Raw genomic sequence first — 56,772 nt, 5'->3', positions numbered from 1 at the left:
AATTCTAGGAAATGACGTCAAATTCCTGGAATTTTAAAAATTCTAGGAAATGACGTCAAATTCCTGGAATTTTTCAAATTCCTGAACGAACGAAATTTTTGGCTAAATTTTCAACTTTGTATTAGGAGAACATGAGTTGATAGGAGGTCGTTCGAAAATTTTTTCCAAGAATTTCGGCAGTTCTTGGAAATGACGTCAAATTCCTGGAATTTTAAAAATTCTTAGAAATGACGTCAAATTCCTGGAATTTTAAAAATTCTAGGAAATGACGTCAAATTCCTGGAATTTTTCAAATTCCTGGAATTTTTCAAATTCCTGAACGAACGAAATTTTTGGCTAAATTTTCAACTTTGTATTAGGAGAACATGAGTTGATAGGAGGTCGTTCGAAAATTTTTTCCAAGAATTTCGGCAGTTCTTGGAAATGACGTCAAATTCTTGGAATTTTAAAAATTCTTAGAAATGACGTCAAATTCCTGGAATTTTAAAAATTCTAGGAAATGACGTCAAATTCCTGGAATTTTAAAAATTCTAGGAAATGACGTCAAATTCCTGGAATTTTTCAAATTCCTGAACGAACGAAATTTTTGGCTAAATTTTCAACTTTGTATTAGGAGAACATGAGTTGATAGGAGGTCGTTCGAAAATTTTTTCCAAGAATTTCGGCAGTTCTTGGAAATGACGTCAAATTCTTGGAATTTTAAAAATTCTTAGAAATGACGTCAAATTCCTGGAATTTTAAAAATTCTAGGAAATGACGTCAAATTCCTGGAATTTTAAAAATTCTAGGAAATGACGTCAAATTCCTGGAATTTTTCAAATTCCTGAACGAACGAAATTTTTGGCTAAATTTTCAACTTTGTATTAGGAGAACATGAGTTGATAGGAGGTCGTTCGAAAATTTTTTCCAAGAATTTCGGCAGTTCTTGGAAATGACGTCAAATTCCTGGAATTTTAAAAATTCTTAGAAATGACGTCAAATTCCTGGAATTTTAAAAATTCTAGGAAATGACGTCAAATTCCTGGAATTTTAAAAATTCTAGGAAATGACGTCAAATTCCTGGAATTTTTCAAATTCCTGAACGAACGAAATTTTTGGCTAAATTTTCAACTTTGTATTAGGAGAACATGAGTTGATAGGAGGTCGTTCGAAAATTTTTTCCAAGAATTTCGGCAGTTCTTGGAAATGACGTCAAATTCTTGGAATTTTAAAAATTCTTAGAAATGACGTCAAATTCCTGGAATTTTAAAAATTCTAGGAAATGACGTCAAATTCCTGGAATTTTAAAAATTCTAGGAAATGACGTCAAATTCCTGGAATTTTTCAAATTCCTGAACGAACGAAATTTTTGGCTAAATTTTCAACTTTGTATTAGGAGAACATGAGTTGATAGGAGGTCGTTCGAAAATTTTTTCCAAGAATTTCGGCAGTTCTTGGAAATGACGTCAAATTTCTGGAATTTTAAAAATTCTAGGAAATGACGTCAAATTCCTGGAATTTTAAAAATTCTAGGAAATGACGTCAAATTCCTGGAATTTTAAAAATTCTAGGAAGTGACGTCAAATTCCTGGAATTTTTCAAATTCCTGAACGAACGAAATTTTTGGCTAAATTTTCAACTTTGTATTAGGAGAACATGAGTTGATAGGAGGTCGTTCGAAAATTTTTTCCAAGAATTTCGGCAGTTCTTGGAAATGACGTCAAATTCTTGGAATTTTAAAAATTCTTGGAAATGACGTCAAATTCCTGGAATTTTAAAAATTCTAGGAAATGACGTCAAATTCCTGGAATTTTAAAAATTCTTAGAAATGACGTCATATTCCTGGAATTTTTCAAATTCCTGAACGAACGAAATTTTTGGCTAAATTTTCAACTTTGTATTAGGAGAACATGAGTTGATAGGAGGTCGTTCGAAAATTTTTTCCAAGAATTTCGGCAGTTCTTGGAAATGACGTCAAATTCCTGGAATTTTAAAAATTCTATTCTAGGAAATGACGTCAAATTCCTGGAATTTTAAAAATTCTAGGAAATGACGTCAAATTCCTGGAATTTTTCAAATTCATGAACGAACGAAATTTTTGGCTAAATTTTCAACTTGGATTAGGAGAACATGAGTTGATAGGAGGTCGTTCGAAAATTTTTTCCAAGAATTTCGGCAGTTCTTGGAATTTTAAAAATTCTTAGAAATGACGTCAAATTCCTGGAATTTTAAAAATTCTAGGAAATGACGTCAAATTCCTGGAATTTTTCAAATTCCTGGACGAACGGAATTTTTGGTTAAATTTTCATCTTTGTATTAGGAGAACATGAGTTTATAGGAGGTCGTTCAAGAAATTTTTTCAAAAATTGTTTGTCCAAAAGATTTTGATTAAAATTTTTATTAGGAGAATATAATAAGTGCAAAAGTGATATACGAAATTTTTTGATATATGGAAAAATGAAATTTTTTTTATGAAATCTTATGTACACTATACCGAAATACTTACCTATACTTACCTGAGATACTTACCGTATTGATACTTACCTTTTAAATGATGCATTATTAAGAATTAATCATTTTTTGACAGTTTACTTAATTCTAAGTTTTTATCTCTACATACTTACCTATATTATACTTACCTGATTAGCCATTTCGTCAATATAATTTTTCTTCTGAATCAAAACTCCTCTATCTATAATTCTATCTATAAATAATTACAGTTAATCAAAAAATAATTTGAAAAATGCTAGAAATTTGTATATTATTCTGCGAAATAGATGTCCAAGCTTTTTCTGTGAGACATCGCAACCTTCTGAAGACTTATTTATAACGAGTGATACTTTTTTCTCAAAGGAATTCGCTTATTTCGTCGTTTGAATTATCATCTTATGAAATTTTGACTCGAATCTACTACGATTACATAATCAACTTGACTCGGATTCGCCTAATTACTTGATTCGATGTTGGCTGCCAGATGTCTGTTGAATTTGCTGCGCAGTTAGAGGAATTAAAAATTCCTTCTGCAGAGGATATATTTATTATCACTTCGATGGCGAATCGTAATAAATTTGATCATTTCCTGTAATTTTTCCTGTAATATAATATTATAAGAAAATATATTTATGATATTAATAATTGATAAAAAAGAATTTTTCTCTTACTTCTAAAAAAGATTTGATCTTAAAAAAAAGTTCGATTCGTATGAAATTCTTTGGAATTATTTATTTATATCTTGCACATGCTCACAACGTGATTTTGCGTGTTACGTTAGAGTAACTTCAGCATTCATCCTGTTTCTTTTTTTATATCGAAAAATGGAAAGGAAGGAGAAAAATATACAAAAATATTATCATTTCGAAAGAAGGTAATCTTATTAGTATGTAGATTGATAAAATTTTTAATTATAAATTAATTTAAAAACAAAATGAATAAAATTTTCATTGAATTTATCTATAAATATAAATATTATAATTATTACCATGTTATTACCAAAAACTATAATAAGACTGTAATACACGCAAACATTGTAATTTCTTTATTCAATGAAAACTAATAAAGTCACGTGTAAATATTTATGAATCACGTGTATTTAATGCTAATTGAAGAAATTTTATTTATAGGTTATTTAATACTAGACTTACACATTGATTGACACATTGGACATCTAGATGGCACTGGTCATCGATAACACTAAAATTAATTTAAATTAAAAAAGAGGTTAGAATGTTAGAGATTACAATTCTTTTCTATTTGAGATTAATAAAATTAATCAATAAAATAATCAATAAAAAAAAGAATCATTGATCATTAAATTATCTAGATTAAAAAAAAGATTAAAATATCAAAGATTAAAGATTTTTTCATACCAGAAAAAAATTATTACAAATCTTTATACTAATAAAAATTTATAAAATAAACGAGTCGAAGTACTCACATGTACTTCTGGTCTTTTCTCATTCTTCTTTTAACGTGACGTCTTAGGCGTGTTTCAAAGTGGCTGATGGTTATCCGTGGAACCGTAAAAGGAGCATCCATCGAATCTGCACCGGAAAATCCAAATTAGATCCGTTTCTATGTCGTCAGCCGCGATCAATGAATGGCTACGTCAGCAACAACGTTAATAACAACGAACTATAACTCGATACGAATCGCATCGTACGGCTTGTAGCGTTCTTTCGAGGACGTTGCACTAAATTTACCTACGATGCGTCAGAATTCTCGGTTTTTCAATAGCGCCGGGAATACACCCAGCGTTCGAGGGTCGGTTGTTTAGAATCGAAATGATTCATGATTCATATTGAATGAATGGCGAGTGTGAGTTGACCATTGCGTGGGTCAGTAAAGAAAAGAGGAAGGAGAATTGTTTAGTTACAGCAGATGTAAAATATTTCATATTTCAAGACATAGCACTGGATATTGATTATAAAATTTATAAACTGGAAATTTTCAAAATGTTAATTAATATATTAATAGATTATTATTCAAAATGTTTTACATTAACAAGATAAAATGTCACAAAAGCTATTCGAAATCTATTTTTTAATATACCAAAACTTTCTCGTTAAACGAAAATTAAGTTTCTAATTATCATTTTGGAACAAAATCTACAAAATTAATCTACATGATATTCGCATGACAATTTGGGGAATATTTAACGCGAAAACATTGCCAAATACCGGAACGAGTATAGATATATATATATATTCCATTCATCTTAATGAGAAAAATCATCCCAATTCCCAAATTAACTTCATACCAGAAACGGTTTGTCACTGACGAGATGACGATATATGAGCTTAATCGGACACCAGAACGAGTTAAGAATGGCCGTAAATCACGGACGATGCGCGATTCGTGACTTTCGAACTTGCTAGAAATTTTATCAACGATTATTGTCTTAAATAAGATGAAAGATCGATGTTTTTGAAACGCTTATTTAGGTGCCAAAAGGGAAACTTGGAATCTGTTAATGATTCATACATGCGACACGTGCGACAGGTTATATGTTGAACGAATAAAGAGAATTATGAATATATATTGATGACTATGATTATGAGAAAGTCTGTGTATTAAACTATGCGAAGAAATAAAGATTAATGAAGTTTGGAAGAGCTATCTTGAATACAATTACTATTAACAAAATATTTAAGAATAAAATACCAAAGCGAGTAGGTCATTCATTCACATCTGTGTTCTAAATCAATTGTATATTTAGTTAAAGTACAGTCAAAACAATGGCCATGTGCAACGATTGGAATTTCATTGGAAAATAGTATTTAAAATTAGCATGGAATGCAAAATATTCGCACGTATTGATCTAGACCGAGGTTGGAATCCTACATTCACGTATATTTTCTTTTATAAACGTACAACCCATGTTTCCTTGAAGCTTGAAATTCCAGGAATGAAAGAGTATCTTAAAATCAAACCGTATTTCCGATCATCTGTATCCTCATTTACTATTCGCTATTAATAAAGTAATATAAATACGCGGTAAGAACTATGAAATGAAATATCAGGACATGCGATGCTACATACCAAATGCACAGTAATATTCTAAGTGCAATTTATTCTACTAAAAATGTTTAGAATATCGTTGATTCCTATTCTGATTATATTCCAATAATTGATTATATTCCAATAATTGATTCCTATTCTGATTATATTCCAATAACGCACACAATATTAAATGTATGTTTATATTATCTTCATTTCAGTTCTAAATATTCAGTTTTATATATACATATAATCTTTATTCAGTTCAAAATGTCTTATAAATAATTGCAATTCTATTATTATTAATTATCCAAAAAAATTTCTATCAAATTTTTAATTATTCTATTAAAAAATAGAATAAATTACTCATTACATGGATAAACGAATTAGTTAATCAAGGGGTGGATACAACGGCTGCCCCAATCTCGAAGAATTATCATTTCCGGTTCTGGCCAGTCGAGTGACGCGGCGCGAATTCTCACGGAATTGGCTCGGAAACGCGGCAAATATTTCTTGGTGGAATTTCTTGGTGGGAGTCTTTTGACGTAGCTGGTATCTTATAAAAAGACGCCCGGCGTCGCGACGCTGCATTCACATACGAGGTACAAGAGACGTCGCAAGAATATTTCCATAGAAATCGATCTCAAACGCGATTTCTTTTATAATAGTTTCATTCATTTGAAACAGTATCGAACAGTATTAGTAGAATCCTTTCCATTTAATCCTCTATTTCGCTTCTTCTTCGTTTTTCTTTATCAGACACATTGTATTAAAGTACCCAGTGAAACGATGTCTTCTGTAATGCTAGTGAGTATAATTTTAAATATGATTATAATTATATGTAGATATGTAGATGTTGAATTTCTATATTGTTTCTTAAAACTTAACTAGAAAAACTTACTCATGATATGATAATTTTAGTTAGCCTTGACTATGAACTTGAATTTGAAACAAGTATTTTTTTATTGAATCGATTGTACTGCACATTTATTTTCTGCGATATTTGCGATGTTTTTGATTATTTAAATATTGTTTTCAATTTGATCATTGAAATTTTCATTTCAGTATTTTAAACAATTTTCATATTTTTTTACATTCAAATTTTTACGTATATTATAAATTTCAATCAATTTTTGATACCTATATTATATACAGATTATCAAACACAAATTTTTATTGTCAATATATAAAAGAATATACTTACTCGTTATATTCACCAATCGTTATTCGTAATTTTGGTTAAATGTTCATTTTTCCGTATTTGAGAAATTTATTTAAATGATGAATATTGAATTTGTCAGAAAGCCATCCAGGTGTCTTTTATGGCTAGAATCGCTCTTTAAATGGTTCAAATTGGCTACTATCCAACTTCGTTGATTAGACACGCTGTGGCTCTGCCGTCTTTCTAACACTTGTCCTGAATATTTAGTGCAGTAACCACTAAGCGGTGAAACTAATAAAAATCTAAAAATTTCAAGTTAAAGTTATAAAAATTTGTCTGGCTCTTGTATTTCTATATTGCTTTTAAATGGATGTAAGTGATATATTTATATAAAGCAGTATACGTATATAAAACTATCTCAAAATTGATATAGGAGGATATTAATTTTTATTAACTTTCTATTATATTATATATTTTGAAATAAAAATTATTTGAATATGTTAATTGAAAAAAACGAATATTTTAAACGAAATTTGATAAAATATTTGCTTTTAATATATTTATAATAATAATTTTATTTCAAATGCATTATGTTATATTTAGATTTGCAAGAAGTAAAACTAACCTAACTAGATTAACAATAGAATTATCAATATGTAATATATACGTATATAGATAATAATTAAAATGCTATTAATAAAAATGATTTCATCACTTTCTTAATTATTTCTACTTTATTTCATAAAGTATAGTTAATTTGAAATTAAAATCACTTTCATATTTACGTATTTTTGAAGAATATTATAACAAGAAAAATGTGATGAAAATGTGTTTTTACATAGTGAAAGTTATTTAAAATTTCCAGATTATTATTTTAATTTTTCTGACTTTCTATGTTAAAAAAGAAAGAAGCACTGGAGATTTTATTACTTGATTCTATTATCTTGATATCAATGAAATATTGTATTTTCAAATTACTTTCACACTTATATGAAATGAATGCTTTCTTAACTTATTATTCAAAGATTAGAAACTTCACTGTTGATTTCAATAATTCGATGTTAGTTTTTATTTGACTACATTACAATCGCGTCGAATATTCCATAAACACTTCTTACTTTATTATTTATAATTTTAAATAGGTATTTTGTTTTTTTTTTTATTGAAAAAGTATTCTATTAATTTTAAATATTTCCTGAATATTTTAAAATAATATCAAATTATAGTACCTAATTCCAATGTAAAAATAATCGAAATATGATTAAAATAAATCTTGTATTTTTTAAATGCAATTTTTTTTTTACTCGCAATAAGTATTAAAATTAATTAGAATTTCTGCGATGATTATTTTTTCAGGAAAAACTTAGTGACAAAGTAGCAATGTTCGATCAATATGCAAACAAACACAAAGACAAACAGAACAAAAATCCATTTACTTCCGGTTTAAACATCGAAAAACAAAAATTTTCGAAGGATGAATATGGCAGGTGAGCTTTTAAAATAAATATAATTAACAAGAATATTAATTTTTTTAAAATAAATATTTAATTTTAGACCAGTAGCTGGCTCTTTAACAGACATTCGCGGTAAAAAAGCCGCGGCACATATTTTAAAAGAAGTGCTCGAACTTTGCGAGATCATTCATCAAGAAGGCACACCATGTCGGGACCAACCAGAAATTATTGCGATCACATTTGGAGATTTATTCAACATTTATACCCACATTAGTAATAAATGCGTAGGACTGTTGCTGAGAGCTAGAAAACAGAAATTCGTAGATTTCGAAGGAGAAGTCCTATTTCAGGTAGATGATAATGAATTTTTGTACAAAAATTGAAATCGAATATTGCTTGTCAGTAGGAAAGCATTTCATAAATTTTTTCAATAAAAAATTAGAATTATAATGATTGATTATAATTATAATCTGTTACAGAGACGAGACGATGATGTGCCAATCTATTTGGTGAAACCTATCACAGAAATTCGTGAAATGTTCAATCAACGAATAAAGGAAATTGCAAAAGAGATGACAGATAGTTAACACTTATTTTCTTCTGAACGAATAATTCCACGCTGAAGTATCTTTAGTCGAACGCATTACCTTGCTTATATTTATTATACAACCATAGAAATAACGAGAATGACCATTTATAATTTTTATTCGAGATGAATGTGTGATACGAGTGAGTGAATTTGAAGAATGAGTTGATAAATCGATAAAAACAATCAAAGAATAATCGAAAGAACAAATATGTATTCATGTGATATTTCCATAGAATTATTAGAAATAAAGATCTTTTTTTATAAAAGAATTATTCTTTTGTAATCATTACATCTATAAAACCTCTACTATTTGATATTTAAGAACAAAGAAAAACAAATAGTGCAAAAAGGACAGAGATAGAGTAAAAATTGTGGAATCAGCGCCATCTTCAGAGTGCCGCAAATGAAACACACAAAGGAAGGACAGAAAATAGTAAGAAAAGGATAGAGATAGAGTAAGAATTGACTATTATCGCCATCTATTAAATATCAAAGGAACTTTTCTAAATATCAAAGGATAAAGCAGAATAAGAATTGAAAATTAGCGCCATCTCTTGAGTGTGTCTAAAATCTCTTTCTAAAGAGATGTTCTTAATTTTCGAGAGATGGCGCTACTGATCAGTTCTTAATTTATCTCTATCTTTCTTTTACTATTTACTATCCTTGTTTCATGTGTTTCATTTGCGGCACTCTGAAGATGGCGCTGATTTCACAATTTTTAATCTATCTCTATCCTTCTCTCTTCGTGTACACTTGTTTTTAGTATGCGAATAAACCAAACATAGAATGTAACATGGAACTTTCATCATTTCTCTTTCGAAACTATAACGTATTTGAATTTTTAATGTAAAAAATATAAATGTTATATCTACTTTCAAGATGTAGAATACATCTACATAAAAAACATATTTGGTTATTATATATCTCATTGAATTTCATATTTAATTCTTTAATTTGTAATTATTTCATATAGAAATTATTTCTAACATGTATAAGTGAATATTTACATATCTTTTTCAACAATTATTATATTTCCATTTCTCGTTATTTAATTGCTCGTTGTGAATTTTTATCGATAATATTAAAGATTATTGATCTTTTTTTAATGAAAAATCAGGATCAATGAAAACTATCAATATCATTACTTCTAAACCTTTATTCGTACAGAGCTGTTCACGTACAACATTAAAAATAACGCAAGGTTTGTCGCCGTTTTTTCAGAAGAATACAACGAAGTTTTACTAAGTGTACTCCGACCTCGAGCGAGAATGATTAGGCAACGTCCTTTATTTATTATAACAAGGGTTATAAACAACTAACATGGTGTCCATTCCGGTAACATACCACCATTGTCTTTTTTTTTCTTTTTTAATAGGTAATTCTCCTCGATTTTACTCGTGTCTTTCAATAATTATCGCGACAATGCACTTAACTTACTTTATACTAAATTTAACAAGATAATTATCGTTTCTTATTTTTAAAGACCTCATGAAGTTTGTGTGTGAAGTTTTAATAGCTAGCTATGAAAGATAATTTGAAAAAGCGGTAACAAGTAACGATACGTAGAAGATAGAATATAGAAAGGCAGAGTTAAATATAGAAGAGTTTAAAAAAGCGAGCTGAAAAGATCGAACAACTCGAAATGAAAATTATGTATGTTGCTTTGTTGTTAAACGGTATCGTTGCACGTTTCAACGCCTTTGTTAATAATTGACCCGATAGATGGGGTCATCGATTGCCTCTCGGTTCGGTGCATCGATGATTTTTATCAAAACGTGTTTAAAAATTTCACAGTTTACACTATTAGCCAAAAATGCAAAGATACCTTATATACGTTACATATCTTGTATGATATTTATGTATGTACTTATTGCCACGTTGTTACATAATTTATCAGCAAATAGTATTCTAATACTTGGAATTTCTAAATTCGATTTCTCTTTCCTCTTTTCGTACGTCTAAAATTTATCTTACAGTTTAAGAGAATAAAGTTTATTATTTAACCCTAGAAACAATATATTTTCACCGGAATCTAGCTTGGCCAGTATAGGATGTTACTTTTTTTCGTACAATCTCACGTAAAAAAAAAAAAAAAAACAACCTTGCAAACAAATTACGAATCACTCTGTCCTCCTGGCACGGATAGTGGAAATAATCGAATTCTAGGTTATGTTCGAGCGTTTTCACTCGGATTCATCACCGCCACCATCATGACACGAGGGATAATGTCTGAACGAAGGGGGACACAACGAAAAATTAACGAGAGAAAGATACTTTTTTACCGTTATCGTTCTGTCGAAATTATCGAACGTTGTCTTTGAAACAAACTCTTTCTTTTGAGAAAAAGAAAAAGAGAGAGAGAGAGAGAAAAAAAAGAAGAAATAAAACTCTCGTCAGGTGGCGACATTCTCCATCGGTCTTGACGGCAAGAAATAGGAAGACAAAATCGAAGAGAAAAAGGAATCAAGGTAAAAGAAAGATAAATCTCTTTTTTTTTTTTCTCTTTCTTCCTAACAATCAGAATATTCACAGGCAGTTAATTCCATCTTAATATTAAACCGAATAAACTCGAAAGAAGAAAAAATCAGGAAACGAAGGTGATAAAGAAAAGGCACAGAGGGCATTTCTGTTATACTTCCGTTTCTGTCGAATCTCGAATCCTTCTCGCTCGAGAGGCGTTCGTTCGACTGTACGAGAGGTTTTTTTTTTTTTTTTTTTACGCTTGGTTTTTGTCTGTGCGCTTTCTTCACGAAGAAAAATATATGTATATATTATGTATATTTAATGTCTCTCTCTTAATTATATTATATATAATAATTAATCAATTTCTCTTTCTTCAACATCGCGTCTGTCACAACGCGATACTCTTTACATTTTCTTTATATGTACAATGGTTAAATCTCGCGAGCTTCGTCGATTTTATTTTCTCCTCCTTTTCTCTCTCTATGTATATATATATATATATATTTTTTTCTTTTTCATCTATTCCTTCCTCTAGCGACGTAAGTTTCGCGAGCATCGAGAGGCTTCCGCGATCAAATTCCATTTCTTTTTAGAATTACGGTTCGCTGGAAGACTCCATCGAAAGTTACGTCACTTGCACGTACGTCAAAATACGCCGTTTAAATTTTTTTACATTCGTCCTAAAAAAAAAAAAAGGAAACGCGCGTACCACTCGGTCCAACGACAAAAGGGAGGTAACGCTTCTTCGATTCTCACTTGCTTTTCCATCGTTTCTGCCGCCGTTCTCCTTTCAAGTCAATTAATCCACTTATCGTCATCGTTTCCAATTGTTCTCGCTTTGATCTCTCGATCGAAATCTCTCGATGGTCGTAGACTCGATGTAAAGATACACGATGACCTTGATAAGGGAGGGTTTCCTTATTGGCAGAGAACTGGAATCATCGTGACGATCATTTCCGAGGAAAATAATCTCGATGCTCGTCTGATGTTCATCCGATCCGTATCTTTCCAATAAATCTTGAATTGTATGTTCAAAATTTTTTCCGGACGACGATTAGAGATGTGCGTTTCTTATCGATAGAAGAGTCTTTCAGGGCGTTAAATTAGCATCGTTGGCGATAAAAAAGACACGATCAGAGAGAAGAAGTGGAAATGAAGAGAAAGAAAGAGAGAGAGAGAAAATGAAGAAGATCGAGGAAGAAAAAAAAAGGAATGGATGGAAGGAAAAAGAAGCGAGGAGAAGAGAAAAAGAACGAAATCGATTATAATTTCTCTTCGATTGGACACGAATTGATTAAAAAAAAAAAAAAAAAAAATTAAAAAAGAAATCGTGTATGCGTCGATAGAAATTCTACCAATGTTGAGGAAGAATTGCAACTGTTAAAAAGAAAAAAAAAGAAAAAAACCATATTATCGATCAAACGACTCGAAACATTCAATTTTTCTTTCCTTTTTTTCCATCCATATTTTATCCACATGTTAAACCACATATAAACCATCGATTCGATATCCCATTTTAGAAACAATTTCCTCTTCCTCGTCATTTATATATCATATAGATGCATACAACATATTTGGATTCTGTATACGCGAAGAGCAAGAAGCACAAAGCGAGCAAAGTTTCTCTCTTGGATTCGTAGACGACGAAACGGAAAAGTAGCGGCAGTGCGGTAGCCAGCCAGGGAAATCGGGATGGATGTGGACGAATAAAATGGTTCCCTTGCCATCATGGACATCATTGTCCAACCGCGCGAATCAATTTGAATCGAAAAAAAAAAAAAAAAAAGAAAAAGAAAGGAAAAATCATTTCAATTTTCTCGAACATCGTTGCATCCCTCCTTTTGCGCGAATTTTTTTCTGAAATTTCATCGATACACCTCCGAAACCACTTATCCACACACAAGATCCCTCCTCTTTCCATTCCATTTCTCGGCCCCTTGCTTGCTCCTTCTCCGTGTCTCCCCTTTTCTCTCCTTGCTTTTTCTCCTTACGTTATTTATTATTATTATTAATTAATATCTCTCTCTTTTTCTTTCTCTGGTTTAGTCGGCTCGATGTTATTGGCAGAGGAATTTTGTTGCCGGCGGCACACGGCGAGACAAGGCTAGGCCCACTTGTCGACGACCGTTTCGCTTACTGCAACATAATAACACAGGCGCACATCGATTAATTCGATCCTTAAACACCAATTTATTCAACGTCTCTCCCTCGTTCGATCTCTCGAGTGGACAAACCGTGGCAAGCTGCTCCGATTAGACGTTCAACATTTTATTATATTAATTTTTCCTCCTCGAAACGCGTCGAGAACTCAAACCCTTCTCGAAGCGTCATTTTTCATTTCAATTTCCTTTCTTCCCTTTAATTTTTGTCCATAATTTTTCCTCTCTATCCTACTCAATCAAGAAACAACCGTCGTCATCGAGTGGATGACGAGTGGATAACACACCCCTTTTCTCTCTTCGAAAGTGTGCATCTCTTTTCTTCCCTCCCCCTTTCAACCTTCCCCTCTAACCAGGGCGCGATATATTGAGCATGATCGGTAAAACGAGTATAGCAAGAGATACGTTACTTCATTTTCTTCTGTATCTAAAGATAAAGCTTCAAACGTATTTTTAACTAATGCACAACAACGATCGACCAGTATTTGAAATATCGACACGTTTCATCGATACATACTTGTCTTTTCCTATGTTATTTAACGTCTTTTTCATTTTCTCTCTCTCGAAAAGGTGAACAACACGGATTCTTCTTCTTCTTCCTAAGTTTTCAAGAACAGCGAACGAAATTAACACCCAGACACACTTCGGGATCCTCCCATTAAATTTCTCTGGAAATTACTCGCCATACTCGTTTCACCAAAAAAAAAAAAAAAAAAAAAATAAATAAATAAATAAAAAAAAAAAGAAAACGTACAAATTTTCTTATCGACTCTCAACGAAAAAAAACGCGCCCCATTCTCTATCTCTTTTTTCCCTAACGATAATATATCCTCGTGTTGTTTGCGATTGTAACGAGTGTGTAAATACATATGCGTGTGTGTATAAATCTGTGTGTGCGTTTGCGTGTGTCAATGTATTACGTGTCGATGATGTGTCGTAAGATATATATATATATATATCTGTTTCCGGCTCGATCCCATCGGTCAGCTTGCGGGTTCTTGTCGCATTGGGTGGGTGTTGTTGTTTTAAGTGCCATTCTGACGATAATTTTCTCTGTGTCCGGACTTGGTGTCGATTTTCGTCCTATCGTGTTCCCGAGCTTTATTTCGGCGGCGTCACTGGCGGTGCCACTGCAAGCATATCACACGCAATTTCGATTAATGAAAGAGGCGGTCGTGAACGAGGAACAACACGCGACACAACGTTGTTCCCCGGATATCCTACACCCAGGGCCTGTAACCGTCCATCTTGTATTTTTGTCCTCTTTCGTCCTTCTTTCCTTTTTTTTCTTTTCTTTTAGATTATTGCTTCTGTTTCGTTTTTTTTTTTTTTTTTCTAATCCTTACGTCACAATTGTTGTAAATTTCTCATATGATAGAAATCCAAATCGTGGAACCCGTATGTAATTAATTGTGGAGAGAATCGTCAACATCCAGTTCGATTCGTAAGAATACTTTGATATTGAGATCGTCTAATCGGAATTTTTTTTTTTAAAATCCTTCATTTCTGGAATGTGGATGCTTCTTTCTCGCATCAACGCATTGCGCTCTTTTCATCCATTTTATTTCTTTATATTGGATTTCATCAAGAAAGTATTAATACGTGCAATGCATCGAACGAAAAATAGCTTCCTCTTCCCCTCAAAAAAAAAAAAAAAAAAAAAATCAAACCAAACTTCAGAAGCAAGATTAAAGAAGGAAGAAGTGCTGTGAAATAAAAATAAACTAATCGGGTAAGCGACTAGAAGAATCACAAATTCGCTTTTCAATTTACAAGCAAGGATAATCACTCCAATTTCTTACTACGTGTTCTCGTTTCATTTTCTATTACCGTCACAGTAAATTTGTTGTCGTCATCGTGTCATGTATCGTGGCGTTTTTTAGGGGGCGCAACTCTCTAAAAAAACTTATCTATACTTTAACTATAATATATATATATATATATATACGAAACAATGGAGAAAAATAAAAAGAATTGTTACCTGAACGATCCACATGTGGAATCTCCTCCGATCACGTTCGCTTTTACACTGTGACTGAATAGTTTTCACACACCAGCAGGCAGGGGTTAGCAAAAAAAAAAGTGTCGGGGACAACTTCTTCGATTAGGAGCGATTTTTTTTTCCAGGCCAACAATTATATTTTGTTGATTTTTTTTTCTCTTATTTCTATATACTTTTTTTTTTTTTTTTTTTATTTGTCCAGAGGATGCATGCAAAAATTCAAACAACAACTCGAAGGAGGGGACACAGAATGGCCGATGATGAATGACGAATAACGCGAAATGGCAATGGCGGTTTGAACTTCGTTACAACACGGATGATCCACTTCCGTTTCCACGAGAGAATCACCATAGAAGATTTTTCGTATCCCTTCGATTTTCCCAGGACTTTTTTCGTAAGATTTTAGTCGAGAAAAGAGCTATTAAGAGCCTGGAATAGTCTGTAATTCAGGTGTTTATAGTTAAGAATGATAGAGGTCTCCAAGTGTCCATTACCGGATTATTAATTAAAAAAAAAAAAAAACTTTCAAATTTTATTGCATCGTATCATTGTTAACAACTGTGAGAAAAGAGATAGGGAGGAAAGAATAAAAAAAAAAAAAAGAATATAATTTAATAAGGAAATCACTTTTCAAAAATCTTTATTTCCTTGATTTCCAGTCCTAACATGAAAAAAATATCGAAAAAAAAGAGACATTCTTTTAAAAAAAAAAAAAAAAAAAAAAAAAAAAATGTATCATGCACACCCAGAAATCGCTAACAATATTAACCACAGTACAAAATTACGACGAAGGATAGAAGATATAAACGGTGAGAGAGGAAAGAGGAATGATGAACGAATGAAAGAAGGAGACATAAATAATCGCAGGTATGAATGGAGACAAACACTTATTACAGTTCACATTGTATTAAGTGTTCGATGTTCTTACACGCGGCAGATGCCACTATTTTTTCTTTTTCTTTTTCTTTTTCCAAGCGAGATTATACTATTACTGTAACTCTTAAAATCGAGCGATCTTCTAAACTCGTAAAACAGTAGGCCGATCATAGAAAACTTCGAACACGCATTAGTAACACATGATCTCATGTTCTTTCATTAATATTTTTTTTTTCTTTTCTTTTTTTTCTTTTTTTTTTTTTATTACAACAAATAACGCACTACGTCAAACCGTCATTTTTAATAATATCGAGATTAATCGTAGTCGCGATGCAATATTTACTTTCACTTATAAATTGTTTCTCGATTCGAACCTCTATGTATATATATATATATATGTATATATGCACGTGTACACGAATAAATAAAACAAACTGATAAATAAACTTCTTTTTCTTTTTGCCAAGGGTATAAATCTATCGAGAGTTGATCTCGAAGAGAACATTTTTTCGAAAATAGACACAGCGTTGAAAATGATTATCGATTACTTTCGATTCGGTGTCCACTCACAGAAGAAAATATTCTCGAGAACAGATCTCGAATATATTCGTACCCTGAACATTCATCGCCTGTGAATCGATCGGTAAGAATGTTCTGTTTTCTGTCGATTCGCAGTTATCGATCGATATATGTATACATTATATATAGAGCGTTCTGTTTCGTATAGCAACCTTGCGAATAATTTCGCGGATTTGAAATATTATTTTCATCTTTCGTGTACATGATCGTCCCGTAATTACTGCTAGACCGTTAAATTCGTACTATCGGGCATTGATTAATTAGGATCATCACACCGTGGCTCGCCACAACGTGCGTTTGTGACGGTTGATAGTAGTATGCATCAAAATGATCATTCAAGTAGTCGCACTCTCTATCATAAGTTATTAATTATCATTATTATCATTATTATTATTATTATTATTATTATTAATATTAATATTATTATTATCATTAGAAATAGGTACTTCCTGCACGAATGATGCGACCGATGCTTTCATCATCGTAACTTTATCGTATTAGATTAGGTTGATCGAAGCGTTGGACGAACTTTCTTCCGATTCACAAATTTTTATTCATTTCTCTTTCCTTCTTCTTCTTCTTTTAATTTCAAAATTAATTCGTTTCGAGTTATATCTTCTTCAGATGTGGAAAGAACGAGACGGTTTAAGTTACAGGGTAGGTGAAAATAGATTTCATAATAATTTCTCTTTCGATCGCCGATCGAAGAAGATGTAGCCTCGAACACGAGTCGAAATCGCTTGTCCAACGCTTCGCTCGATTTCTTTCTTATCGATGGCACTCTCTACTGCTCCACGATTTTTTTTTTTTTCCTTTTCACGGATCTTTTGTAAGAGAGAGGGAAGAAAGTAAAAGATAAAAAAAAAAAAAAAAACAATGAGAAGAAAGAAGAAAAAATAAAGTAAAAGCGAGAAAAAAAGAGAACACAATTCACACAATATGCAAGTACTTACAAACGTTCGAAACGTCGAGTGAACGTAAGAAAGAACAAAATTTCTCTCGTTCACCAACGTTTATTGAACGTCGATCAAGTGCTGTCAAGACCATTATATATATATATTTTTTTTTTCTTTTCATTTTTAATTTTTCTTTTCTCCGATTGTATCGGCATCGTGATACTTTCGACATTTCTGTGCTGATAAGGCAATTAAATCGAAAGGAAAGAAAAAAAGGAAAAAAAAAAAACAGAAAGAGATTAAATACTTAATTAAATTGATCTTACACGTTACACATTTCTGTTCGTTCCTACATTTCGCACAGAATCGTCGAAGATCGTGCCGATACTCGTAACGATAGATATCTCGCTGTACAAAATGTGAATTCCATTATTTCGATTAAAACACACTAGTTAGTCGAATAGGGTATAGAAGGAAGAGAAATGAATGAAAATGAAAACAAAAAAAGCGATGCAAAGGGTATGCGCACGCTTCAACGCTGCATCCCAAACGCATGGATGATTAAATCGTACAAATTATTTTTCTTTTCTTTTTTTCTTTTTCTTTTTTTTTTTTTTTTTTTCACGGATTCTTGCATCACGGATCTAATTAAGTTTAATTATGCCTATACCAAAAGTAGTATCACACCCTAACCGGTAATTAATATATATTTATATATATTACACTAATCGTAAACATTGCGAATGACGCTGTTCTACGTAGAATTAAATTAATTATGCACTCGTCGCGTCGTACGAACGGTGGACATACAAAGAGAGAGAGAGAGAGAAAAAAAATTAAACGGGCAAAAAAGAGAGAACCGTCTTCTTGTCTCATCTTTTCTACACGCAAAAAGAAAAAAAAAAAAAAAAAAAAAAAACGCACACACAAAACCGCTTCTCGAAGCCACATCGTCAGTCTTGTTGCATTTGCACATGGTCGAGAGGCAGGTTTCTGATTTTTTTTAACTATTTTTCGCTGTTATTTCTCGCAAGAGAAAAAAAGAAAAAAAAAAAAAAGAAACAAAAAGAGATTTGGCCGAACGATACTTATTTATCTTTTGATATCTTCCTAACGCCGTATGATTTATAAAACCTCGAATGAGAGAAATGACTAAGAGACAGTTAGATGCGTTAAAAAGGCCCACGTATACTCGTGATGACACCGGATCTTCCATTGTTCGCATGTGGCGCGTGTATTATAATATAGAATGTGTGTTTCTGTCTCTGATGGCAAGTCTGAACTCGAAACATTGCTCAACATTTGAACACCGTTAACTATGTTGTTAAAATAACAACACGAACAAATAGTAATTGATGATGGCATATGAAAGTATCTACAAGAGAGAATATAAATGTTAGGTTAGACTGGACAATGTTTCATTAGTCTTCAATAACGTGGCAAGGATTGATCAAATTCAAGGTTTAACAACATGTTCGTGTTGTATTAATTATAGCAATCAACTATATATATATATATATTAACTCCGAACATTTTAAAAGAAATCTATTTGCTCTATTGATAAAGAACAAAGCTAACGTTTAGAATAAAGAAGGTAGATTTATTATTAGAGATTTTAACACATTTACTGTCCAGGATAGTTCGTTACATTTAAAATAATTTTTTTGTTTCCATTATCAATTATATTACATATTAATCATAATCATATTAATTATGTTTGCAAGGAATGTAGATTGTTGGACAGTGAACGTTTCGTATCGATGTCAACTCTTTCATTATGATGGATTATTTCTATCGATTTATTGAGAATTCATTAAAGTTAATATTATTCGTCTAATAACGCATACTTTCATACAAATTCTTCATTTATTCAAATTTACTTAAACTATCATCCTCTACTTATTTAATTCCATAATGAAAGAGTTAAATCGTGAAATTCGAATGCCTCGAATCATTCATAAACGAAGTGTCGATCATTGTCGCTAATAGGAACGAATATGTACCTTCTCATAGAGCGTTCTCGTATTCAGACTACCATACTAAGAGAGGGAGGAAATTAATACGACGAGACACGGATTGTGAGAGATCACTGATCGTAAAATGTTCGATTTCTTTTTCTTTTTATTACGCGCACGAACTCTTGCAATCCGTGTCTGATAAATTAGCAATATTACAAATCTATCTATTGCGTGGTATTAATCGTTCAAATATATCACACCCAGTAAGGTATACGTAAAAGTAATAGCGTGGATGCAATGATAGTGCAAAGATGTTAGAATGATCCTGCCGTGCCAACGTAATTTATATGACAATTAAAAAAAAAAATATATATATGTATATGTGTATATATATATATATATATATAGAAATTTTATTCTTTACCTGTAAATAGTTGTTCTTTATTTGTAGTTGAGTCTTACTTGAACCAGGCTAAATATCGATTAATAGAGTCGTAACAGGTGAAACAATTGAGTATCATCATGGAGATAAGTGAACGGTGAAGCACAGCAGGATTTGCTAACCATTGACAGTGATTGTTCTACGAGGTTAGTGGATATTTTTTTCCCTTTCTTTTAGTTGGGATGTACCATTGGTAGAATACAATTGTGCATGCAATTACTCGTCGAAGGAAGGAAGACATAATAATAGACAGGTTCAAACATGAGATCCATTAATTTTTAAACTTCATGCACAATCTTTGCGTTCACACGTTAGCAACGAAGCGGACAATTCCAGTTTTGACGTCTTGATCACTCCAGATGCTGGGGATTAATAAACAATAACAAATTTTTAAAAAAACAAGCAACAATAAAAGCGGTTAGAGTTAGAAAGATAGAGGTAAAAAGATAAATAAAAATAGAAATAAAAAAGAAATAAATTACGAAAGGAAATTATAAAACATCTAAGAATATTTTTCAAATAAACTAAAATGAAAAAAAAAAAAGAAAAAAAAAAAGATTGTGTAGTGTGAACTGCTGTGCGTTAGAAAAGTTCAAAAATAGAACTACCGTAAAATATGATTGGTATAACATGCTTTCTAGGATTCTATTCTGTCGATGTTTTAACCAATTCAAATAACAATTCTCGGTATTCTGTAGTTGTGATATTTTTACTCAATGTGGAAAAAAAAAAAAAAAATTTAAGTTATCATTAAACGCTAAGACATCGTCAGATGTATAATACACATAGAACAGTATGATGCAATTATTTAGAATTCATAAGGATTACTCGTTGACGAATAAATTAATGTTTTAGAAATGCATTGTGCTCAAGTATCATGCAAGGTGTATACGTGTTGAAAAGGGGGACTGCTAAGGGGAACAGGTATACTAATGTATCAAGGTTAGAAAAAACATTGATGGATGTTGTTTCTTTTTTGTCGGGAAGGAAAAGTTAATGTTTAAAAGGCACTCGTAGAAAATAATTTAACAATCACAATTGTTTTGATTGCGCGGGGTCTTTTTTTCATCACTCGAAGCCACTGAAACCCGTATATATAATTGTAGAGCGACTTCAGGGTACGGTGTGATGCGGGCATGGTGGGCCTTGGTGGCAAATCTGTATTGGTTGTACTAACACCATGCACAACAGTCAAACTGGTTAAAATCTCACTTAAACGCACTTCAATTAATAACTTATCTTCGAGGCTTCCCGGGCAACGGGGAAGAACTTCGGTTTTTTGTTTAAATGCAATTGCAAGTCCGAGAACTCATTTGCAAAATGTTTTCCATAGGAAAAACACTGTCTGTTAGATTAAATGTTTGTTTTCACGGACGTTCTATATGGGATAAATAATTAATAGTCCAAAGAACACAGCCCACATTAGAACGATCGAATGCACTGAGTCAATTGGATTCTCACCATCTGTAAACTTTCTGGCAATGAACTTTAGGGTTTCGTCGAGAAGTACCACTGGAATGGAAAACTTCATAACGGTAACCCACTCCTCGCTCGTCAGTGGGGTAACTTGGAATACAGACTGAAACAGATAAAAATTTAAATTATTATGTTATATTGTAGGATAAAAACAAGAGCAACAATTTTCATTGCATCTTTATGTACCGAAAGGACATCGACGTAAAGGATGACAAAGTGGAGTGTGAAAGAAAGAGCCATGGAGGCAATGAGCCACATATTAGACCAGGGCGGCATAGTGATGAGAGATTGATTCTCGGATAAACTAAAAGAAAAATAAAATAGAAATTAATATAAATATGAACAACAAAAGATTTATTTATATAATCTTACCTGTTCATAGCGTTCAACATTTCAATGGTTACAAGTACGGACAGAGCCATCGTCATGGGATGAGGATCCGTGAAGATCTTACAATTAAGGCCCTTGAATTCCTCGCCACCACCCATACACGCTAAGTGATGAGTCTGAAAGTTACATCCATTGTCGTTACGATTCCGTATCGAATCGTATTGATTTCAAAATAATTACCAGCTGATAATAATTCATCTGTGGACCATTCGGACTGTACAGGAACCACCATGCAGCTGAGCCAACAGTCGCAGCACCTACATATCCGCCAATAGCCAGGTAGCGGAAGAACAACCAGCCAGAGATAAGAGATTCGTCGGCTTTACGGGGAGGCTATAATATTATAATCATAATTACAACTTCCTTTCACATTCTCGCGGATTAATTTCATTTCTTAGCAAGGAATTACCTTGCTCATGATGTCCAAATCGGGTGGATTGAAACCAAGCGCAGTAGCTGGAAGACCGTCAGTGACCAAGTTGACCCACAAAAGTTGTACAGGGATTAGAGCTTCGGGAAGACCAAGAGCGGCAGTCAAGAATATACTGCAATCAAGAAGAAAATCTTGTAAATTACTTATCGTTTAATATATATATACATAATAGATAAGTAACTCTTTATATACGGACCTTACGACTTCACCAATATTGGAAGAAATCAGATAACGAATGAACTGTTTCATATTGTTATAGATCGCACGACCTTCCTCAACAGCCGCGACAATGGAAGAGAAGTTGTCGTCGGCCAATACCATCTCAGATGCGGATTTCGCAACAGCGGTTCCAGAACCCATAGCAATACCAATCTCGGCTTTTTTCAAGGCGGGTGCGTCATTTACACCATCACCAGTCTAATATACGAGAGAGAGAGAGAGAGAGAGAGAGAGAGAAAGAGAAAAATCAAAATTAAAGAGATCAGATTCAATTTACTTATAAAATTTATCATAAAGTACTCGTCCACACTTTTCCCTTTTCTTCTTCTAAATAACTTACCATAGCCGAGATTTCGTTCATGCTCTGCAGGAACTCAACGATCTTAGACTTGTGAGCAGGTTCAACGCGGGAGAATAGACGAGCCCTGGCGCAGGCGGCTTTCTGTTCCGACGGTGGAAGATCGTCGAACTCACGCCCAGAATACGACTTGCCGGTCGTGTCCTCGTTTTCACCAAACACACCGATACGTCTGCAGATAGCTTCCGCGGTGGCCTTGTTGTCTCCAGTAATGACGATTACACGGATACCAGCGGCACGACACCTGGCAATGGAGTCGAATACCTCCTTGCGGGGCGGATCGAGCATACCGACGACACCGATGAAGGTGAGATCCTTCTCGTACGTGTAGAATTTCGTGGAATCGTCAAGATCCATATCGTCGGGTTTCATCGGGTGGTCAGCAGTGGCAAGGGCTAGGCAGCGCAGGGTGTCTCGGCCAGTGCCGTATTGGCGAGTCAGATCCAAGATACGGTTCTTCAGAGTGGACGTGAGAGGGACCTTGTTAGATCCGACACGGGCGTGCGTGCACCTGTCCAACACACCTTCTGGGGCGCCTTTGACAAACAGTTTCGGCCCAGTGCCCAATTTCGTCGGTTTCAAGGGTGAACAGTAAGAAGACATTGATTTACGATCGCGAGAGAATTCCAAGGTGAATTCCTTCTTCCATTTCGTCTCTATGTCTTGCCTCACAGCGATGGCAGCGTTACGCCTGTCCAACCCGCCCTTCGAGACACCGTAAGGATTGATTTTCTCCGCGAGAACGATGAGCGCGGTCTCCGTTGCCTCGCCGACTTTCTCGAACGCCTGTTTGAACTCGTTGAAATCGATGGCGGAATCGTTACACATGATACAGATCGTGCCGATCTCGTGGAGCGTCTCGTAGTCTTGGCCACGAATCTTCTTGCCTCTCAAAAATATTTCACCGACCGGTTCGTAAGTCGAGCCCGTGATCTCGAACTCGTGGAAGCTGCTGTCGTTCCCCTCGATCTTGTCGAAGATGAACATTCTGTAACAATCGTTCACTAAGATTAACATGCGAAGCAAGGAGGGATGATCTCAATCCAAGATATCTATCATTCAACTCACCGGCTAACAGACATCTGATTGGTAGTCAATGTACCAGTCTTGTCCGAGCAGATGACAGACGTACAGCCAAGGGTCTCGACGGATGGCAAGGATCGCACGATTGCGTTCTTCTTCGCCATACGACGCGTGCCCAAAGCCAAACACGTGGTGATCACGGCCGGCAAACCTTCGGGAATGGCGGCTACGGCAAGAGCGACGGCGATCTTGAAATAGTAGATGGCGCCCTTGATCCATGATCCACCGTGGGCGGGATCGTTGAAGTGTCCAATATTGATGGCCCAGACAGCCACGCAGATTACGGATATAACCTTCGACAATTGTTCACCAAACTCGTCCAGCTTTTGCTGAAGGGGCGTCTTGATCTCCTCGGTCTCGGACATCTCGGTACGAATCTTACCAATCGCTGTGTTCAACCCCGTCCCAATCACCACACCGCGAGCTTTGCCCGCGGCTACGTTCGTGCCGGAGAACAAGATGTTCTTCTTGTCCTGTGTGTTTGCGAAACAATAACGTTACATACTTTCCTCATCCTTGAAAAAGATTGTTTCCTAGAAAATTGTTCTCGAAAAGAAGTGATATTATTAACCTGATTGACGGCACGAGGGTCAGGCACGGGATCCGTGTGCTTGATAACCGAGACCGATTCGCCGGTCAGGATAGACTGGTCGATCCTGAGGGTGGTCGAGAAGATCTTGGTTAGACGGATATCGGCAGGGATCTTGTCACCGACGGACACTTCGACCACGTCGCCGGGCACGATCTCCTTGGCACGAATCCTCTGGACACCGGACTTGTCCATGCGCAACACTTTGCCCATCTCGGGCTCGTACTCCTTCAACGCCTCGATCGCGGACTCGGCGTTCCGTTCTTGCCACACACCGACCACGGCGTTGGCGATCAGGATGAGCAAAATAACGAAGGGCTCGACGAAGGCCGTGAACGCATCCTCGTGCTCTTCAAATAAAGCTAATACCTAATGGGGAATTACATAGTCCAATTACATTCGATTTTATCGTATATTTATTCGTGGAGGAATAATAATAATAATAATAATAATAATAATAATCATCGCGGCCGACGAATGTTGTTGTCGATTTATTTTTACCATTTTAATGCACCGCGATAAAATTTTATATCGGTCCAATAAAAAAGTTCGCCTTAAAAAGATACGCAATCGATACCCTTGGAGGGTACTGTAATTTTTGCAACGCGTAATATAGGTAATAAAAAAAGAAAAGGAAGAAAAAAAAAATTACGGCGACACGTATCCATAAATACATCGACCAATGGAATAGATCAAAAAGAGCACGAAGTTATGAAATTATAGAATACGCGTTATACGATGTGTATAAGATGATTCAAAAGTATTGTAAACTTGAAAACTTTCATAAACGGAGATCGTCTTGTTGAACAATGAGAATAAGAAATATGTTAAAGAAAAGAAGCAAAAAGGTGCGATATATACATTCCTGTACAGAAGAACAGGTCGTTGACATTTATCATTTATCTCTGTTTATAATAAAAAAATAAAAAGATAAATAACAAAGATACTCAAATTTAAAAGTTATCCTCCGTTTTAATCCCTTTAATCCTAAATCTTTCGAACTTTTACCACCATACACAATTTCCAACATTGATCACGAAAAATTTCTACACGTGCGTAAGGGGTAGGGTTCATACAGCTCGGTGACAGATCGATAAGCTCTATTTTTTCACCTTTGAAACCAGATGTATTTATAATAAGTGAGCCTTGAACCCCCTCTCCCCCTCCTCCTTAATGTAAACATAGTACATACAACTTCGAAGCTAACTAATAATTACTTAGCAGCTCGCGAGGAGCATAATGCACGGCTTCGATTTTATTAATTATCGCCGTTCCACGTCATAATCTAAAAATAAACAATAGCCGGTTGTTGCATTCGATCATTTATTCTCGATAAATGGCAAGGTTCAACGTTTTCCAAACGGCGATTCACAACACCTTTCTATTTCGATTTTTATTCTACCATCATCATCATTATCGACGTGAAATACTTTAGATCGGTGTTCAAATCGTATTCGAAAAAAAATTATAAATGAATTTCGTTAATTTCAATCGAACCGATGAGAAATGAAAGGAGATTTTTCGATACACCGCATCGGTGGAAATTAATTACATTCAAGCGTCAATGGGCACGGTTTTAATCATTGTACGATCTGCGATAATATAATTGATAAATATATACGTACAAAAGAAATAATAGCGGCTAATAGAAGAATCTTAACTAGAAGGTCGTCGAATTGCTCCAGGACGAGTTGCCATATGGACTTTCCTGAAATTTAGCAAGCAGAAATGTATTAAATTTTTATTTATTATTATTTTTTTTTTTTGAAACAATTTTTAGACGATCGTTCTGATAAGTGGCAACAAATTGGCATTATTCCTTCGAATGATAAAACAGCGAAACGAGAAGAAGTGCCATTCCGATCGAGGATAAAGACATTATACAACCTGTTGACTCCACGATTCCCCCAGTCGAGTGTGCAAAAAGAAAGAGAGACGAGAACGAAGGAAAATGGGGAGCAGAAAGATGGTGGAAAAAAAAAAAAAGATGGCGGAACGAAGAATAATCGGGAGCAGACCCCGTCCTTGATGGCAAGTGCCTTTTGCCAACATGCAATTGACGTCACGTCGCTCCAACGTGCTCTCTACGGTCGACGATTTCATTAATTGTAATCTACGAGCAGAGACGAGTGAAAATCCGATTGCCGGCCAATTATAGGAACGCGTTTCTGCCTCGTCATCCCTGTCTCCCGCGCTTTCGACCATCTTCCTCCATCCCTCTTCCATCAGGGGCCACATTAACGTTCGCTCTAATTTTGTTATAACATCCTCTAATTTTTCTTTCTCTCTCTCTCTTTTTTATCAATTTACCTGCTCCGTGCACAATTCACTTTACGTTGCCTATTATTATGCTCGCTTCGTTTTCAATGTTTCGATTTAGTGTTTTAAATATGGCGCTCTTTCGGTTGGAAGAAAAATTGGAAAAATTTCTAATGCGATTTTGGTAATTTATAAAATAATTTTAATTACTTTCATAAGAAGAAGGAAAGGGGGTGGAAAAAATACAGTGACAAGGATATCGTTGAAACGACGAATTGAAAAGTTTGCGTGTGAAGTGGTAATCAAGGTGACACGACGCAACACGATTTCGCGACGGCAATATGTCATCAGTCGTCTCTTTCGTCGTCTCTTGTGCAAGCGTCAGTTTCATCACCGTATTTGTCTACGCAACACGGATATTGTTAGTCGATCAATGACGCTCGATATCGGAACGAGCAACGATAAAGATCACGAAAGAAAGAGAGAGAAACCGAAAGCAAAATCAAGAGATCGATGCGGTTACATTCTGTAGAAATAGGTGTAATTAATGCAACCACGATTGGCTGGTTGGCTCGACGTCAAGGATGAATCTTTGGAGAGGAAATTAGCGATAACGGAAGTGCGTGAAACGAAAAAATAACGAGGAGTATCGGCACCTTTCTTCGCTCGTCGAAAACGAACTCGAGACTTCGAAGAGTTCGCTCGAAAGCCAGCCATTATCCGGTAATTCAGTTCTCGAAATGAGGGAGTTTGGAGAATTCCAATTTCGAAGTTGGAAGAAAGAGAGAGACCGAATCGTTTCGGGCCACCAAGTTTCGGAATAATTTCTTCGAGTTAAATCGATTTACGAGCGATTCGTTTCGCGAACAAATTTGTATATCGTTAGATGTTATTTAGCCACGATTGGTATAAAAATATATAATAATGTGATCATTGGATGTTTTCGGAATTAAAGTCGACCTCGATTTGGTTTAATATCTCATGTATGAAGAAACATAGTGTTCAATCATCTTAACAAAATTTTCTAATTCAAACTAATTTTCAAACAAGTATTAAGAAACTCTCAGTCATTCGTTTCAATGTCCATAATTCTTAAATCCCTTCTTAAATCTCAAAAATTAAATCCAACTAATTCGTTCAATATTTCAATAGCTAACCAATACCAATCTTTTTAATTTTCAATTATTTAAACTGATTCTTTACAAATATCACAAATAAAATAATTCTAATTCCATATTCCAATTCAAACTCGACTAAGAATCTGCTAACACCTCAAGTCTCCTTCAAGCCATCGAGATTCGAAGGTAATCCAAAGTACCCTTGGCAATCACCCCATTCTTAAGACTGGAAAGCCAAGGTCGACCTTAACGAAGGATATACCTTATGGCTCGCCGACCAATCGAGCGTAATATTAACTCGCAATTATCGGTGAATTAAATGGCGACCGACACGTTCACTCTCCCTCTCTTTCTCTCCCTTCCATCCCACAATCGTGCGTACACGGTAATGCGGACCAGGGGGCTTTGATACGTGCTTTGATAACCATCGAGTCGCGCATGCCTTCTCCCGAGTCGACGCGTGCAGCCTAAGTGCTGATCGAAATGAATTTGCTTCATTTTCCAAGGCGGCTCCTTTCCTTTGTACGGAATCCATGTCACACCATTTGTCATTTTCTCGATCAGAGGCGATGATAACGAGGATAGGAGTGCGACGATAACGAGGTTGATAAATTCGGAGGGGATCCATTGGTTGGAAAAAGTTTTTAATTCAGATACGTGGAAATGAAAAAATTGTCAAGATTGGGGAGCGTCTTTCGCTTAAGAAAGTTGAGATCTTGCGCTTATTTCTGGAGAAACGTAAATGGATCTCATATCCTTTGCCAGCTTTAAACCATTTGATTCTCCTTTTTGTTACGTTCGTTGTTACTTACGTTAGAAGAGGAGAAATATATATATATATATATATACATTTTAGAAACCTTTTACGATGGTAGCTCAATAGTAGAATGCGTAAATACATCACAGACAGGATGATCTGATATTTAATACTTTCTCGTAAGGCTTCATCGTACCGTTTGAAATTTTAATTTCTATTTCGGACCTCGTCTTTTCTAAATTCGAAACAATATATTTATAGAGCTAATTTCTAAGGAATCGAAAGATATGTAAAGTCAAGCGGCAAATATGTGCAAAGAAGCCTCAATTTCGCGTGATCCGAAACCTTTGGGAGAACTTACAACTGCCAAAGAACTGGCATTGCACGAACCATGACGTTTCCCCCCCCTTCTTTTAAATGTCAGTAGTAACGTCTAAAGTGAGTCATCAATGCGAACATGGTTGGTTGATGGAGTGCCTTAAGATAAAGATAGAATTACAATAGAATTTTTTCTTGGAAGAGAAGTTAGAAAGAAATTTAATTTGCTTTCTTTAATTTAAACGTATCCGAGGGGAGGACGAAGAACGAGTTGATTATAAAAGATAACGTTATTAATATATAATGTGTCTTTGCAATATTTTTTCCAGTTATTTCAATCCAGAATCTGCTTCTATCACAAAATATTCGATCGACAAAATATCCGGATAAACGAGAGATTATCCCAAGACACTCGAGACAAAATCAATGCCAATTTGTTAATAGAACAGCTTACCGTGTCGATCGTCATAGAGGGGAGAAATTTTTCGTTGAAAATAACTTACCCTCCTCGGCCGGCAATTCTGAAACAGACAAGATAAAACAGGAATGAATAATAACGTTAAACAACACGATCGATTTCACGTAATAATTATATTACAATTGATAATCAAAAATATATCCATTGAATATTTCATATATTTTCTAACCAAACATATAATACATTGTACAAACACAATAATAAATCAAAATAAATTTCACAATGAAGGATATTCAGATATTCAGATTGTAATCAATTATAATTCTATCGAAATAATTACAATCTCATCCAGTAAATATAAGAGAGAGAAAGAGAAAGAAAATTCGGGGACAACTCTTGGAGACTTAACGAAAGACAAAAAACAGTTGTTGCATGCAATCTGGCTTAAGCTGCATCGGCTCGCAGCATCTTCTTTAAGCTGGCCTACTTCGAATTCCTGAAGCATCGCTCGCTTACTGCATCGCAAACAACGTTTTCCTGGTCGATAATAAACGCCCTTACACGGTGACGGCCCATCGACACGTATCTCCGTGACAACCGATAAAAATCTCGGGAGGGTAGAAAAAAAAAAATAAAACAAAATAAAAATAAAAAGAGAAGAATAATATGGCAAAACTGTGGGGATTTTTTTCAACGAAGAAAAACCCGTACGGGGGCGAGATGTTGACGCCCCTGTTGAACACGAGTCGAATTTGAAGGCGCCATTGATGTGTCGATTGATTGGACACATAAAGTGAAAAGGATGTTCTGAGTTTTCGTAGAAAACTCGATTTTAATTTGTGGAATGTTAATGTTATACGTTATATATTTGGATCACTTTTTCCTCGATAGAAAATTAAATTAAGGATTGTTGTATTAAGGATATAATGATCTAGATGACCTTTTATTTTCCTTTTTAAAGAAAAATTTTTGATTATTTTTAGATTGTTTTCGTGGAAGAAGAAGACGTGTATTTTATTTTATTTTTTGAAAAGTAAATTCTTTCAGAAGAATTTTATTCGCGTTTCTTTTTTCCTTCGATTTAGAAGGTTAAAGTTAAATGAAACGAAAAAAAAACTGGTGAAGAGAAACGAGTTTTGAGAAGTGGATCGAAGACAAAGCCGATTCCGCCTTACAATTTCTGTCGAATCCGGGGGATTCAATTGTTTTTCGGCTGAGTTCTCCGAGAAATCCAACGATAGGGGATGAACCCTCATTTTCTGCGAGAAGAAAAAAAATTGTTTCGTCGGATATTTCAGATACTTTCAATTTTAAACTTTGGGAAAACTTTGAAAGCGCTCGAACTGCGAAGCGGGTTATGTAAATTTCGTATTACTTTTTCGCAAGAAATAACCTTATATTCTTTACGTCTATTTTTATCCTGAAACTATTTACGAAATTCGTTTATTACGAACAATTAATTCCTCCCCCTCCTTGAGCTATTTATTTACAAAATATATTAATATTAATTCTTATGTCACACGTATCTTTATCAACAAGAATAAAAAAAAGAATTATTTAATATATTTTCTACGCTATTACGACACTTTTCACTTGATCGAAAGAAAATCAATAATAATTACATTTACAATTTACGATTTCGTATCGAATACTCCAAGATCCGTGTCAACTGTCACTGCCAATAACGAGACAATTATATAATTTATCACAGAAAGCCTATTCAAAAAAATTAAAAAACAAATTCTTCAACAAAGAAAATTGATCGCATACATACATATATACAACTTTTATTTAGATCATTCAACCTCGATCGCCCGCTATTAATCCCTAGCACAACAGCTAATGATTTCTCGGTATCGATACTTAAAATAACTACCCGTTTGAAGCATCCGCGGTATCGCCGTCGCAGAATTCGATACTCGTGATGCTAATAGATCTAATGTATCGATAGAGACACCGATTGCACAAAATTCGTACACCGTTTGTGCAAACGTTGCTCATCGAGATATACCGCCAGTCTTCCAAGTGGAACGAGTCCGCGTATCATCCGTGAATCTCGATTAATTCGTCCAACCATGGATTTCTCCGCATGGAATATACTCTTTTTCCTGTATAAATCGTATAAATTAACGTTTCCTTTATACACTGCACATGTATATTAGAAAATAACGTGATTCAAATATGGAAAAGACAGAAAGGGTACGTTAATGGAGAGAATAGTGGTAGAGAAGAATTTTCTGTGTAAACGTATGATTTTTAATTTTCCGAAGAATTAATTGTGATCGACCTTCAGATTCGGAGAGAGGGATTAGAAAGAAATTCGTTGAGAATAATTGGAGAGGGGTATTTTTCACGTTGGAAGGGCGAAAGGAGGGAAGTGAAACGTGGATGTTGGGAATTTTCGTACGAGGAAGTGGCGTGCAGCCAAAAGGAATCGGGGTTCCTTGCATTCTATGGATAACAGATTCGATGGGGGGTGGAATTCCCAGCAATTGATTTCCACCAAGACCACCAAGATCGACCGATATTTATAATATTTGATCGTATTAATCATATTGAACAACGCTTCGCTAAATGCATACAATTGCGTGCATTTTCACAATCACGTCAATTGATATTCGTTGACGCGTTAACAAGTTCTTCCAATTAAAACGGATCGAACTGTAGTTGCGAAAATGCAATGTATCGTTGCAATTCGAGCATACATCCTCGTATTATATTTAAACATAACTGTTCACAAATCAAACGAAAAACATTCAGAATTTTTCCTATTTATCGCTACTAACTTTGTCCCTGTCTATATTTTCTCAAACCGCGTATCTCTAAGAGCGAAGAATTCTAGAATTTTCCAGGCACGTGTTAATTTCATCGCGGCCGTCCCGACGATTGGCATCCGATATTGGATTATTCGAACGTTTAGCGGTTTTCGCGCGTGCGAATTACGCCTTGCGGTCAATTGACGAGGGTCTATGGACCGCAATGCAATATTCTATCTATCTATAAACGCAAATCCTGATTAATCCTAAATTTTATTCGAAACGACGAAGAAATGCGTTTATGCGGTTCAACAAATTTTATTCCAAATTTTGCATTCCTTCTGGTATTTGGTGTAAAAAGTAACGATATATCGATAATGATATAGCGAATATACCATAGGCTACTTCGCTCTATGACGCCATATGTTTGTTCTTTTGAAGTCTCGTCGTTACACGGGTGAGCCGACCCCATTGAATAGGGGTGTTCTTTCATTTGTGACGAACCAGTTTCGTCCAGACTCGAGGGTGTTTCGACGTTACCCTCGAGACGCGCGATAGCCTTCCCCTAACATAAATTGCAATCGTGTTTACCTCGAAAGTTCATCGAGGCCTTCCATTTGCGAGAACCAGTTCATCGATGTTTAATAGGTACGGTATATTCGAGATAACTGTGATTGAGTTTGAGAAATAAACGTGAGTTTAATAAAAATAAAAGTCGAGTGAGAAATCGACACTTTTCTTCTTCTCATAATTTAAAATAATTTACGTTGTGAAAAAAGTTCACATCTCTCTGTCAAACGTGACACAAAATATTTCGTAAAATTGATAGAAAAGTATCAATATATATATATATATAAAATAAAAAAAAAGTCTTTCGATTGTTGGAGCGTCACAGATTAATCGCGCGAGGCTGAGCTGGTGTCACACGATGCCAATACCAGGGCCACAGAAAGCTGACTGGCAAAAGTATCGGTGGAATTCACTGTATCATCACGATGACAAATGTGACAAAATATGATATCGACAGTTTTTAGATTGTTTTTAATTTTACATTGTTTCCCAATTTTTCAAATAATCCTGAATTTTTGTTTGACTCTCCTGACTCACTGGATTGAGAACCACTGAATAGTGATTTTTAAACGACTTTGAAAAAAAAAAGTTCTTCTCGATTATGGAGCAATGTTTAAATTATGTTTTAAAAACATCGATGTTCTCTCGAATAAGAAATAATATTAATTTATTCTACGTACAAAATGGATTACAAATTGAATGAAACAGAGAGCAGCAAGGTTATTTGCTTTACCTAGTTATCAGTCTCATCTTTAGACTTTCAGCAATCCTACTGTACAGTAAATGGTGAGGATAGACGACGTTGAAGGATATCCTCGACGCGAATTACACATCCTTCTTTTTTCCTTTTATTTTCAAAAATTTATTTCTTCTATTTCTTTAACATACCAAATCTTGAAACGCTCAAGGATGAAAATATATCTCAAAAAATTATATTTCGTTCGAATACTTTGACTCGAGATTTCTCCTCCACTTTGTTTTAAGTGGGTCTTTATTTCGAAATTTGATATTACATCTATCATTCATATATATATATATCGTATCACAGAATGATCGTGTTTTTTTTTTTTTCCATCAAGAAGAATCCTGATAGCAACTTCGCGAATTAAAATTCGTGGGAACTTTCCTACCGACTTCGAAATTTCGAAAATATAACGATACTCGGCTCGGTGGATATAAATACCGACCGAACATTTCACGTGCTTCCTCTGCCCGCCTCTCAGATCTGATTGTGTATTTTTGAAATCTAGGTTACGGAATGCCAGCGAATGCAAGTATCTGATAAAAGATTACGTAAGTTTTGGCAAGTGCGTCGAGGTGGTCGTCTATTTGCGTAGTAAAAACACAGCCTTGCGATGTATTGTTATTTATTAACGCGCATTCGCTGCATAATCGTGATTTATAGCGTTATAATTAGATCCAGCCTGGGTGGCTGGATTCATTGAGACGCGTCGATACGCGAAAAATCGGGAAAATTTTTTTAAATTTTTCAAATCACCGTTTCACACACGATTACTTCTCTTACTTATTCCATTCCAGTGTTAAAGCGTTTTATTTTTACTTAATAATGCGACGAAATTCTTAATCACCCAACGGTGGTGATACAACGATACACGCTAAATTATTATATATTTTTTTTTTTTTATATTATACCTTGTCGATATTAAAATTTTCTTTTCACGCTTTTGTCCATTGTTTTATCGAGAAATCACGAGATTTTATACATCGAATAGGAAACACCCGTTATAACGACACGTTTCCACGTGAAAGCGCGTTTATACGTTGCACAATGAAGGTCATCGATTCGCGTGCTCGTTCCCCTCCTAAGCGAAATGTTAATTGGATATACTTTAACGTAATTATTGCACATTTACGGAGTGTGAAGACGAGAAACGATAAGATTTCAACAATAACTTATAAAGTTTCGCGAAATTAATTATCAATTATGTAACGCAAAAATCTTATCTTCGGGAAAGGTCGAAAAATTTATCAAACTTAATCCACCTAATCTGTCAAATCTACAGTAGTAATCAGATAATCCATTTATCTATCACCAATTTAATCAACAAGATTGCACAATCGAGAAAAAGACACCTAGAAGATGCCACATTTTTGGTTGAAATAAAATTCAATATTTTTTATATAATTTTATTTTTATATATATATATAAAAAAAAAAGAATTTAATATACATCCTTCAAATATACAATTTCATTATTAAAAATTATTAAAAGGCTAAGTGAATATGTAAAATTTTTGACATTAACAAATAACCTTGATCCATCTATTCAAATTTCTATGATTCTTCTTCCATCACCCATCACATTCGTCCAATCATTCGATAATTTCGCAAAAACGACAAGTTTCTCAAGAGTCTAGGTTATATTCCACGCCATATACACGTATGGGGGAAGGGGGAGAAAGAGAGAGAGAGAGAGAGAGAGACCATTTATTTCTGGTGTGTGCGTGGAACAACGTTATGCCTCCACGTGTTACGATTTATCAACGTTTCAAAAGAGAGAAAACATCGGTTCTAGGCATGCATCGTGGAAAGGAGAGCATCTGCCTGCATTTTTCCAAAGCCAATTTCCGTGTGAACAACGATAATAAAACGTACGAAAATACACGTAAATAGCAAGGCACGTATCTTTGATACGTAGGGAAATCCATGGAGAACTAATGACGATGAGCAATTTAATTTAATCACCATCTTGCGCGCAGACAAATGCGAACACGATTCTATATCGATTTTCAATTCGTAATTTGTATCACTGTAGTGAAGTTTAGTGACGAATTTATATGTAATTTGGATCGAATCGTCGAATTTGAATTATCGAATATGAAATCGAATATGAGAAAATGAATTAAACGAGTTTTTGTAGAAAACTTGATCGTTCGATTTTTGAATTTTTATTCGTATCAGAATTATGGCGCTTTCTCCAGTTTAATGTTGTTTTAATAAATTTGTTGAGATTTTATAATTATATATTTTAATATAATTTTTTTTTTTTAGGGGGGGATTTTGGATCAATTATCACAAGAAAGCAGAGGTACCTTGATACTTATGGAAGAAGGTAAACATAAGAAAAGGAAGGGATTAATTTTACACGTAAAAACAATCATCAATTCTAACCAAGTTTCAATAAATCTCGGCTGATCTATTACGCAACAGCAAAAGGTGCGTTCATAAATAAATGTGAAGAATAATTGCTCGTTCTAAGAACAATCGTGTCGTTATAACAAAGTTGGAACAATCAATTATTCGCGTGCCAGGATCCCATTCCAATGAGAACATTGTATTTTTTCTATGTTCTCAATGAAATTAGACACTATTCATATTTACTTTCCATTATTAAAAAAAAAAAAAAAAAAAAATTACTGTATTCTATTAAATAAAAAATTTCACGCAATAAATCATTAAAATTAATCCAAAATTTTATCAAATGTAACTGAGCCTTTTCCATTCCAAGAAATTAATTTATGAATTTAATTTAACATCGATAAAATAAAGATTAGATTAATTTTTATAATTTAATTAACAATTTAGCAAAAGAAATTCACGCGTCTGATTCAAAGTTAAGAAATTTCGCCATTAATCGGTCTTTTTAAAAATTTCTTCATAGAAAAGCAATATAATTTGGATTTCACGTCACCATTACTTTCATACTTTCCTCGTTGATACAATGCAACACGTATATTCGTGTATTCGTTTTCACACCACATATTCGTGCCATTCGTAAGGGAAAGCGTCTAACGTGCAGGTACTCGGTCACTCGAAGATGTTTCGATCGATCGATTCAATTCGAGCGTGAAATTTGTTGCTATAATCGTCTTATCCTACTCCATGGTTGACCATGAATGAGTTAATTATACGAGGGAATTATCCTATCCAACTTTGCGGCAAATTTTCACCAGACTAGTTCTTTTTCCCTAGATATAACTATCCCTTCGTTTTCTAAACCATTCTCGTATCCGTCGTCTCGAGTGAAAGTTAATCGATATTTAAACGTTTCTCTTTGCCGAATCTCATGTTTGAAGAGTTTTCTACTTTCATTTACTACATTCAACTGTATTGTAAATGTAACTTTCATTATGAAAAATTTTTACGACATTTTATAATTTATCTTTTTCTATGATTTATTCCAATTAAACCTGCACTACTTTTCGTGCAATATCATGGAAATAAAAATTTCTTTTTATACTTTTTTGATACTTGTTTTAAAAGACGAACTACGAAGAAGATCAATTATTATTTATATAAGGTTATATAAATTCTAATTAAAATATTTCAAAATTCTGAAATATAATTTTATCATATTAAATGCTCGGCAAGATCGGAGATATTCTAATTTCTGTAAATCAGAAATTATAAATAGATAAGACGATACGTAGATAATGACAAAGCTTCGTGCAAATTGGAAAATCATTAACTCGGTTCAATTACGTAAAACTTATTCCCTATATATTGAAATTAAAATGGAAACGAGATGTAACCGCCCACGTGATCGTTTATTATTATTATTATTAAAAATCGATGATTTTTTTTTTTTAACGCTTGATTTTTCGCTCGTTCTAATAATAAAACGTTATGGGGATAAAAGTGAGAAAGGAATGTCCAGTGTGTTAATTTGCCATGTATTGAATTATTATAATACGGCAAGTATGGGAAAATACTTTGACCTTTTTAGCCGGTTCACGTGGACGTTTAACTATACACGGCAATGGTTAATCTATTACATATGCATGAAATGATTAAGTTACTTATATTTAATCCATATTCATAATTTATATTCACGAAACTGTTGAGTGACATTAAAAAATTAACGGCGTGCATCGGGAAAAATATATAAATATTCCACAAGAGAATACGAGTTTTTTTAATAATATTAAATGTCACCACAGTTTTTATTTATCTCAAAGTTGCGAAAATTAATAGGACGAGATGGAAAAAGAAAATTCGAATTTAAAATGAAAAGACAGGCGCAAAGAGAAAGAAAAAGAAGAAAAAACCTACGAAATTGAAAGAGAGAGAGAGAGAGAGAATGGAAAAGGCGATGGCGTTAATTATTTCTAGAGGATTAACGCGACGAGAATTCAAACAATCTTCCTGTTATTGGTTCTTCGTACCTGGTCTATCCATCGCGGCATATACACCTGACGTGGTCGAGTCGAAGCGTAGCAACCACGTCAGGCCACCTCGCCATCTAATTCATTATTAATAAGCTCCCCGACAAGTTACCTTCTACTTTGTTCACATTACGCACAAGCAACCCAACGATTTCTTTTAACGCAATTTATACGCCTAGATTTATTCCGTTCAAACGTACGAGAAAAATTTATACCCACCAAAAATTCTCTCCCGATATATTTTCATTTTCTTCGTGTCCTTCTTCGTGTCCGTAAAACGGTAAATCCATTTGACAAATTAATAACATTTCTCTGAGAGAAATGCAGCGGAGGATATTTTGAGAGAACGAATGATCATCATCCGAGTGAAAATTAATTTTCTGATTCTTCGAAACGCGGTATCCATTTGTAAAAAAAAAAAAAAAAAAAAAAAAAAAAGTACAACTTCTTCTCGAAAGTTTCTCTGTTTCGAATTCGCGCCCATAGAAATGTTGACAATTTAAAAATCGGGCACCGCTCGGTAAAATCGCGCGTGTTACGGTGAAATTGCATTAGAAGTTATCGCGGCAAATGGGGTTAATTCGTTTTAAGGCCGCACTTCAAAGTTACTGCTCGTTATTGCGTTTAATCCCTCTGGCTGAGCCGTATATTGTCAGTGTAGGACATTTATTCTACCGTGAAACGATATTTTATTTTATTTAGGAAATTTTATTATATTTTTTTCTTTTCTTTCTCTCTCTCTCTCTCTCTCTTTTTTTTTTACGTCTCAGCTCGGAAATATGAAAAAATTGTATCGAATGTAATATTATTTTTTGTCGTCGATGATGAAAAAACGTTCATCATGCCTCTATTCAGGGATGAAATTTGATCGTATATTTTTCCATCGATCGGTGGCCCTCCTTGTTTTCCCTTTTATTACATTTCAAAAACGAGAAGAATTTGAAACGAATTTTATATTCTAAAATATTTCATTGTTGCAATTTATTTAATCAAATATAACCTCGTGGGATATAATTACATTACTCATATGTTTAAAGACTTTTTATACCATTTCTTTCCTCTAAAAATATTCGTTTCGAGTGTAAGAATTTTCAAACGTTACACACACGTTCATTCATTCTTTTTCAAGCCGTGAAATCGTTTTAAATGGATCAGAAGCGTATACACATCGGATTTAAATCGAGTTCACGAAGCATAATTATTTACCATTTACTCTTTTCGAATCCATGAAGTTTCAAATGGGCCAGAAGCGTATATTTTAAATCGCGTTTAACAAGAAGAATGTGGATGAATATTTTATGATTTATTTTGCACCCGAAAAGATATTTTCGCGAGTTTTATCGCCCTGCTCCAATCTGTTTTCAATGTTAACACACAGCTTTCTGTACGAAATTCACCAGTTGTTTTACGTCTCCCCAACTATTATCCTTCTAATTTGTAGACAGTTTGTTGTAAAATGTTTTAGCATGAACCGTATTTCGTGACCGTGTAACCCTGGCATTTAGCCTAACCCTGCGCAACAGCTAAATAATATCATCGTTTATTCGGAGCCATACGGAAACAAAGATTTTTACCTCGATTTACATTTAAAAATCTATTTTTGTACACGAATCTTCGATTTTTAAGTAATTCTTCTCTATACCCTCCTTCTCCCCTTTAACATCTTTTCTTTTTATCACATTAAAAATCCTACACTAACATTTCCTTCTTTCGTAAATGAATTTTGTTCGATCGAAAATTTATGTTGTGCAATTTAATTTTTCCATCATTCGAGTTAACGTGGAATTAACGAAGGAAAAGAAAAAGACAAAAGAAAAAAAAAAACAGAAAAAGGGAAAATAAATGAAGATTTGAAAGTCGGTAACGGGGATAAAAGATGCGATATTGTGTTTACAGCGAGTGATCTATGCACGAGAGGCAATTTACGTATAGCACGGTAACAACGATGAATATTCGCGATAACGCTTAACGTAGGCAACATTCACAGGTGTGTTTCTCACCTGTTGTCCATCTCATTGTGAAACTTTTGCTCTCCCTTCTCTACGCTTACCAATCGTGATTTCAATTATTCGTTTATCCACGAATACTAAGGAAAATATGTTCGTAATTTTTCTAAAAAAATATTCTAAGGAAAATTCGTCGAACACTCGTGCGATGATTAAGATTAAAACATATTTTCCAATAAATCTTATTTTTTAAATTATCATTGAAATTATTGTGCGTACGACGTAATTTCTGTATTCCAGGAAAATGAATGAATAGAAAATTAAAATCTTTCTCTTCTTATTACTCCTCGGAATGATCTTTCGTGAAAATCTGAACAATTTCCCTTCGCCACAATCGCCCTTAATTTCAATATTTAATTTACCACGATTTCAATATTCTACAAACTGACAATCCCAAGAATCGACTTCGAATTTAAATCAGATTAATTCTTCGTTAGAAAGAAATCAATATTCCATCCATTGCTCGATCCCATCCAATTTTACGTTCGAAATTGCAAATTAAAAGGAGATAAAAATAAAAAAAAAAAAAAAAAGAAGATTTCTTCAATTCTTCATCCTCGAACAAAAGAAACCTCAAATTCAGTAATGGTAATTTACAATGCTACACGATTAAAAAAAAGAAAAAAAAAAAAAAAAAAAAAAAAGAAAAAGAAATGTCAGACAGATTAAAATCTTCGCGATATCGCGCCAGTGAATTTCCAAGCGGTTTTTTTACGACGTATTAAAAGGATCCACGGAAAAAAGAAAAAGTGTTGTGCAATCTCGTGAAAAAAAAAAAAAAAAAGAAAAGAAAGAAAGAAAGAAAGAAAGAAAAAAAAATCCAAGTATACACAACGTTCCACTCTATAAATATGCACTTCGAAGCGTAATAAACTCGAAAGATGAAATTACACGCGGGTCTCGTGACTACAGATCGCTGATTGAGACAAATTTCGTAATCGAAGTGCTTGATACGATAATTATCGTTATTAATAATTCGTGGCCGAAATTTTGCGCGAGGAGTGAAAATTGAGATTGATTGCCAATTTCTTAATTTCGATTTGAGAACAAATGATCGATGTAATCTTTTTTTTTTTGCACGATACGATGACATTTTTTTTTTTTCCAAAATTCGCAAATTTGAATATTTTCGATTCGCATAAACCGAGGATCGTTTAAAAATTTGCAGCGATGAAAAAGTAGAATTCGATTAATTTTTTCTACAATTTTCTTTCCCGTATGAATCTTGTCCTATCTCAAATACTATTTTTCGCAAGCTGTTTACGAAAAGCAAGTATTTTTTAGTTCAAGCAAGTATCTTTTATCTTCCCTCGGATTTATAGTTGTTTGTATTTGCCGCTTTTTATAATTTTTCCACAGTTCTTTACGATTTTTTATTTTTATTCTTTTTTTTTTTTTTTTTTTTTTACAACCTTTGCAACCTTTTCACGACCTTCCTTCCTTCCTTCCGTCCTGTTTCTCTTTAAATACGACGGTTATAATTTCTCGCTTCTCTCCCCGAGAAGCATAATTCATCGAGGAATCAATTTCGATTAACAGCGATTTAAAGTCAATGGACTGACACCGGCAATGACTAGGAGATTTTCTCGAGAATGGTGGGAGAAAATTCAACGAGGATGAATCACTATCGTAACACGAATTTTACATACTTCCACGAGATCGGCTTTATTTAAAAGAAACCTGTTATTGTTTCAAATAGAACGTCTGACGGTGATGACGTCAATAAACTCTAGAATAAAACTCCGAGAGTTTTTTAGAGTTTCAGTTTCTCTCGATTCTTTTTAAATAATCACACGGATTCTTCTATCGTTACTCCATGTAATAAAAGAAATTATTGAAACAATTTTTTTTTTTTTTACTTTTATCTCATACACTTTCTTCGATCAAGCAAAATGTTTCAATGTTATCCATTCCATCTTCTTCTAATTGATGAAATTCTAAAGTTTTTCCTTTTTCCAGTATATTTTTCTGAAAATTTCGAGGAAATAATTAAAGAAACGTTGAAATTAAAAATGGTTCCGACACGTAATTATGTCTCACGTTCCATTCGATGTCCATTGTCTACGCGAGAGGCAAGAAACTCGTCGTTCCAACTATCGCCAAAAGAAACTCCCGTCTCTTCTCTCCAAACAGTAGACGTTTTCCTTGATTATTTTCACAAGAAAAAAAAAAAAAAAAAAAAAACAATGTTCCAGAGTCGTAATTGCTGTTTCCCGTTCGCGAAGTCGAATAAAGCTCTCGTTTCATATGGGATCAGACCTTGAACTTATTTTTCACTTCAAACGAGTAACATAGTACACGTTAGTTAGTTTCACATATAATCGTGAAAATCGTTTATTTCCCAACGTGCGATGGTTCCCGATAATTTTCGTGAAAATACACAGAGAATCGAATAAATTTACAGATATTCACTTAGAGAGAAAAAAAAAAAGAATTGCGATGTCTGATTCAAGAAAAAATATAATTCCAAGAATTGATAACCACGATGTTTCAGTTTCTCTGACACAATCCATGTTCCGGAGGAAAGTAAATGTTTTGGTATGACTTTAATCCTCTTTGAATTATGATGTCTTCGCTTCGAGTTGTGTTGAGTTTCTAATGAGAAATTTTACGTTACAATTTAGAAAATTACTCGTAACAAAGTTTTTACCGTGTTTCTTTCAAAATTATCGACAATTCCGAATATTTTTTTTTCTTTTTTTTTAATCTTTTATCTTTGACTGATTTTTACATACATACATTGCCTATTGTAAATTGTAAATCAAAAGAATTTAAGAGAATCAGCTTGAGAAACATTCTTAGAATTATCTAAATATCCTTTACGTAATATTGCAAACACGGTAATTATATTTTATACTTTATATTGTTTAACAATACGATAATTATCTGACTGTTAATTCGAGCAAGTGTAAGCTCATATTAAATCGGGTGTTGAGGTTGATTTTGTATTAAATTGAACACTCTAGTTAAAAATACTTTAACGAGAATGAAAATTAGACGAAAAACGTAAAAGACGACGTGCAACGATACGGTCGCAGGATATGTTTATACGACGATTTTTCTGCATAGGAAATATTGTTTAATTGATATTTACGCGGCGGCAAGTTGTTGCACGATTTAAAGGCCATTCCGTCCTATTTAAAGCGTAATTTCGTTATCTGGCGAATATGTAATGCGCACGCGAGAATGCACGATAAAAAGAAGCGGTGCGATTACGTTTATTTCGTCGCGTGAATATTAAAAAAAATTCGTTTTCGATTCCTCGACAGACGAAAATACGTCCATATGTGTTACGTTATAAAATTATTGAAATTTGATAGTAAACTATGCTCGAACATTTATTTCCCCCTCCCCCCCCTCCTAACTTTTCCTCTCGAGAAAATTCGAAAAAAATTCGACGATATTTATCCAAGTGTTCATTTCCAGTTTATTACGTTTAATTTTACGGATTAACGGAAATGAGAATATCTTCAAGATGAATGAAACTTAATTTATATTGAATTTTAATAAAAGTGTCAATCCTCTTTCGAATCTTTTCATATGATTTGAAAATTTTCGATATCTTTCAATCGGGCGTATAAAAAATTCAGTGACCTAAAAATAAAAATATCCTCGAAGAAATGAAATTTTAAATTTCCTCGTACTCACGTTTTTGTTAACGTTGTTATTAAAGTTGAAGTTCCATTTGAGATCTGTTGCTCAAAAATTTCTCTTCGTCGAAAAAAGAATCGTCGTATAATAAATTCCGATGGGGAATTAATAATAAAAATTTTGCAGAACCCTTCTTTCCCTTGATGACTTCAAATTTCACGATTCCTTCCTGTATATAACAGACTCGACTTTTTTTTTTTTTTTTTTTTCATCGAGGGATCCCCATCCATCTCGAAAAGCCTTATTTACCACAGTTATTACAGTTATTTCGCCACCCTCCACCACGAATTTATCCTTCCGTGAAAAGAGAATTAAGACTTATTTGCATCGTATCTCGGTGAGTTTACTGTCGCCACGTTGGCGCGTTTTCAACCAAGAATTAAAAATCGCCAAGAACCGAAGCGAAATGTGGCGCGTTTAAAGAGAATCTACGTGTCGACGTCCGCGTTCGAATATTTCTGGAACGGGATAAACGAACCGCGAAACGAACGCGGGTATATATACATCGCTGTTCATTAGTCAAGACCGCAACGAGTGAACGTGATAAATCCATTTCTGATGATTCTCTGATTTATACTTGCCAGCGAAGAAGAATTTAAGTACTATTTGAAAAATTGTTTTAATTGTTACTACGTATTTTTCATGATTTTTTTTTTTTTTTTTTAATTATCCTTTAGATACTCGTCGAAGAGAAATTTTCATTAATCAATCTTTGTTGTTAATATTAATGGTCACAATTAATCTCTACTGTTCTTACAAATAATCAAAGTTTTAATTACTAAAAGTCGAAATAAAGAAATTTTGGTTGTTATTAAATATTATTAAATACCATTAGTATCTTTGGATCCGTTTTATACTGTTTAAAATTTTTTTTTTTTTTTATATAATTTTCGACAGTGACTAAGATACTAAAAGAGGAATTTCACTTATATCTAAACAGATCCAAGCGTAATAAGGAAAAATTGAAAATCGATATATCATGAATAAATTCATCATAATTAAAAACTTAATTTATACGATTTATATATAATCACTTTTCATAACGTAAAATTATAACGCATCATTTTCTTTATCTCGCGTACACGTCAATGATCACTTTTCAATGCATCTCGTTTCCACGAATCGTGATGAAAAAAAAAAAGAGTACAAAACCGCTTATCGGTCGCGCAAAGTCGAGATGGTGTGAAATAGCAGATCGAACGACAATAGCCGATAATAATGCTCGAACGTAATCATGGTGTATTAACCCCGATTACGATATCATTTATCGCGACATCCGCGATAAATAATGTGGGTCACACGCGTAAGCAGATTCAAAGGCTTAAGACTTCGAAAAAATCCTTAAAATAGAAAACTAAAAATAAATCTATTTATTTATAGACATAGGCTCGCCTGCAATTTATTTTATCGAGAATCTTGACTCTATGTAAAATAGATGATTCCGTAATAAAAAAAAAAAAAAAAAAAAAAATAAATTACTCTTTGAACTCGAGAAACATTTCGAAGTTTAATTTCCAAGAGAAATCGGTTTAAAGTTGCATCATAGACGATCAATACAACACGTACGAGCAATACTTTGAAAATTGACGATTGAAATTTAGAAGCTCGATGATCGGTACTATTCGCTTCATAGACTTAGAAAAGACTACATCGAAATCCATAAAATAATATAATTAGCCATCCTGACTAGGGATTTCATAATTGATATAAATAACCAAACGTGTGCCACGAGAGAAATGAGATCAGCCACGAAAGAGTTTCGGCTAATCGACGAATCGAATTAATCCCGGAATTCGAATGCAGCTCAAATCGCGGAGATCCAATTTTAGAGTTTCAACGTTTCCAGACACGGTTCTTCGCAAACTGGTATGAAGAATCGGTTGTGTAAGCAGCGTAGCGAAACTATGTGTAGCTTGTCTGTTCGATTAATGTGCCGGTACGTAACGCTTCTTGGAGCGAAGTCGATAGTCGATCTAGTCAAAATACCGTCGTTCACGATTATACGGAAACCGTGGAACACAATAATCAAAGTTTAATCGGCGCGAGAAATGGACCTGAACCTATGATGGACGTGTGTCGACTGTCATACTTTAGTTCCACGAACGAAAGACGATACTTTGCTTCGTAATCGAGGATCGTAACGCTCGCATCGAGCCCGGTCTCGTGGAAAATCATGGATTTTCCCTGTGAATAAGAATCTGTGATCTATATTCTCGGACTCGTGTGCGAGCAATCGTAAATCGTAACCGTGACGCGAAGTTCACTTTGAAGTTCACTTTGACTCTAATCTGGTTAAATCTCTGTTAGAGATGATGCAAATGTGAGATACATTAATTTTTTTTTTTTACTATAAATTAAAAATTGAAATAGTGACATTACCTAATTCGTAATTTTTTAGCAGATTTATTTATTATACTTGTAAGTCTAGAATTTCGATTTGGTGTTCTTAACCTATAATTTCCTGTCGCAGGCGTCGCAAAGTGAAAGTATATTAATTTTTTTTTCTATTATAAATTAAAAATTGAAATGCTGACCTCGTAATGATTTAGTAGATACATTTAGATATTTAGATGTATTTGTTAATGCATTCGTGTAAACGTTAATTTTTTAATAAAAAAATTGACGAAACTGCTACGTAATATGGTTACTGGGCCCTAACGCAGGTGTTGACCGCGAGAGTGCATGCATGTAGCAGAAAAAAGCGCGAGTTTTAAAATAAAACGAAAAATAAAATAAAAATTATCATAATTCAAATTTTATATCAAACGTATTCGTTTTTTAAAGGAACTTTATCTTTGTTTAAATGAGAATATCTAAAATAAAACGGAAATCATAAAATAATTTAAAATAACAATATATATCCATCTATAATAATATGTCTATAGTATAATAATGTATCCGATGTTTATATACACGAGAATTTCGAGTTGGTGAAATCATAATAATGCAAATTAGGGAATATATAAATATTTGGTGGAAATACATACTTGTATGTGAAATTTAAATTGAGAAGTACGCAAAATGGATCAATTTAAATATGTATATATATAGATTATGAAGAAAATTTCATCGCGAATAATATAAAGATTCGAAATAATTCTTCGAATCACGATTTCGAAATAAACAAATTCCTCGATATTTTACACACAATTCGTACAATCTCGAGTTTACATCTCGAATCGGATGGAAAACCGCAAAATCGATGCAATATCTAAGTCGTGGTACGCAAGAAGAAAAACACATTGCTCATAATCAGCATCCATAGTTGTAAATCGACAGATAACGCGATAATCGCCAACTTTTCCGACGTCGTACACGATTGTGCAAACACTTTGTAATTTGTTCCGAGAGTTTGCACTCGTTCGACGCGACAAATGCAAACTTCCGTCGAATATGAAAACCTAACGTAGCAGCGTAAAAGGAAAAGAAAGAAGATAAAAAAAAAAATATTTTCTCGCCACTCAAGGAGGAATTGACAATGCTGTTGAACTCGATACTCGTTATTTTTTTTTTTTTTTTTTTTCACTTTTATTCACGTTTGCTCTTATGAGCAATCTAAAATGCTTTTGGAAAATAATAAAATTAGAAAATAATTTTTTCTTTTCGTATTTCTTACGTTAGACACAAAAATACTTTAAAATTCTATTCAATGATATTTAAATCTATCTTTGTTATTTGATATATTTGTTATATACACTTCACGTGTATAATTTTATTATCAGAAAGTTCTTTTCTGAAGTCAGAAATATGAAAAATTTTTCTTCCAAATTTGCTGTCCCGGCTATTTCACGGTTCTAATGATTGCCTACAATTTTAGCCAATTGTATTCAAATAAAATACATCTAAACAAAATAATTGTCTATATCTCGAGATTCTCACGAACATGCGAAATCGTTTTTAGATCGCGTAAATCATCCAGATTATTTATCAACGTTTCTCGAGAGAAGAATATCTGGCACTCGATGTTTAGCCAACTAAACGAGCGTTTCTACGGAAATAAACGATGAATACCACATGCGATTACATCGACATGTATATATCGATTACGAAAAAAAGGAAAGAGTTGTGTTCTCTTAACGTAACGGTTCTTCTTTCCGTGTCTCTCGAGCGTGATCGAGCTATACATACATTTGTCCTGATGAGCTGTTCATCATGTGTTGACTAGTTTTCATATAAAATTGTTCGTAACGAAGAATAAATATTATATACTGTGTGACCACTTCTGTAACCTATCAAACAACAAAATCTGAATAATTTAATCAGAAAATATAAATAAAGTAAGATGGAATCAAATAAATAACAAAACCTGAGATGATAATTGAATTCTTGCAGAGAGAAATAATTATTCGATCAAATCGCTAGCGATCAACACATTGATCATATTTATCATAAATAATTCATGTTCTTTTTTTTAATAGAATCATTTAAAGATTAAATAATAATAATCATAACAAATAAAAAACTATAATACGATTCGTAATACATTATCTAATAATTTCTATTCTTCCTTTTTTCTTTTAATAATATTTATATGCGGAATAATTTCAAATATGAATAACCATATCATCTATCGATGAAAAATAAAATGAAAATTCTATCTAATTTCTTTCATGTTTATTTAAATAAACGATAAATAAAATAATACGAAAGTAGGTCATGCGTATGTGGAAATGTCAATAGGTTTCTTCCGATAAATATTGTAATTTCAATCGACCATATTCAATGAGAGAACCATATTAAATTACGCGTGAACGTTATTTAAACACATCTCGGATCGATTTTACGTCAACCTGCAGGTATTCCATACTGCTTCAGAAAAAGTGCAACACGCACATATCTTCCGACTAGTCGTCCATGAATGCCGTGGTACTAATGATTCAAGGACACACTATTGACAATCCACGACCTATTATTATTTTTCAAATACAACGTAAAGTAGCAACCTTGTTTCGTTCCTCTCGTTTCCCTGCTTTTAGATATTAATCGAAAAACAAAAGATAAAAATCTTTTTAATTCGATAGAAGTATGAAATTAGAATTTTATGCAAGATATTACGAGAAGATAATCAAACACTCAATACTGACATTATCAGTTATCGATATCATCAATCTTCTTCCTATTTATGTTTATTTATTATCAATCATATAATCGTAGTTTCACAAAATTATTTCAATTTGAACTAACTTGATTTTTAAATTGAACTCTTCACATCTTACATTGAATTATTTTTTAGAATATAATTAATCTACAGATGTTAATCTTTTAAATTTTCTACATCTATATAAATGATATTTATAATAATGTTATTATTATATACAGCAACTGAATAAAATAGTATTCCAATATATTTTTAAATTTTTGTTTCAATAGATTTAAGGTTATTATAATAACAACTACATTATTTAGAAAAAAAGATATCACTTAAAAAAAAGATAAAATCACAAAATAACTTTGGAAAGCTAGAAGATTTTAGGTAGGATACAAGCCATTGAAGAAACTTCGAACACGTGTACGAAAGCACTGGCAGTGAAGTATATATGGTGGGGATAAGTATCGCGCGTCGTGCATAGGTTAATGCTAGCAACTCGATAGAGTCATTTTTACCGCGCTGCTCGACTTTATCAACTAAATAGATTTCTGATATATTGAACTATAATTATATGACGTTGCCTCTAAATAATTAGCTCAAAACTCTTTTCGTTTTTTAGCTTTGTTATATATTGTTATATATATGTTAAATAAATGAGAGTGTGAATTCTAATTTTCTTTTTTGATATAACTGATTAAACTGATTGCAATAAGTATATGTTATGCTGCAATTTTATGATATTATATACACTATATGTATATAATAAATATATAAATATAATATTATCCTAGAAAATGAAGATTGATTATAATTTGAATAATATATTTATAATGGTCATTGCATTGTATGAACTTGCATCGATATTAAAGTGTGATAAATGTAATAAACTGGATGAAAAAAGATTACTTACCATTGAGACCATATTTCTCCTGATTCCTCTTAACTTGATCAATAGATAATCCTTTATCAGGATCGACGCTAAAGTACTCTAATACTTCTTCCACTGTTTTACAATGGCCGTCCTCCATGGTTACCTCTATATTAATACGTCACTTAATCTTATCTGTTCAATGACTGTCCACGTTCATTCACACTATAGTTTTCTGTAATTCAAACATACAATAAATTACAGATTAATTTTTCACTATGTATAAATATTAATGTATTTCATTTAAATATATTTATAACATATATGCACAAATAAATTCATATTTATATGAATATCAAATACATGTAATAATAATATAAATTAATTAATGTTAAGAAATAAAAATTGATTGAATTAGTAGCAAATAATAAAATAACAGAGATAAGTATTTCGGAGTATTTAATCACCATTATATCAAAAATTAGAATATCATTAACGATGAAGGGAATTTTTTAATAAATTCCACAATTTCGTTCAAAAATTTCATAAAAATTCACAATTTGGAGAAATATTTCAAAGAACATCTTAAACAAAAATGAGGAGAAAAAAATTACCGCGTGTTCACGATTACCATCCAAAACCGTTTCAGGTTAAACTCTCAGTCGAATACAAAAACTTTTCAAGATATATATATATATCGTGATTTTTCCTAATCGTTCAACACTAAATATATGACAAGTTCAATAACACAAGAAAACTCACCAAGGACCAATAACGAAGTATTCGTTGGCGACGTGTCACAGAGAAATTACGTTACGGCTGTCGAATATTTAGGTTAGCTACAGGTCCCTAAGATACACTCGAGCACACAAAGAAAGAGAAAGACGAAGAGAGGAAAAAAAACGAAACGAACTGCCACGAATAAACTTGCCGGACACTGAAAGGAATAATTCTATGACGTATCACGATACGCGAGCACAGAAATTTGAGACACACGTCATTTTCTTAACGAAATATTTTTCCTAAATGCTAAGCAAACCTCCTCTTCCGTAAGACTGACACAGCGAACGGCAAATCATTGCACACGTGCGCCACCTCGCGGAGTGCGCCATTAACAAGTTGCAGCGTAGTTGTCCGCGCGCGTCTATAATTTTGCGTCAACGTAAATATTAAGTTAATCGATGATATCTTAATGTATTATGATTGTTCGAGGCTCAATATATTTTTACTTTTAAAATTATGGATTTTCTGTTATAACAATTTGTCCGTTCACATTCGTGTTTCGCGAAAACACGTCACATACGGCGCAGCGTCCAGTAGGAAAATGCGTGCGAGTCGAATGAACCGAGCATGTGGAGCAATACCATTGGCTGGACAGCGTTCGTGAAGTATGACGCATTCGGCTATTTTCGGTCTTCTGCTAGTCTATTTCCTTGGCGCGTATTTTAAGACATTCAAAGGACATCGCTATATTGTCGTTATATAACTATTAATTTTATAATTTCATTTTGGCTACTTTGATCGACTTTTCATGTCGATTGAACAATTCAATCACAAATGGTGGATAATCAAATCGATCGATGATCATTTAACTGGTTTCGTTATGTAACAAAATAATCAAATGTTGTAATGAAAATTTTAAAGCTCGTTACGTAACGAAGAAGAATTTGAATATAGACTTTTTTAAATCTTGTATTTAAACTTTTCTTGTATGTATTTTATTATTATTACAAATAAACATTTATATCTTTCGTCATTTACTTCCTCTTTCCTTTTTCTTTTTTTTTTTTTTTTTTAATAAATGAAGTATGTAATATGATATATTAATATCAAAGCGTTTAATATATGCAACAACCACGCGTGTATCTAAAATTGAATTTATAACTTTTCACTGTTGCAATAACCGTAATTCATCGCTCCATAGCAATGTTAGTCGTTAAACTGAATTGAGTGCATCGAATCATTCTAAACATCATAAACCAAGACATGCATAACGCAAGAAATTATAACAGGTATCATTTTATTTCTAAATAAATACAAAAATGAAAAGAACATTTTTATTATATAACCAATTTTTAACAATAATCCAAAATTTTTTAATCAACGATTTTATTCCAAGTTCCTGACATATTTATATACTTGTACATTTCACGAAGAGAACCAAGAAAATAGAAACAAACATGAAATAAGAGTATATAGAAAAAGAAAAAAATTATCAAGAAACGAATCCATATGTTCATTTATAAAATATAATTTAAAAAACGATTCATTAATACCAAATTATCCTATACACGAAATTGATATCGATAGTAAATCTCTCAAAGTCATTGGACCGTCACATGTTCAAGGTCAACGACTTCAAATCCGAATGGAGTGCAAAGGTCGCAGCCAACAGTAGCAAATGTAGAAGCCAAGGTTCGCGCTAAACTTAAGCGTGAATGGAAGAGTAGCGGGGGAGTCGATCGGGGTTACGGTCGTCGGAATCGGCGACTCTGTGTCTCCGAAACCCGATTTGTAAATATATATACACTCATTCGAGCAAATATCCCATAATCTTAATTAAAAAAAAAAAAAAAAAAAAAAAAAAAAAAAAAAAAAATTCGAAAGCTCAACTTCGTCTCTCTTTCTGTTAAAAAAATGAACAAATATTCAAATGCACAGAAATATTCGAAAAATCCTGCCAACTAACCCCCTTTCGACGTTAATAAACGCGTGACGTTAATCCCGTGGCAATGAGGAATCTGAACGAGTGTCGATTATAATCGAAAGTCGCGGATGAAAACTTTGAAGAAAATCGCGGGCCAGAATGAACAGACAAGGCGGACAGACTAAAACGATTAAGGCTGGTCAATTGGTCGCATGGAACTGGCGGAACACTTGGGAACTATAGACCGGGCGACCAGCTCGCTCGAACGCCCGGGACGCGACTAGCCGGCCAAATCGCGCGTGCCCCAGCGGACCATTTTAGCACGTCTCTGACGACGACTTCCTAATTATTTTGGCAGAGATGGCCACCAGCCACACTCTTTGCCAATGTTCATCACTATCTCTCGAGCTACTCCTATCTTTATTCCACTAATTAGAATATAGTTAATTTTGTTCGATAAACTGTGACTTAGCGAGGAGAATATTTTCTGACTTTTTTTGAATCGTGTAATTTTGGTAAATTTGGGAAATATTTAATGATCAAGGAAGAGGTATCTTAATTAATTTCGTTTGTTTGTTGCTGTGGTTAAAAGAAGCTTGTAAGAAGGATGGAGAATGAAACATTTGAATAAAAATTAGACTAAATGTTGATGGTAGTTAGGTAATAGATTGGCGGTGATATAATATTCGGGATGGTTGGCGGCGTGGCGGAACAGTTTCTATTTGAAGATGAGATGCAATGGTGGATGTGCTATAAAGATAGGAAATGCAGTACGTTTGTTGGCAAACAAGTAGAGGTCGTGTTTGTATGTAACGTGAGGTTCACATCGACACGTCCAATGAGGCAATATACATTGTGTTAGTTTGGCCGGGTACTTAGGCTAGTGGATACACTTTGAAGTAACCAATATTCGCTGGACGTCGATTCAATATACATCACTAAATACTTTTTAGACAACGTGAAATTGATCATAGATCGTGACGTACGATCTTTCATAATTTTCGATATCTTCACGTGCACACAAAATGTTACTAAATTTATCCTTCTTATACGATATATAATCCACGATTACTAACTAACTTATTAAATTTCCCCTCCCTCGAATCTAAGCCTTCGAATCTAACGTATCGTAATTACATACGATTTCATCTAATTTGTACACAATTTCGTAATTATTTCAAGTTGCTTAAATTTCCAATTTCATCTCTCCAATTTTACATTACTCATCGATCACTGTACACCGAACAAAAGTTGTTGGGATTCGATCAACACACTAGGCTATCTCTTTCAAGAATCAGATCTTAGATCTCTCCATCCGATCTGTCCATCAAAAAAGATCCACAATAAAACGTTTCACGATTTTCGATTTCGGCTAGTCCTTTTTAGCTTTATCGGTCACACAACACTTTCATTTTCTACAGCTCCCATTAATCTCGTTTCACACTGTATGTATACATGTAGTTATCGTCGGTCACAGAAACACTATATATTGGTATCAGAAACATCCTGTGTTCACCTGATGATATTGTTCGCAAGGCAAGCAGAGACTTACCAATGCTTCTTCTCGATTATCCTTCTTCCTCTTCTTTCTTTACCGAATTCTTCCAATTCTTCTTCTTCTCCCCGTACAAACCAACCACCAGCGCGGACTGGGTCCTGCTGCTTGCACTTTGCGATTCTACGATCGGCCACGCGCGAGTGTGTGGCGGGTCGAACAATGGAAAGGAAAAAAAAAAAAAAAAAGAAACAGAAAACAACAAGTATGTCACACTTCGTCAAACTTTAACGAGGCTTCTCTTCCTCTCTCTTTTTCTCTTTCTCTCTTGTTCCGTTAATACGACGATCCCGTGTTACCGCTACTCCTCCCTGAACATCGTAAAGTGAGAACGCGCGGTATCCACTCCTTCTCCGGTTTCCTCTTTACATGAAGGGTGTCGAGGACGAAAACAAACAAACATTCAAAGGGCAACGCCTGCGCTGCTCAACGAAACGAAGCGACGAACCTCGCCGAAATTCCTTTAAATAGTCCGTAGGCGTCGCTACCTGGCGGCGAGACATCGAACGAGGGAAAACTCTGGCCGGAAGCCAGTGGTCCCGGCGGTTGCTGCACAGCCTTCTCCCGGTCGTCGCTTGTCGCTGCAATTTTTTTCCATTTAACCTTTGAATTTGACCACTAGATGCCTTGGTAATTGATTCGCTGTTACGAATACTCGATTTTCGAGGAAATCACAGAGAACTGTGGTTCTTCGAGCGGATCAGGACACGATCGCCGCCATTTTGGATATGCATTGAATCTTCTCTCGAGTATTTACTTCGTACAGGTTTTGCACTTGGTATAATGGATTTATATCTTGAGGAATGCACAAAGAGCACCTGAATGAACGTATTTTGAAATGATGTATTAAATTATTTTGTAAAATAAACGAGAGAGAAAGTGGTTCTTACTTGTTATGAGGTACTAAGGGTATTTATAGTTCTTTAAAATGTATCCAGAATCGGTATTTCTTTTTTAAATGTGACGTAAGAAGGAATTCAATGACCCCAAGTGGAGTAACGTCGAAGGTGCTCAAGGTCTTACAGGCGGCGGGTTCTTAAAAACGTTTCATTTAAAAATTGAAGAATTCTATGAAATAAAATTGAAAAATTAACCTTGAATTCTCATTATTATCCTCGTTACTCCGCACTGAATGATATTTCCAACTATTCTTTGCAGTTGCATATTCTTATTTAAATAAAGGATCGATTAATTAAAAAATGAATTCACATTTCTAAAACAATTTGTAGCTAATTGATATCATTAATGACACATACAAGATCGTTTGTTGAACAAACGATCACCCAGTTTTCTGACGCACACACAATGCTCTTATTGGAAACGTTCAAGGTACGCATTTTTCTCAAGATCGAAAATAGGTGGTTGGCTTATGCCCAAATGCGATATCAGCTAGAATCCACGAAGACAATCCATCGGGTACGACGATGGGACCATTTGTTATTTGGCCAGTGATTAGTGACACTTGGGGGCCAATCGAGCGCCGAACATGGCTATAGATCGATCATCTTCCATGGCCGAGGGACGATCCGATTGGCGAACCTCGTAGAAACTGCGACTAGTTATGTAATTATGGTCCAATATGGCGGCTAACCTAAAAATAAGACCGTGCCATTTTAGTTTCCGTAATTGTTCCACACTAATTTCGCTCTCGAAACTCGTTGTTCCCAGTTTTACCCGCTATTCCAATCGGAAATCGGTTGCCAACGTTCAACGTCCTTGCCGCTTTTTGCGAAATTTTCCATTCACATTGTGTCGTCGATTTTCTTGATCGATGTATCAAGTGCCACGGATGAAACTCTGAGACGAAACTTTTAATCTTCAAGAACGAAATTACAAATAGAATCAGCTGTCAATCAAAGTTTAATTGAAATAAATTTTATTAATTTCTTGGCACTCGTGATCGAGAAATAGATCAAGGAATAGAAGATCTTTGATTCGAGATTCTTCAGCCATTCATTCCCATGTAACACCGTTCACTAGTTTTACCAGGAATATTACTCATAAATAGAAACAGAAAAGCAAGTATAAGCTTCCCACGCGATGGTGCTTCAAGTATAAAGGTTGATTCACATCGAGCCACTTCACTTCGAGACACTTAAACTGAAGTAGCTTGATTTTAAAATTGCAATCGTTAAATTGCATCGATCAATAAATTAGATTGGATAAAAATCTCTACCGTATTTTTAACTATTCTCTCTAAAATTTACCATGATTTGATTGTTAAAATTGGAATCGTTAAAGTAAGTTCGCACTTCGACTTGTCCAATATTCATTCAATATTTTCGAATTCAATTATAATTTGTGAACGAAACTTAAGAAGCACAGAAGCACACGTCTCGGAGCCGAAAGAAGAGGGAAGAAGGAAGAGAAGATCAACGGTCAATGTTCTGCTTCTCGTGCTATTCTAAATACATTTTAATATACGAGATACAGTTATGTGCTCGATTCGCATTACTGTCCGTGAAAACGTTAAATCTGTTTCATCCTCCCTCCCGTCTTCGATCTCGCAAAAATAGTCGAAAATAAATAGATCGATCATGGAAAAAATTTCTAGCAAACTTCTAATCAACTGCTAAGTAACGAAATATATTTTTAACAGGGAATTCGATTCGAAGAAATATTGCTGGTGGATGATAAATGCGTCCTCGAAGAAAGGTCGACCGCGAGTACGGTCAGGGATTTGAGAAAGAAAATTTTCAAAGCTTTTCAACTGATTCACGCCCTACCATTGTCATTGATGGAATGCATCTTTGCCATTAATAGAAAGCTCGGGTACGTGGGTGCGCTACTACCCAAAGGACTCACAGATTATTCAGAATTAAATGAGAATCCTGAAATCCGTTAGTTCCCCCCTGCGGGAAGAATAGATTGAAAGTTAAGTGTTTCTGATTTTAAAAATATCTTGATCATCAATGAAATTATTTGCCAATAAATCTTGTGAAGGACTTGTATACGGTAGTGTCAAGATATTCTCTCATTATGGCCGACAAAAATAGACATTATTATTTCGTCGCTTACACGAAGCCCGCGA

At 33.9% G+C, this 56,772-nt stretch overlaps 2 protein-coding genes and 1 long non-coding RNA gene across 9 annotated transcripts; 1 reads left to right on the top strand and 2 right to left on the bottom strand.

Annotated features, from left to right (window-relative positions):
• The first annotated feature begins 5,670 nt into the window (after positions 1-5,670).
• LOC100869873 (actin-binding Rho-activating protein) lies at positions 5,671-8,949 on the top strand. 2 transcript variants are annotated; one of them, XM_012488628.2, is made up of 4 exons: positions 5,671-6,282; positions 7,994-8,124; positions 8,192-8,441; positions 8,571-8,949. In XM_012488628.2, the coding sequence occupies exons 1-4, from the start codon at positions 6,265-6,267 to the stop codon at positions 8,676-8,678; spliced, it is 507 nt and encodes a 168-aa protein (XP_012344082.1). In that variant the 5' UTR covers positions 5,671-6,264; the 3' UTR covers positions 8,679-8,949. The 2 variants fall into 2 exon arrangements, with proteins under 2 accessions (XP_012344082.1, XP_003695206.1); XM_003695158.4 differs by lacking the exon at positions 5,671-6,282 and adding an exon at positions 6,707-7,009.
• A 3,488-nt stretch (positions 8,950-12,437) lies between these two features.
• SERCA (ATPase sarcoplasmic/endoplasmic reticulum Ca2+ transporting SERCA) lies at positions 12,438-54,182 on the bottom strand. Of its 6 annotated transcripts, none has more exons than XM_086907745.1 (14): positions 50,302-52,119; positions 49,582-49,774; positions 29,559-29,576; positions 26,229-26,311; positions 24,586-24,972; positions 24,000-24,487; positions 22,914-23,919; positions 22,551-22,771; positions 22,331-22,466; positions 22,102-22,254; positions 21,904-22,037; positions 21,718-21,835; positions 21,517-21,634; positions 12,438-13,279 (listed from the first exon to the last, which is right to left on the bottom strand). In XM_086907745.1, the coding sequence occupies exons 2-14, from the start codon at positions 49,697-49,699 to the stop codon at positions 13,248-13,250; spliced, it is 3,012 nt and encodes a 1,003-aa protein (XP_086763871.1). In that variant the 5' UTR covers positions 49,700-49,774; positions 50,302-52,119; the 3' UTR covers positions 12,438-13,247. The 6 variants fall into 6 exon arrangements, with proteins under 6 accessions (XP_086763871.1, XP_086763873.1, XP_086763872.1 ...); XM_086907747.1 differs by lacking the exon at positions 50,302-52,119 and adding an exon at positions 53,739-54,182 and having other exon boundaries at positions 12,909-14,432; XM_086907746.1 differs by having other exon boundaries at positions 12,909-14,432.
• On the bottom strand, positions 42,374-44,055 carry LOC147657729 (uncharacterized). Its single transcript, XR_015291953.1, has 2 exons — positions 43,580-44,055; positions 42,374-43,525 (listed from the first exon to the last, which is right to left on the bottom strand). It is a non-coding gene; the product is annotated as an uncharacterized LOC147657729 (long non-coding RNA).
• Positions 54,183-56,772: the final 2,590 nt, after the last annotated feature.

This window comes from Apis florea, unplaced genomic scaffold (genome assembly GCF_048593485.1).
Source record: "Apis florea isolate Af1SG1 unplaced genomic scaffold, ASM4859348v1 contig_2897_pilon, whole genome shotgun sequence".
NCBI classification, from domain to species: domain Eukaryota; kingdom Metazoa; phylum Arthropoda; class Insecta; order Hymenoptera; family Apidae; genus Apis; species Apis florea.
Note: the sequence above shows the minus strand (reverse complement) of the source record. Positions and strands in the feature narration are given on the sequence as shown.

Bases quoted from the DNA above. Each gene is read 5' to 3' on its own strand.
- LOC100869873 (XM_012488628.2), top strand. The intron at 8,125-8,191 runs GTGAGCTTTTAA...ATTTAATTTTAG, and splicing joins TCGAAGGATGAATATGGCAG to ACCAGTAGCTGGCTCTTTAA. The intron at 8,442-8,570 runs GTAGATGATAAT...AATCTGTTACAG, and splicing joins AAGGAGAAGTCCTATTTCAG to AGACGAGACGATGATGTGCC.
- SERCA (XM_086907743.1), bottom strand. From the start codon at position 49,699: ATGGAGGACGGCCATTGTAAAACAGTGGAAGAAGTATTAGAGTACTTT. The intron at 22,467-22,550 runs GTCCGTATATAA...TCTTGATTGCAG, and splicing joins AATATTGGTGAAGTCGTAAG to TATATTCTTGACTGCCGCTC. The intron at 22,038-22,101 runs GTAATTATTTTG...TGTAACTTTCAG, and splicing joins AGATGAATTATTATCAGCTG to ACTCATCACTTAGCGTGTAT.